Genomic DNA, 72089 nt, shown 5'->3' with positions numbered 1-72089 from the left:
CATGTTTTCAATCTCAACAATTTAATAATTATGACAACTGAAAGGGCAAGTTTGAGCAGAAAAACAAAAATAAGATCTACTTACCTGAGGCTTTCTCCAGTCCCTGGCAGCCTATGTGTCCCTCGCCACAGCTCCAGTGTCCCAGGATCCCCTCCATTGCAGATGCTGACCTCGCCAGGTCGGCATCTACTGCGCGTGTACGAGCGTGTGGCCGCTTGTGATCACGCTCACGTGGTCTGGAGCATTCTGTGCAGGCACAGTACTTCTGTGCAAAATGCTCCGCGGACGCAAGTGGCGGAGCTGCTAGCTCCCGCAGGCACAGAAGATGCCAACCTAGTGAAGTCGGCATCTGCAACAGAGGGGATCCCGGGACACCAGAGCTGCGGCGAGGGACACATAGGCTGCCAGTTACACATTTATCAGATTCAACAGTTACAAAAAGGGAGACAAAATTATCCTTTCCTGACTCCTTCCGTAGGAGCATTATGGACCTGCACCCCACCTCCTCAGTCCTTCCCCATTTTTGTACAGTACCTATGTATGTTCAGAGAGTCTGGTTTTCTTTTCCTGGGCATCATTGGCAAGTATTTACTATAATTGGACAATAAGGTGCCCTGATTGTACCCAGTAATGCCTCTTTTCTAGGGGGGGAATGAACTGCTCGTTTGTAGAGCAGTTCAGTTGCCCAGCTGCCAGACACAAGCACCGTTTGACTGCAATTACATGCAGCTGAGTGGAAGCTTTTAGTAACACTGCGCATGTCATGTTTGAATGGTGGCATTACCCAGCAGCAAAAATAGCCTCATGTTGTGGCTGAGCCTGGAAACTGCCGCGTTCAGATGTCCACCTCCTGTGCAGCCTTCAGCTGCTTGTGGAAAAGAGGCCTTATAGTGCCCATACATCAGGAAATTATGGGCAGATTCGACAAAGAGACAAATTTATCTGTAATCGAATCTGCAGGCCAATTCCTGTCTGATTACAGCATGAAATTTTCAGGGAATCGGCTGAGCCCACAGCGGTCGGCCCCGCCGCTGCTCCCCTAATGTATAGGTGTCCCCCCCCCCCCGTGTGTGCATTTATACATTACCAGTCTTGTGTCAGCCTCCACATGATGTCTGTAACCTCCGGGCGTCTCTTCGTACACGCCACTGGCATATAGCGACTGATGTCATACAGGGGGGGGGGGGGGCACATTTATACATTGGGGGGCAGTGGCAGGGGTTTAGTTTGCATCAGGCGCAATCGACTAATGTGACCAAATACGGCCCGAAATTGCTCGCATTGTCGGTCGGGCCTTTACTGATTTTCAATGAATTCGATAATAATAATAATCAAATTGGTTGGTCAATCGGCCGCCAAAGTTGTCTGATGTATAGGCATCTTTAGGCCTCTTGCATGCATTTGTGATTCCGATTTGCAATTTATTTTCCCTGGATGCTATTAACACAAGAAGAAAAACGCAGAAAAAACGCAGCATGCAAGACCGATTAAATATTGGAATCACATGCAAAATTGTGTCAAAAGCGCAAATCGGAATTTGAATTGTATGTAGCACAAGCACACTACATGCAATTCTGATTTTTATACGATCCGATTTTTGATACCTATTTAAAAAAAAGTACTGCATGCTGCTACGTTTTTTTAATTGGTATCAAAAGTTGGATCGTATAAAAAAATCAGAATCGCATGTAGTGTGCAAGAGGCCTTACCAGATTCAGTAATCTAACCAGAGACTCCACGCTCAGTAGGCGTGCTTTGAGCAGACCTGCAGAGAGTCTGCTGATTTTGCTTTTCGTTTAATATAGAAACTTTTATTTTTTATTTTTTTTATTTTTTAAGCTCATCCAAGAAATCAATTCTAATATTTACTTTTTTTTTTTTTTTTTTTACTAGTGAACAGGCTCCATGTCATGCAAGGCTGTGCTAACTAGTATGAAGGGTTACTTCTGTAAGAAACATAAAATCTATTGCAGGACTTAGGCCTGGAACCCACTAGGAGAGCTTTTCGCAGCGCTTTGGGCTTGTTCACACTGCAGGCGTTCGCGTTTATAAGAATAAATGCAGAATTGTATTTATTCTTTTCCGGATCAAAGAATTCACTTCCTGACTTGCGTCAGGGAGTGAATTACCAAACGCTCGGGAAAAATGCATTGGAAACCGCTAACCACAAAAAACAACCGCCCACCCAAGCGCCGGGAATTGGAAAGAAAAAATGCCTCAAAATAAGCCCACTGTGGATGGACACGCGAGCCGAACGCAATGTGAACAAGGCCTTTGTGATTTGTAAAGCTCTTGCTAATGTAATGCTATGCGTAGGTGTGATCCCACTTGAGCGATGTGATTTTATAAAAATCCCCCATAGCATTGCATTACCAAGAACTTTTTCAGATCACTAGCGCCTAGAAAAGGCTGCTAGTGGGTTTGAGCCCTAAAGGTACATACACAGGTACATACACACGACGGATTTTTCCAATCGACCGCCAAGTGAATCCGTCAAATCCAGTCTTATCAGCTGAATGACCGATCGTACACATGCCCGATTTGACGTCCAAACGCCCGGACGTTCAAACGTTCAAACGACCAGTCATTTGGAAACATCCGACGTGTGTACGAGCCTTTAAACTGAGCCTGCTCAGTCTGTGACTTTGTATGTAAGTGGCTCAAATGCATTGAGATAACGGTGTTGCACACAGGCAATGCATGTGTTCTTTGTATTATAAGGTAGCGCTGACTATGTCACTCATGTTACCCAATTTCAATAAAACACATTAACCTTTCTGTGTGCTATATCAGTGCACAGTACATGGTAATAAATACACTTCATTTTTATCAAATTGTCTCCAACTTTGAGAACACTTGGAGATTAGTGATCACAACATGACATGGTTTCTACTGGAGTTCTGAACAAAGGGAAAACTAAAACTTCATTTTAGAAAAGCCAACTTTAAATTGGACCAGAACTTCCTCTCTGCTTTTAAAGAAAAGCAACAGCATAATAACCTTTAAAGAAAAGCATTTCTTTGTTACAGCTAATATAAAACCTACAATAAATCTGCACTGTTTCTACTTCCTGCTTTCATGGAAGCAGACATATTGTTAGACCCAGATGAGAGGGAAATAGACATGCTAAACTCTCTAAACACATACAGGGTGCATATCTCTATGTTTTCCTTCTGTGCTGTGCAAGAGTTCAGGTACACTTTAAAGGTGAGAGGGATATGGAGGCTGCATGTTTGTTTCCTTTTAAATAATGGACATTATTCAGGTCCATTTTAAACAGCTCAGGGATACACTAAGGAAAGCTCAATGAAGCTGCCCCCTCCAATTAGCACATCTAGAAATTCTATCATGTTTGGTTGGTGCTACGGTTGTGCCCATTTTTGCTTAAAAAATAGATTTGTGGGGCGTGGCTTGCTGATGGAGTGCGACGGTCGCATCTGAACTGAGCTCCTGGCTGCTACTTGAAGGCTGCCTCCAGGCCCATAATTAGCCATCAGAAGTGCTCGGTTCAGATCCCACATATGTGTTAAGAAGAAGGGGAATACTCGGCAGACTGAAACCAGTGAGCCGACTGATTCCATTTAGTGTTTTCTGCACCCCATCACCAGAGCCTCCTGTGGTGCAGAGACTCCCAAGATGGAGCCGGAGAACGCAGTGGCGGAGAGGCCCGCTTCTCCCCAAGAGGTACCTGATGCTGCCGCTCTGCCTTTCCCTGATCCCCCTGTACATTCCTCTCCTGCTAGAGCCGAGAGTGCAGAATCATATGTGGAGATGGACCTACATGAATATATACGCTCGCTGCCTACGAAGGACAACCTTCAAAGGTACATCAGCCGCATTGAGGCCACTTATTGAAGGGAGCTGGAGGATGTTTAGTTGGAGATCAGACACGTGGGTTATAGAGTGGAGGAGATTGAAAAGAACCTAGAAAAAGTTGAAAGCTTCTAGACTGCCCAACAAAAGACTTTGGATCTCCATTCCTTCCAGATCAGGGACATCTTTATGAAAATCGATGACCAGGAGAACCGCCAGCGCCGCAATAATCTAAGGGTGCGCGGTATCCCTGAGTCCACCAAAATACCTGACCTTCTCCCCACTATCATCGGCATTTTTAATATGTTCCTCAACAACCCACGTGACTCTCCCATTGAAATTGATAGGGCTCATTGCACTCTAGGCCCGTTCAGTACCAACCCTGGCAGACCACGTGAAGTCGTCTGCAAGATTCACTAATTCCTGGTTAAAGACGCCATCATGATCGTGGCAAGAGAGAAAGGTCATGTGGATTTCGATGGTGCAAAGATCTCTATCCTGGTGGATGTCTCCAGGCTCACCCTGCAGCTGCATAAATGTAATGGTTAGTGACCTGACAGCTGCGGTGGATAGCAGTACCACCGCAGCTGCTTATGATTCTCTGCCTGCCAGTCTCCCCGGTCCTCGGGCGTCTAGCACGCTGAATGGTGTGGGCGTGGCCGAGGGGTCTCCTCCGCTTCTTAAAGGGATACTGTAGGGGGGTCGGGGGAAAATGAGTTGAACTTACCCGGTGCTTCTAATGATCCCCCGCAGACATACCGTGCCCGCGCAGCCACTCCCCAATGCTCCGGCCCCACCTCCAGTTCACTTCTGGAATTTCTGACTTTAAAGTCAGAAAACCACTGCGCCTGCGTTGCCATGTCCTCGATCCCGCTGATGTCATCAAGAGCGCACAGCGCAGGCCCAGTATGGTCTGTGTCTGCGCAGTACACTCCTGGTGACATCAGCGGGAGCGAGGACATGGCAACGCAGGCGCAGTGGTTTTCTGACTTTAAAGTCAGAAATTCCAGAAGTGAACTGGAGGCGGGGCCGGAGCATCGGTGGGTGGCTGCGCCAACACAGGATTTCTGCGGGCGACCATTAGAAGCCCCGGGTAAGTTCAGCTCATTTTTCCCCGACCCCCCTACAGTATCCCTTTAAGCCTCGGGGAATCATTTGCAAACTGTCTGCTGTTGCGAATACTTCGTGTGAGCACTCAGACCTAGAGAGGTTCCTGTGGATGATAGATGTATATGCAGTGTTTGCAATATACATCTATCTATAGTTAGCTATATTATTATTGTATTTTTTGTGTATGACTCCTGCTAGTTCTGACCTATCTAACTCTTAGTGATTCTGTACCTTTGCCTATCTGATCCTGTTGCCAACCCTGCCTGTTACCGTTCTGCCTCTGCCTTCCGATTTTGTGCCTCTGCCCATCTGATCCTGTTACCGACTCTGCCTGAAATACGTTCTGTCTCTGTCTTACGATTCGGTACCTGCTCTGTCTGTCTGTTGCTGAACCGATCTGTCTGACCTCTATACTCACCAGGGAGCCCTTGTCCCTGGTGAGGAGTGATGTACTGATTGTGCCCACCAGCTCCTCTGGTGAGGTTTAGTTAACTCTATCAGTAATTACTGTTGCACCAATCACTACACTCTGTGCATTAAAGAGAATCTGTATTGTTAAAATCGCACAAAAGTAAACATACCAGTGCGTTAGGGGACATCTCCTATTACCCTTTGTCACAATTTCGCCGCTCCCCGCCGCATTAAAAGTGGTTAAAAACAGTTTTAAAAAGTTTGTTTATAAACAAACAAAATGGCCACCAAAACAGGAAGTAGGTTGATGTACAGTATGTCCACACATAGAAAATACATCCATACACAAGCAGGCTGTATACAGCCTTCCTTTTGAATCTCAAGAGATCATTTGTGTGTTTCTTTCCCCCTGCATCTCTCATGCACTGAAGTTTCAGGCTGCTCTTTTCTTCCTGCAAACAGCTTTGCCCTTGTCTGAATTTCCTCAGTATGTGAAAGCCCAGCCAGCTCAGAGGACGATTTATCCAGCTTGTAAAAGATAAGAGAGAAGAGAGAAGATGCCCTAATCTAAATAATACACAGGCAGTGTGCATAGAGGGGCTTGGAAGGAAGGGGGAGTTCATAGCAGAACCACAACACTGAAGAACTTGGCAGCCTTCCAGACACAGGCTGACAAGTCTGACAGGGGAAAGATACATTGATTTATTACAGAGACTGTGATAGCAGAAAGTGCTGCAATAAGCCAGAACACATTAGAATAGCTTTTGGAACTTGTAGGATGATAAAAAACAGGATGCAATTTTTGTTACGGAGTCTCTTTAAAGTGGTTACTTACCTGTTACACATCAGTACATATATACCAGCATTATTGGTGATTCTGAAGATCACCATATAATCCGGTATATATCTGATTATAGGTGATACTGCAGATCACTTCATAATCAGAAATCTGTTCTTGCTGACACCAATCGTTACAGTAAAGCAGTGAAACCGATTATAGAGGTCATGAAGGCGAGGGACATCCCGTATCGGTGGGGCTACCCCTTCCAACTTATTGTGCAACACGAAGGAAAGTCTGCATTCCTCTCTTTACCCGCGGACCTGTCCAAGTTCTGTGACATCCTAAATCTGCCTTTAGTTCAACTACCCGACTGGCCCCTGGGATCCCCTTTTCCGCCTCACGGCCTACAGCAACGAGATGGCGCATGGGTGGGCAGAGGTGGAAGATGGAGAAACTGCTCACCGGATGACCTTGCATGCAATGAATGAGATTTCCTTTTGCTTTATTTCTCTACTCTTTTTGGGGTACTCACCATAGGTGCTTACCTGCTCTAGCCTGTTTAAACTTGACTGAACTTGTTCTTCCATATGCTCTCCACGGGCTGGCTTTATTCACATGCTATGGTTCTCCCTAAGTTTTTGCATCTGCAATCCCCTCGGGTCCCCTTCCTGTTATTAACTTTACGATTTTTCATTATATCAAGTTCCTGCATTTACAAAGTGAACTCTCTGTTATTACCCCTTTTCTACTTTTGAGCCTTAACTGTAATGATCGCTGCTGCAGCAGGTGTTGCTGGAAGTAGTAGTGCTGCAGCTCAGGCAGTTCTGATCTCTTTCCATGCAAGCTGCATAGCTTTGTCTGCCTTTCCCTGCTGTCAGCTTGTGACTGATTATCATTCACCTGTGTGGGAATCTGCATGTCTGCTCCCATTGGATGACCTCAGTATAAAGATCTGCTTCCTGCAGGACTCCTCGGGTTTTCATAGCTTCAGTTTAAGCCTGTCTTGCTGTCGCTTCAGCCCCCGATCGTGTTTCTTGTTCTAAAGATACTTTGCTGGTTTTGCATCATATATTGGTTCATTGCCCATATATATGCATACCAGCACGTTTATTATTTTCCTTGTATTCGTGTTACGTTGATACATCAGTGTCGCTGATGTATACGTACACGAACTGTTTATATCCTGTGTGCAGTTAGTCAGCTTTCCAGCACGTTTTGGTAGGTTGCGCGTACCGTGATCACCCGTGCTGAGGTAGTTACCCTGCTCCTGGTTCTGTTTGTGGATTGCGTTCATCTCTGCGAAGAGATAACGAATCCTTCTGAATCCTGTTCTGTTACCGTTTGTGGATTGCGTTCATCTCTGCAAAGAGATAACGAATCCTTCTGAATCCTGTTCTGTTACCATTTGTGGATTGCGTTCATCTCTGCGAAGAGATAGCGAATCCTTCTGAGTCCTGTTCCCTGTATTACTCCAGTCCTAGTCAGCGTTCCTGCTTATGTCATATATCGGTTCATTGCCGATATATACATATGTTAGTCAGACGTTACAAATAGTTTCATTGATAGCTGTAATTGTAATACGCTAGGAAAACATACTTATTGTATATTTGTCTGTGTTACGTTCATCTATCTTGATCCTGCTATTTCCTGACTATCCTGTCCTGTCTTTGTGAGGCACGCCATCGCTGCAATCGCATTGGCTGCCTCATTCCAGTCTGTCTTGTTTTGGACGCTTGCTGTCGCTAAGTAGCCGCTAGCTAGCAAGCGTTCATTCTGTCTACCTGTCCTGATCTCCTCAGTTCTGGTTTATGCGCTCAGCGCTACTTTGCGCTGAGACGTTATAACGAAAGCATTGTTTGTGGCTGTCAGATCTGCACCGGCTCTGTGCGCCACAATCTCCTATTGGAGTCAGTCCTCCCCTCCACTATACTAGGGATAGCCTGTTTCCTTGTGCTGGTGTGTGTACCTCCTCCACGCCAGCTCATGCGTTGCATGCTGACTGTGGAGAATACACCACCAAGCCTTACATTAACCCACCTGTTTGTGGCTCGGTACTCATGGATGACTTTGGCCTGGACTCGGGTGCAGGCTGGCCTCGTGTGTTCTCTGCCTCCTCGTTCCCACACATCCTTGCCTGTTTCAGTACAGGCTGCAATACCTACTGGTACAATTATTTTCTATAAATCCCCTTGTGTTCTATTTTGTTATTTTTAGTATCTGTTTTTTTATGTTTGTATTTTACCTTGCAATCTGTTTCCTCACATTGGAATCTATGTTTATATACGTTCTTTGGCCTACCTATTTGCAATGTATTTTGTCACGGTATCTCATAAGTATTATTTGTACAACTGTAAATTATGGTTTTTGGTTTGAGATCCAAGGTTGGAGAGGGGGACTGTACATGTGCCACGCTGAATGCCAAGGGGGTTAACAGTCCTAACAAACGCTCACAGATTTTATACAGTATGCAAGAAACACACTTCATGTCAGGTAACCACCCTGTGGTAAAAGCCCTCAATATTCTACATGGTTTCATAGTTCCTTTCCAAATTCAAAATCCAAGGGCGTGTCCATAGCTCTCCATAGATCACTCCCATGCTCTGACATGGAAACCCTTATTGACCCGCTGGGCACATTTTTTTTATTAAGCTTAAAATTAGTGGTAAACAATTCACCATTGCATCTACCTACTCTCCTAATCAGAATCAGGGCCAGTGGTTCCTCCGTATGTTGTCTAAACTGTAATCATTTGCCTTGGGTCAGATTATTATGGGGGCGGACCTCAATTTCTGCCTTGATGCCACTCTGGACTCCTCCGTGGGTCTCTCCAGCACTCCAACGAGTGAAAACTACACGACCTTAGACTAGTTGATTGCTGGAGGGTATTTCACCCCAAAGACAAAAAATATTCCTTTTTTTCGGCCCCTCACAAATCCTTCAGCAGGATTGATGTTATTTTACTTTCCCATAGCCTCGATTCAGTAATCCCCACACAGATCGTATCCAGATTATGGTCTGATCATGCCCCGGTTTATTGTTGGCTTTGCTGGGGGGATCTAGGGGGTCATTTAATTGGAAGTTAAACAATAATCTTCTAAAAGATCCTGAATGTGTAGACGATATTGGTCGCTCCATCTCTAACTTTGTCTCTGATCATGCTAATGACGACACCCTGGCCTCTTTTAAATGGGAGGCACTGAAATGCTCCATCCGGGGCACCTTAATCTCACATGGCTCTCGTCTTAAAAAGGAAAGAGGGGCCAGAGTCGCTCAATTATTACAGGAAATCTCTTCTCTAGAAGAAAAACATAAACCTGAAACTGATAAAACTACGGTTACTTTGACTAGACTCAATATCACAAGACAAAAATTACTCACTATCCTAGACAAGTGTTCCCTAGCTCAGAGGGAGAGATTTAGAGGAGTTCTATACGAGAGGGCAGATAAGTGCAGTACAACCTTGGCAAGATATCTACATTCCAGGAAAGCTGCCAGATTTGTTCCCTCTATTACTTCCCATATTTGTACCTTAGTTTACAATTTCAACAGGATCAACTGGGGTTTTCTTAAAGAGACCCTGCTCCACATTGAACTGGACCCTTCACTGGTGTATAAGATCCTAGGCCTCCTTAGCTCTTCTTCTGCAAAAGTTAGAGTTAACGGGATCCTGTTGGACGCCTTTCCTATTGGCAACGGGACTAGACAGGGGTGCCCTCTCTCCCCCCTTTTATACATACTGTGTATGGAGCACTTTGCAGTCACTCTTAGAGACAATCCGTCCATTCATGGGGTGCAATGTGGTGAGTCTACCTCTAAAATTTCTTTATATGCAGATGATCTGCTGCTTTATATTTCTGATCCCCTGATCTACATCCCAAATGTAGAGGCGGAGGAATTTGGAGGTCTCAGTAATTTTAAGATGAACCTTGCAAAAAACGAAATTTTAAATATTTCTCTTCTACCTCCCCTTGTACAGAAACTTCAAGGTTCCTTCCCTTTCAGATGGGTTAATGACTCCATCAAATATCTTTGAATCCTTATCCCAGCAGATCTTACTCAATTGTTCTCCCTTAACTTTCCCCCTTTGGTGGACAAAATTTATAAAGATCTCCTGGCCTGGGAAAACCTTCACTTATTCTGGTTGGGTAGGGTGAATGTAATAAAAATGGATATCTTGCCAAGGTTGTTATATGCATTTCAGGCTACTCCGATCACTATCCCGAAGTCCTTTTTATCCCACCTCACCGATCGGATTCGTAGGTTCATCTGGCAAAACAAAAGCGCTAGAATCAATATTAATTTGCTCTATAGACCAATGGAGGAGGGAGGATTAGGGTTTTCTAATATCTTAAAATTCCATGAAGCCTCTCTGCTGTTGCTTGTACTAGACTGGTTTCATGGGCATGACTCTAAGCAATGGGTCTCTTTGGACAGACGAACTGAATCCCTGGACCTGAGGGCGTTGTTGTGGACCCCTAGACAAAGTAGACCCCCTTTGGCCCCTCTGCAGTTCTGAAATACTAAAACGATGGGACCGCATTAGGCAGAAGTATAATCTTTCCTCTATCCCCGGTCCTCTCTCCCCCCTCCTTGACAACAATTTTGGTGCTGGTTTTAGATGAGACTCCTTGTTTGGATGGTCCAGAGGAGACTGGCCCCAGATGAGGAACTTCCTGCACGGCAGCTCCTTGGCCTCCCCTGACCAATGGGGATGTTCTGAGTCTACTCCTCACCCTAATTGGTTTGAGGTCTTTCAGCTCACAAACTTTAACAAATCTTTTCTTCCTCATAGCCAAATACACAGGAGGCTTTCCTCATTTGAAGAGCTCTGTTCTCTCGCCTCTCGTCCATCCCACCCCTTATCTCAAATGTATGCTATTCTCAATGGTGATTCTGGAGAACTCTCGCTTCAAAAGATCCAGATGGCCTGGGAATCAGACATAGGTGTTTCTATCACCCAGGAGGATTGGGATAAATCCTTTATTCTCTCCCATAAGATGTCACCCTCCATCCAGGCCCAAGAGCGTAATTATAACTGACTTTCTAGGTGGTACCGAGATCCGGTTAGACTGACCCCAACGCATCTACTCTATGCTGGAGGTGTCTCAGGGAGGCGGGTACTTATTTCCATATCTGGTGGACATGCCCACAAATTCGCCCATTTTGGGAAAAAATGTTTTAACTTCACAGAATATTGTACTGTAAATGTATGCTGTGCACACCAAAAATTGGGCTTCTGTCAATTATTCCGGGCTCCCGTGCGTCAGCCAAAAAAATCTATCTTCAGATATCTTCTCATAAGTGCCCGCCTCCTCATTGTTAAACATTGGAAAAAACAGTTTGGCCCCAGCGCTGTCTGATCTTATCTCCCAGGTTAATCATATTAAACGTATGCATGACCTCTTACTGTCCGCTCAGAACAAAGCAGATGTTTTTGTCGTGAGGTGGTCGGTCTGGGTGGAGTTTTGTGATTTAGATGCCCTTCAACAGTTCCTCACATAGTCCCATCCTTTATCCCCCCATGAAGTTAATATAAACCTCCTCCGGTGTCAATTGGTACTGATTTACACTGGTATAGCGCATTGGTCCTTTCTTTTATTCTCCTGCCTCCCTCACCTGCTATGCCCAGGACTGGTGGACTTATTGGCTTCCCCCTTAGTTCCATCCAACTGTTGCTTTTCCCTCTCTGCCTGATACGGGCTAACATGTAAGGTTATAATTCTTCCTTCAAGCTTCTTTCGTGACAAGAGTTTGGTTAACTGGCCACTACATTTATAGCGTATGTTTCTTGTTCGTAAGCTGTTGTTGGGCTGGGTGATGTCATCATCTTGACAAAAATAACTGCTATTAGCTTTGTTTATTGGTCACATATGGTTAAAAGCAGCAAACACAACGACAGACCGCTGTTTCGAGCGCCCTTCGCTCTTTTTCAAGTTGTCAAGACATGCAGTCTTGACAACTTGAAAAAGAGTGAAGGATGCTCGAAACAGCGGTCTGTCTTTGTGTTTGCTGCTTTTAACCATATGTGACCAAAAAAATACGTTATATTTACTACTGGTGATGACTGCCCCACTTTGGATTTCATATGTGACGGCTCCAGTGGTGTGGAACGCTGCTTGCTTGGGCACACCTTTCTCTTGTTCATGGGTGCTGTCCCACCCCTTTTCCTGGTTTGCTGCTGCTATTAGCTTCAAAAGTAAAGCAGCACAAATCTTCGTTTCTGCAGCACAAACATGAAACAAACCAAACTTTATGGACTTTTTATATGTGCTGATTGGAGGTGAACCAGCTTCACAGACTTACTAAGGGTCAGTGAAGCATAAGCAAGCCATAAAGCTCTGTAATGTATCAAACATTCTAGCTCTTGTAAAACAGAGCAGAACAGTAGCCTTTTCAGATGATCGCCACAGGTAGGTTAAAAATGCATAATCGTATCCATAATCCCTTAATACGCAGTTGGAGGAGGACACAGGAAACGCTGTACACTCCGGTCCTCCAAGGGCACCGTCCTCTACATATCAAGACCCTATAGCCACCTCTTCCTCTCAGGCTCTGTCTGCAGCCACCGCATCATCAATATGTACATGTGCCGTCCTTCCTAGTTGCTGTTGCCCTGTTACTGTGTGGTCTCACAGCGTACGTACGCCGCACGTCATGCATGACCCCAGCCTCAGAAGACCAGAGAATACAGCGCAAGATGACTGGAGATGGAGGAGGAGGGGTGCGGCAGCAGGATGGGTAAGTGGCTTCCCTGCGCACTTTGCACCATACCTTCTGAATATAAGGCAATTTTGGGGAAGAAAAACTGCAACTTATATTATGAAAAATACAGTGCATGACTTATTAGATGCCTTTTTTGCGTTTAAAAACATCCATGGCTGTAATTCCCAATGGTGTTGATCTAAGGATTTTATCTGATTGCCATCTGGAGTCGGGAAGGAATTTTTTCCCCTTTTGGGGCTAATTGGACTATGCCCCTCTGTATCGACAGTGATATGTGAGGGTGAAGGCTAGTCTTGTACCTTATTTCTGGTTAAACTCGATGGATGTACATCTTTTTTCAACCCAAATAACTATGTAACTATGTTTGGATGCACTTCTGGCCTAATCTGAATGTTTCAACATTACTATTACACCAATATAGCTATACGAACATTGGATGATATACTGTACTTTTTGACCCAATAATGAACTGAGTTTAAGCGGCATGCTATACTAACATAGCTTTACTAATATGTCATTTCTAAAGGATTAAGCTTTGCAATGTATTGGTTGGCCTCCTACTCAAATTTATTACTTTTCACACTGGTCCTTTCATATTGTATAACACTCTGAATAATGTTTGAGCTATGGTCCCAATGAGCACCTTAACACCTTTCAAAAGGAAAACAAATATATTTTTTTCTAGGAGTAGGATTTAATAATTCTAACAAGCACACACAAAAAAGACAACATCACCTTTCTGCAAAATGGCTTTATTTCAATAAATAACTTAGATTAATAAATAAATACGACTTGTTCCCCAGATAAAATTCAGGGAGTAAAGGGAGAAGTATAGGGATGAAGGACATTGTGTTGCTACCGCCTCCATCTCTGGAGGATGCCCAGTTTCACAGTGTGATTAGGGGATTTAACGCCCGAGGTAATTCAGTCTCCTGCACAGATTTTAAGACACACAGTACGAGGTTCTGGCAGAAGTTGGCATGAAAGTACCCCTGGTTTTGGAAGATATGGGCAAAGGTTGCTACATTTCTGGAAAATACCTCATAAGGTTATATAAAAAAGCACAAGTCTGTCACATGGTTATTGCACGCTTATTAGGTTGCAAAATATTTTTTTTTAGAAAAATATTTTCCAATGTCCATTTTTTCTTTGCAAGTTAAAAAACAAAATCTTCGTTGGTATACTTGGTGTTCCTCTTTTCACCTCTTAGCACTCATCACTTCCTGCAGCCTGGTTCTCCATTAAAAAAGGGATTACCTCTATCATCCAGCAGATTTAATGTGTAATCTCTTATTCCATGTAAGCCTCTGTTTCACTTGATTAATCATGTTTTGTGTGTTATAGTTCAATGTCTTTACATGCAGAACACTTATAAAAATTACAAATGTTAGTATTCTTCATAACAAACCTAAAATTATTAAGCAGTTAGCAAAATAATACATTTTGTAAACAGTTTTTATTATCCAATTTGTTTGACTGTCTTTGCAGGATGTTGCAATGAGGACATAAGCTTCTCACAACCCCATCTCCTGCTGCATGCTGTGTCCTTTAACACACATGTGCAGAGCACAAGGTCGGGGTACAACTCACCTGTTGGTGCCCCTGGGACCTTCAGCATGTATTCTCCACACGCACAGTTCAGCATCTCCTCTCTGACACCCTCTAGTGGCACCTCTCATTACTACACCGCTGGGAGAGTCAGAGAAGAGATGCTAAACTCTGTGACGTGGAGAAGATATGCTGACGTTCCAGATGGCACCGACTGGTGAGTTGTGCTCTAGCCTTCTGCTAAGCGCCTCTCTGCATATGAAGGGGGGGGGGGGGGGCTACCTAATCCTGGTGGGCACCTCTGGCTATCTATTTTGGGGGAAGCTACCTAATCTTGGGGCGCACATCTGGCTATCTATACTGGGCGAGAGGCTACCTAACACTGGGGGCACATCTGGCATTCTATACTGGAAGGGGGGTACCTAATACTGTGGGCACATCCAGCTATCTATTCTGGGGCTACCTAATTCTGGGGGGGGGGCGGCACCTCTAGCTATCTGTACTGGGAGGGAGGCTACCTAACACTAGGGGGGCACACCTGGCTATCTATACTGGGAGGGGGGCACCTAATACTGGGGGGCCCATCTGGCTATCTATTCTGGGGAAGCTACCTAATTCTGGGGGGGGGGGGGCAAATCTAGCTATCTATACTGGGTGGGAGGCTACCTACCACTGGGGGGGGGGGCACATATGGCTATCTATACTGGGAGGGAGGCTACCTAGCACTGGGGGACACATCTATCTTTCTGTACTGGGAGGGGGTACATAATACTAGGGGCACATCTGGCTATCTATTCTGGGGAAGCTACCCAATTCTGGGAGGGGGGGGGGGGTGGCACATCTAGCTAACTATACTGGGTGGGAGACTATGTAACACTGGGGGGCACATCTGGCTATCTATACTGGGTGGGAGACTACGTAACACTGGGGGGCAAATCTGGCTATCTTTACTGGGAGGAGGTTACCTAAAACTGGGGGCACATCTGGCTATCTATCTGACTGTAAAGCTTGATAGACTGCTGTTTGTATACAAAATAAGTGGTCCAGGACACAATCCCATACACACTGCATAGTTCAAATAACTTGTAAAAAAATAAACACTTAAGTACCAATGACAGAAAGACACAAAAAGGGGTCCTGCAGGCTGATTGATGCACCATGGAGAGCCGGACCCACTAACAGCTGTTTTGTGTCTTTCTGAAATCTGTTCACAGCATCTCCAGGAGTTTTAAAGTGTACCTTAAGTGACATGTGAAATTGGAGTTGATACACTAAAGAACATTAATCTTAACGTGCAGATAGCGCACGTTAAGATTACTGGTATAAATTATGTAACACTACATACATGCACCACTTAGGTTGCATTTTTAACGTGCGCTATCTGCACATGTTGAGATTAACATTTTTTAGTGCATCAACCACATGATGAGATAAATGTGTATGTACAGTGTCTGATAAAGAATTGCAGCCATAAAACTATTTCCTGCAGAGAACAGCTTCTAATTCAGAGAATAAATAAAAAGGGTCAAAATTGATGTACTTTAGCCCTGGGACACTTAACAGACTGCCATTGATCAGAGACAAAAAAAACATAAAATCTACTTTGTAAATGTTTAAACATGAAGTGGAACCATGAGATACCTAAAAAAAGTCATTATAGATACAATTGTTTATCTCATCCGTTTATTTTCACCTGGGGTTCACTTGCACTTCTATTCTATTATTTTATTCTAGTCAGCAGAACTCCAAACTGACATTAAACAGTTCATTCAGTGTTTTCAGTTAGCAGCATGGTTTTAAATGCTTCCTTTCTCACGTTTCAGTGTTCCAATGCTTAGCTGCACGCCACGCACTCTTCAGGACAGTGCACATGTCTGCCATTCATGACTGTGCATGACAACCCTGCTGCACCAGAAAGACTGTTGTGTTCAAAATTGAGACATCTGCAAGGTTTATTTTTTAAGTTTTAAAGGGAACTTAATCAGAGAAAGGTCGGAGACATGAATAGGATACTTGGGGAGATCTCAGGGTTCTTTTAAGTATTTTTAAATAGCATATATAGCCCTTTTCTTTTAATAAGTTTTTCAGTTAATTTTATTGATTTTTACGTCTTTATTAAGTCATGCACCTGTTGGTGGGAAGAAAGAGAATACTAAAGGCGCCCATGCATATAGCAATGTATGGACAAGTCAACTAAGAGACAGATCTCTCTCTGACCAAATCTGATCACAGAGAGATCTGTTGGGTGCCCATAAACTGTAGGTCCTGTTCGATTTCAGCATTCATTATGGTACACGTTCGGGTACGGCGGACACCTGCCAGCTTGCTAGTAGTTGGCAGTATCCAAAATTGTAGGTCATAAATAGTGCCAGAATGTTAAAGTAGAGTAGTGTGAGCACCTCTGTATTGTGTGTGCCCACTCAGGGTACAAATAAATATACAGATGTTTTCCATTACAAAACAAAGGCTGCTGAGTGCCTTCTCATTTAGGCTAGGCACTTTTTATAACCTGAGGAAGTAGGAATTGCCTAAGAAATGTGTTGTCTACAAAGTGCAATATTTATAAATATTTTGGCTCATTTGCAGGTATAAGGCCTTTTTGGGAAGTTGGCTAACAACTACACTCCCTTTTATCAGTTTAATTTAAATTGTGGCACTCCCGTACTTGTCTTAGGTTGTAGGTAATGGGATAGCTGTTTAGTTCTAATAGTCATTAACCAAATAAGCTACCATCAACACAATGCTGTTTTTTGTCTTGTTTGGCATTTTCTGAAAGCTAAATGTCTGCTGACAGTGAAAACAGATGTGTAGCACCATGCAGAGTGCCTGCCTTTTGCAATAGCTAACCTAATTACAATATATATATATATCTATATATATATATCTGTTATAATATGTGTTCATGTGTGAGGAAGGGTCTGGTAAATATGTAGATGTGCGCTCCTCTGTATAAGTGGTTAGGTTGAGGTAAGGGTGGGGGCTTGAACAGGGAGTACCTTTATCAGTCAGCCTGACTAAATAAGTGAGTAAGCAGCAAAAAGGGGCAGTGTTAAGGGGGATTGTTGGGCAGAAGGAGCTTGGAAGAAGTACATCTCAATATCAGCCTAATGGTACTCATACATGGTACAATTTTTTCTTTTTTTCGATTAGATAATTTCGTTCGATTATTCCATTTAATATAATGATCAGATTTTTATCAAAAAAGCTGAATATTTTTTTTTATTTTTCTTGATCGAAAAAAAGATTATTTTTGTCTTTCATTCGATTTGATCATTTTGGTCGAATACACAGGAACACTGGAGGTTTTTATTGTACTGTGTCTGGGCACCATAAGTTAGTGCAGGTAGGGTGCATTTTGGCATATTTGCCTTGGGTACCGCAGGGCTTTTTTATTACATTTTAATTCTTGAACCTGAAATGAGAAACTTGCTTCAGGTTAGATACTTACCTATGTAGCAAGCAGGCTCTGGATACCATAGAGCCTTCATGGTTAACTTTCTGTGCCATTGATTCAATAGCATTCCTCATTTAAATTAGTCGACCTGCTAGGTCACATAACTCTTTGGGACTCCTCATGCAGGCTTCGGACGTATTCACATCCACGAGAACTTCCAAAGACGAGCAGGTCCATACTACACATGCATGACTACAGTCTTGTGAAGTATGGATGCGCCTAACTTTGGAAGCTTTTGGGGAAGCAAGTACTTCCAAAGTTGGCCGAAGAGCACTGAAGACACAGCCGAGCATGTAAATTCAACATGGGACAGTGGTGGAATGACGGGAGGGAGAGAGGCCTGGAAGGTATCCAGAGCCTTCCCTCTACATATGTTAGTTTCTAACCTGAAGCGAGTTTAACTTTACAGTAGGTGGGAATAAAAAAAGTTTCCTTCTAGTGTAGTATATATAGAATGTCACTCCTATAGTACATGTGTAGTAACAAGATGTTCAGTTTTCACCAGAGAACTGACAACATTGCTCGGCTCCAATAACCAAATGGAGGGAAAAAGTAAAACTAACACATCAAATCACTGAATTGTAAAACTCTAAGAAATTTTTGCCTGACAATTATAAATGGTTGCAGTTAAATAAATGTGTATCTTTATGACTTCTCTGTGAGGAACGCATCAGCACACTTGTCCTTCAGAAACACTGAGGCTGCAGGAATTGAGATGTCAGAGACTGGGTCCTCTGGGATTGCAGACTGCGAAGAGAGATAGCTTATATACTGCAGAGCTACATTTTCTGCAGATGCAAAGGACGTGTGTCTGCTGAGGCCTGAATCTGCTATTTTAATGAGGCACCAGGCTGTCAACGATGTTGTTTATGTTTAGGTAACTGCTTCTTGATGCACAGATTGTTTCTGGTTTGTTGTCGTTTTTTTTTGTTTGTTTTTTTTTTGCTTTACTCACACACCAAAGTCTTTTTTTGTATACTCCACTGTCACACATCGCTCTCAACACCACGCAACCTGGGAACAAGAATCCGTGGAGTGATTCCAGCATTCAGATCAGATTCAAACTCCATGAGCTGTCCCATAAAATTCAGGTTGGGAGATATAATTGGACGCTTTCCCTTCACAAACTTGTAGGCATCCCCCACAGTCATCAGAGTGTGCTTCATCAAGTAGGCAATGACCACGGTGGCAGATCGAGAGACCCCAGCCTGGCAGTGGATCAACACTCCTTTGCCTTCCTGCTGAGCCTCTTCTGTAATAGAAAAGAAGCGATGATAATGGAACATCAGTTATCATATACATTTATCCAAGACAGTTTTTAGGCTCAGGCAAACTAGGCAGATGCCTAGTGTAATACCCGCAGGATGGAACACCATGGAGCTATTCCATAAAGCACAGGCACACTGTGCTTTACGGAATTCTTATACACAAATGCTAGTTCCATTGGAAAAGGAATAGATTCCCTGCAAGAACATAAACAACTCCCTCCAAAAGAAATATTCCATTACTTGCAGATATCCCACTTTGTCAAAGAACACATATCAAAAACAGATTCCCTGTGACAAGAACAGCTATTGAACATACATGTACAGTAGACCCACTCTCACATGGCATAATCTCACTAATATATATAGAAGTTACCCTTAACCTCAATAAACACAAACCAGACTATATCCAAAACTGGGACCCAGAAGACATATCTTTATTATGGAACAACATCCTTAAATCTTCAGTGAATGCGTACTTAGTTGAGATGAACTACAAATTACTATTCCGCAGGTACTTAGTATTAAGAAGATTAGGCAAATTCAATGCGAATGCCTCACCTAACTGTTTTAGAGGCTGCGATACCCCTGGTACACATAGCCATATTTGGTGGAATTGCAGACAAGTAAGAAGATTATGGATAACAGTATGCCTATGGGCAACCTCCCTACTAAATGCCTCTACTCCAAGAAACCCCACTTAAAGAGAAACTCCAACCTAGAATTGAACTTTATCCCAATCAGTAGCTGATACCCCCTTTTACATGAGAAATATAATGCTTTTCACAAACAGACCATCAGGGCGCGCTGTATGACTGATTTTGTGCTGAAACCCCTCCCACAAGAAGCTCTGCGGTACTTTTGGCAGTACTGCGGTACTTTTGGTAGTTTGTTACAATGTAACAATGTTCACAGACAGGAAATAACTGTTTACAGCTGTCTCTAACAGCCAAAACAGCTAGGAGCAGCTACATAACCTGCCCACAGTAAAAATGTCACCATGTAATAAATGTCAGAATGTAAATCGGGGAGAGGAAAGATTTTACAATGAGCAAACACTGACTAAATCATTTATACATAATTATGGTAAAAAATTAAGCACTTTTTTACTACATTATTTTCACTGGAGTTCCTCTTTAAGCACTACTACCAAGGACCACCACACCCAGACCTATCCAAAACACAAAATGCACTTCTTAATTATATACTTATAGCAATTAAGTTAACTATTGCAGCAGCTTGCAACTCTCGAACAGTATCATTTGATTTAATCAAAAATAGACTTGGCCGCATCCTCTTATTTGAAAAACTAAAAGAAAGATTAGAAGATGACATGCCAACATTTAACAAAATTTTGTCCCCACTGATTGACTACCTCTTAGGCCCGGAATGAGCCACTTGGGTCAGGGAACTTTTTTTCTTTCAAAGTTTATTATGATGTTGCTTATCTTTAAGAGCTGAGATAAAGTTCAGATTTCAGGTCCACGTAAATAATGAAGGTACAATCTCACTAAGTCTATTTGACTGTAATAAAGAAATCCGCCGAACTCCTATACTAAAGCCCAATCTACACAATACGATTCTATTTACGATTCGATTAAATCCGACATGTCCGATCCTGATTCGATTCGATTTGCCATTGTTTTTCAATGGCAAATTGAATTGAAACGAATCGAATCAGGATCGGACATGTCGGATTTAATCGAATCGTAAATAGAATCGTATCGTGTAGATTGGACTTTAGGTGAATAAGTTACCCCCAGCTTCAGTGGAAGCTAGGCCACACATGCTACCTATGTAAACAGCTCGATGAGTATATCTCCACACAACTGTATACAGTCCAGCTAATGGGTGGTAGACGTCCTCTCTAAATACTAACCTCAATAAGCTAATGTCCCTAATATCTCCAAACAATTTAAACTCCGTTAAGCTTCAAATGTGCCAGTCCCAACTGTCAGCCTATCAATGGATCATAACCCCCTTCCCTGTTAAAATGAGCGATAGGTATTGTCTATTCAGTGGTCTTGAGGAAATATTTTACTTTTGTGTTTACAAATGTATTATTTGCACTGTGTATACAAGTTTTGGCATATGTCAATGCATTGTTTACTGTTTCTCTCTTTTGAAGAATTCTATAAAAATTATTGAAAAAAAAAAATAAAGAAATGGGTTGTAATTTTAACATCTAAATGGCTAATGCAGATTATCATAAAAAAGGAGGCCTGATTAGCACAACAATCATCTGGAAGGTGCTATTAGTGTGCTAATCAAGCAGTAATTGTTTTAGATTTGGTTTGTATTTATTATTCCAACTCTTCTGCATTCCCAGGACAATATTCCAGCCTTTCAAAAAGGGCTGGGTATAAAGGGGCCCATACACTCAGCTGATTTTCTGGCCGATCGATTGCAAATCGGTTGGCCAATCGACCGATCGATGGCCGATTTCGATCGATTTCGATGGATTTCCATCGAACTGGCAGGGTGGAAAATTTAGGTTGATCTGATGAGATTGCTTATCAGTTTGCATTGGCCTTAAAGAGAGTCTGAAGCGAGAATAAATCTCGCTTCAGACCTCATAGTTAGCAGGGGCATGTGTGCCCCTGCTAAACCGCCGCTATCGCGCCGCTAAACGGGGGTCCCTTCACCCCCAAATCCCCTCGGTGCAGCGGGGAGCGCTTCCTGGTTGGGGCAGGGCTAACCACCGCAGCCCTGCCCCACGCGCGTCTGTCAGCGCGTATCTCCGCCTCTCCCCCGCCCCTCTCAGTCTTCCTTCACTGAGAGGGGCGGGGGAGAGGCAGCGATGCGCCGCTGATAAACGCGACTGGAGGCAGGGCTGCAGCCGTTAACCCTGCCTCCAGGAGCGACCAAGTCTACGACCAAGTGTTGCTTTGGGGGTGAAGGGACCCCCGTTTAGCGGCGCTGTAGCGGCGGTTTAGCAGGGGCACACATGCCCCTGCTAACTATGAGCTCTGAAGCGAGATTTAAGCAGCCCATACACTCAGCCGATTTTCTGGCCGACCGATCAATCCCGATCGATTGATCAATCGATTGCAAATCGGTTGGCCAATCGACCGATCGACGGCCGATTTTGATGGATTTCGATGGATTTCCATCGAACTTGCAGGGTGGAAAATTTAGGTCGATCTGATGAGATTGCTTATCAGTTTGCATTGGCCTTAATGGAAATCTGATGGCAAAAAAATGCCATCAGATCGAATTTCAATAGATTTCAAACTGAAATCTATTGGAATTCTATCCTGGTAAAAAATGTTCTAAAAACGCATCAGATAGATCATCAGATGCATTTCTTATCTATCTGCTGCCAATCTGACGAGTGTATGGGCACCTTTATTCTCGCTTCAGAGCCTCTTTAATGGAAATCTGATGGCAAAAAAATTCAATTTTTCAAACTGAAATCTATTGGAATTCTATCCTGGTAAAAAATGTTCTAAAAATGCATCAGATAGATCATCAGATGCATTTCTTATCTATCTGCTGCCAATCTGACGAGTGTATGGGCACCTTTAAGAGCTACAGCCCTTATAGCAATTATATGTAGGGTTTTTATGTGGGTTCTGTGAATTTGAGCCAGTGAAGTGTATGTAACCTTTATTAACTCTGTATTTTGAGCAACAGCATCCTTTCTGTACATAATCACATGAATTTATTGTCTGTGCCTGCAAAATGAATGTCACAATTTCACATCCTTCTCATTTCAGCAAATAGTCAGACATTTCCAGGAGCCAGTGCAAGTGGCCAGGCTCCTTGCAGAGCGGGTATGGCATCTCCGATGTTCCCTCAGGTGCATGTGCTTCATGCAATTTTGCTAGGTGATGGGGGCATTGCTGAAACCAGGAAGTAATTGGCTCTATTGCTGGAGCAAATCACTATAGGCGGAAGTAGTTTCCACTGGACAGCAGTGTAGCTGGCTTTTTCCTAGTTAGTTAGCATCAGTATATACAGTATTCATTGGTCTCAGGTTTGCTAGTTGCCCGTGATAGCATTAGTTGCTGGAGCTAGCTGCTGGGTGTGATACTTCCTTGCCTTCTGTTGTGACGTTTTGCCCGTGTACTGACTACTCTCTTAGATTGCTGCCTGGAACAACCTATTGTTAGTTGACTATTCTTCTATCTTATCCTTGTACTTGACGACTGAATCGATATGGTGTATGACCTTTGGCTAGTTTGACTATGTTGCTGGATTACCCTCTGATTATCAGTCATCTGATCCCTGACTACTCTGAAGTGCCTGAACCCATTGCCTAGTGAATGCTGGTGGTACCACTGTCTTTTCTATATCAGTTGTTATATCTTGTGCATTAAGGCCTGGGTGTAACCATGTGCTGGGTAAATGCATAGCATCTCCCAAGGCTGAGTAAGAGTACACCACATAGGGAGGATCCATTAGGCCTTACAACTAATAAGTGCAGGCTATTCAAAAGATTAAATTAGCAAAAGCTGCTTTGCCTGGAGTACCTATAAGGCTAGAAACAACCCTATATTTAACTCCGCATGCCTTACACGTGTCTTGCCACACGCACTTCACTTGTGACACAATAAACAATTAGGTATAGTTTTTTTTGCTGTTCAGTTATATAAAGTACTGTAGAATGTCAGATTCAGTTTCAAACTAACAAACTCTGCAGAAATATTAGGGTCACATCAGAACTAATCAGGCTTCTGATCTTATTAAAACATGTATGATAATCAGTTTACTGCGCCAACTTTCACTGTTCACTGATTATAGAACTTCAATTATCCATTGGGATCGCTGCAGAAGTTCCCAGAGTAGTCAGTCAAATAGTAAAAATATATAGTTCTGCTGTGCTCTCCTCTGTATCAAACAACCTGCAATGAATTTGAGCTCCATATAGTGTAAACCAGTTACGATAACTTCACTTCACACAAACAAATATTACTCCCGTGCGGAAACCTGTGCTCTTACTCTGTGGGCACAAAGCACACCTCTTTACATGAACTGCTCACCAGATGCAAGCCACCTCAATACTCAGGTGGGTAATTATTATTATTATTATAGATTTATAAAGTATTCTGTGGCGCTGTACAAAGTGAGAAACAAACATGGGGTACATAATAATACAGACAATGGTGTACACCAATATACAAAATACATAATTGGTGACAAAATACAAACTACGACGTACAGAATTGGTAATGACAGTGATAAAAGTAACATGATGAATAAAATATATGATTTCCAGGACACAAAAGGGGGAGAGAGCCCTGCCCTTGCCAGCTTACAATCTAAAGGAATGGTAATGTACTTTTTGTATAAATCAGATGTAATCGCGTCCACAAGGTAGCCTCCAAAAGATAAAAGCAAGGCTTGTAACAGGCACATTTCAGTCTGCAGAGCTATGGCCACTCGCTTGTCTGTGAGTTCTCCGGTGCCGTCCTGTTCGCTCACTCATACTTTGTGGTGAATAAGGCATCCCATATCTCTTAGCACAGTCCTAGCCGGTGCATGCTATGTGGTGATGTCAGATGTGCTGGCTCAACACTACGCGTTTCATCCTAGCCAATTTACCTATTGATCTGCTTCGCCGATTCGCCGCTATCCGCGCTGCCGCAGAGCCCCTGCCCCCCTAGACCCCTGCGCTGCCTGGCCTATCAGCACCAGGCAGCGCTAAGGGGTGGATCGGGTCTCCCTTAGACGCCACGACGTCCATGACATCGGTGACGTCATCCCGCCCCATTGCTATGGCGACGGGGAAAGCCCTTCAGGAAATTCCGTTCTTTGAACAGGATTTCCTGATTGCCTATCGCCGAAGGCGATCGGAGGGGCTGAGGGGATGCCGCTGAGCAGCGGCTATCATGTAGCGAGCCCTAGGCATGATTAAAAAAAACAAGAACGCAGCGCTGCCCCCTGGCGGTTTTTAATAGACCGCCAGGAGGGTTAAAGAAAACATTTCTTCCTTACAGCTGATACAAATCCTGGAATAAATCTGCAGTGTTTCTACTTCCTGCTTTCATAGAAGCAGACATATTGTTAAAGTCTTGTGTTTACCAATTATCTCTCTGCCATGGCAGGGAGATGACACAGTTGAGGGATCAAATTGCAACTTGTGTTTAGTCACAGATGATGATTAGACAGGCTAAACTCTCTAAATACGCACAATGCATTTCTCTATGTTTTCCTTCTGTTCTGTGCAATATTTCATGTCCACTTTAATGACAGTTTGAATCTCATAACTCATCCAACGTGCCCCTGCATATCTTTCATGGACTAACTACAGTCTTGACATCCATAAAAATTACAACTATCATACAGTACATAGCTTCTTTATCTATAAAATGTCTTTCATCATAAGTAACTGTTACATAAAACAGAGAGAGGCAGATTGATATGCAAATTGGCAAGCGTTAAGAACCAACCAGAAGGCTGGCTCAATAGCCACTGACCAGTCCAGAAGGTAGGATGAAACACATAGGTCGGAGCTGGCACGTCTGATGTCACTACGTAGCATGCACCAGCCGGGACAGTACTAGGAGATACGGGATTGCCTAAGGCCCCGTTCACACTTGCGGTTCTCTGCCAAATGGACCGGATGACCTGACCGGATCCGGACCGGAACCGTACGGTTCTGATCCGGATCCGATCCGGATCCGGTCAGTTTGCATCAGGTGTTTATCAGGATGCGATCCGGATCCGTTTGGCAAAAGATAGTAGAAATAGAATAAAAATGTTGGGGTCTGGGAGGTCAGCAGAAGGTGGACCTGTGGAATCAGGCCCTCCGCTGTTTAGCACTCACCTCCACCTCCGACATACTGCCAACATCTCCAGCACGTTTAAAGTCACTGCTGCTCCACTCCAAAATGCTTGCCCATGTGTCCCCATCCAAAATCGCCGCTACAATACGCATAGGAAGTGGGGTAGAACATCCGGATTTTATAGCCAGTGTGTTGTGCGCTCTCCGGTTCTCATTGGTTTGTATTGGCCGGATGGTGCAGTCCGGCTCCGCTCCGGATACGTCTGCCGGAGGAGCCGGACCAAAAAATAGCGCATGTTGGGTCTTATGCTGGAGTCCGGATCCGGTCCGGACGAAACGGACGCATAGACTTTCATTGCTATGCCGTGCGTCCGTTCCGCATGCGGTCCGGCTCCGGCACGGCGATTCCGGATGGCGACCGCTAATGTGAACCGGGCCTTGTGAGTGAGCAAACTATATATTTTTTTCTGATATTAAACTACAAATATATCCTTCCCTTCTCCATTAAAAACCCTTACACTATTCAGAATTTCTTCCTGATGCCTAACCCTAACCCTCCCTCCCAATGAATCCTCCTGCCTAAATGCCTAACCTCCTCTCTCTATTGACTCTATACTCCCCCTACCCTGTCCCATGCCCCATGTGGGGAGGTGTGTAGTCCAGAGGAGTGCCAAGACTTCCTACAGATACATGAAAAACACAGAGAGAGAACAAGAGCCCCTTATGGTGTAATAAATTAACGTCAGATTCTGGATAAATAAAGTGATGAGGTACTCACAAATGTACATTAACACTGCTCCTCTGAAAACTACTTCTAACCTTAAAGTGGTATGAAACCCAGCATTTCTTCTTTGTTCTAAAATATTATTTACAGCATATTATATACTACCACCATTTTTTTTTACTAGAACAGCATTCAACTAGTTAAACACAGGACTTACAAGTTCCCTGCAGGGAAAGCTGGACACGTCAGAACTGGAGATAACATTATCTTGTGTTTGTGTACATTCCTCACTTGATACAATTAAAGGTGTGTACACACGTCTGATTTTTCTAAAGGACCGGTCGTTTGGACGTCAAATCGGGCATGTGTACAAACGGTCGTTCAACTGATAACAAGAGTTTTATACCGCTTTAACCGCTAACCCTATCCCCCTGTAAAATCAATATGTCATGCTTTGCTATATAATAGCAAAGCCCTGGCAGCCCTGAAAAAACAATAGATTACTTTAACGGTTTGGGTGGGAATGGGTTTGGGGATGTTGGGAGAAAAATTCAAAAACTTGGGAAACTGTGGGAAAATATTTATCTGCTGGATGCTGATTCTAGACTCACTGTATGTATAAGAAAATGTGCATGTATTTGTATAGCTGTATTTTTCCCAATAAAAAGTTTGTTACAAAAACAATACATTATATAATAATAATTAATAATAATAGAAGGGGTTCAATTCACACACCATTAACAGGCATCCACATTAACTGTTTAATCTGGGAGGCAACTTGCTACTTAATTTTTGCATCAGGCTACTTATTTTTTCATATCACAGGGGCACGTGGCTACTTAATTCTGGTACCTGGGGAAACAGAACTTCTTAAAATGACTCAGAGCTGAAATAAATAAAAAGTTGTATACATACCGGGGGCTTCCTCCATCCCCATCCTCTCGGATCGCTCCCACACCGCCTTCCTCCGTTGCCCACAGCTTTGGTACCGGGTCCTGTCATTTCCGTCAGTCGGAGCCAGTCTGATGTAAGTGAAGAGATAGATACGTAGAGGGCGCACGTCTCCTGCGTAGACTGGCTCCGACTGACGTAAGTGACAGGACCCGGTTCCCGAAGCTGCAGACAACGGAGGACGGCGGTGTGGGAGTGATCTGAGCGGATGGGGCTGGAGGAAGCCCCAGGTATGTATAAAACTTTTTATTTATTTCAGCTCTGGTACCCTTTAATTCCTGTATCTGTGGGAGTTTTTTCTAGGAGATCATTTTTAATCTTTGATTTAACATAATTTTTTAGCACTTAGCAATGGGAAAAAAGTACTGTCAAAATAATTTAGAGCATATGTTTGCTCGATGGTAGTTTAAAAGGCAGTTTATTTACAAGATGTGAAAATATCACCTAGGAAAAACCTCCGGTGAAATAGTAAATTGCATATGGCCTCTGGCTACTTAACTTTTACATATGGTAGCACCTAACTGATTTTAATGACTGTTAGCATATTTCTTTGTTATACCTGAATAATATGCTGTTTATTTTGTGGGGTCTCTGTGCTGACAATTGTACATTTCTAATTTTACCATGCTATTCTGTTGACTAATGTGTTGCTAACTTGATACTTTTGCCAATAAAAGTGTTACAAATAATACAGTAGCACCTAACTATTTTCTTATCTGGGGGCAAAAGGCACTTAACTTTGGTATCTGGTGGCAGTTGACTGCTTAAAGAGAACTTGTACTGAGTAAAAATATGTAAAATAAACACATGAGGTAACTTCAAATGAACATTACATAGTTACCTTGCCATCAGTTCCTCTCAGAAGCTCACCATTTTCTTCTGACAATAATCCCTTCCAGTTCTGACAACATTTTGTCAGATCTGAAATATATCAGTTGCTGTCAGTTACAGCTGAGAGGAGAACTGATGTGTCCATGTTTCCCTATGGCACAAGTGGGCGATGTTACAGTTTAACTGTGTGCTGACCAGAAAGCTGTTAGGGGTAATGGCCATTTTCAAAATGGAGGACGGAAAATTCCCTTGATCACAGTGAACAAACAGGACGCAGGACAGGAGAAAGACACTGAGGAGTAGACTACATGGAAGGTAAGTATGACTTGTGTATGCTTATTTTGACTTTTAATTTTCAGTTCAGGTTTTCTTTAAGTCTAGTGCGTGGAGTGCACTTGGCTGGGAAGGGCTTCTTGGATCAGGGAGGCATATGACTAATTATGATACCTGGGGATGTGTAGCTACTTAAAGGAACACTATCGATTAACATGTTTTTGTAACCTGTGATTCAGAGAGTTCCGGAAGTGCTGGTAAATAATGATGTATACTGGAAGGCCAATAGACTACCCTAGACCTCTCCTTGTGTATGCCTCACAGTGTACTGTTGTACCATGTAGTGAACTTTCCTGACAATTGTGAAGCAGTGCCGTACCTAGGGAATTTGACACCCGGTGCTTATTATTTACAGATACAACAAATATCTTTGATGGGAGCGTTGGTGGGTTGGGGCGCAGAGCAGGTCTCTGCAAATTTTGGGGATTTTTTTGGGGAAAAGGAGTCATCAGGATGCGGACGGAGCTAACTGTTATGAAACGCTGTACTCTATACAGTGCTGCAGAAGATGTCAGTGCCACTAGCTTCTGCGACAGCAGACTGCCCTGCATTATTGATTACTCTGATCAGGATAAATAATAGTCTAGTGCACATGGCTACTAATGACAGGCAACTTCTGAAGCACTAAACACATCCTGACACCTCCCCTTGCTAATGTCCCAGCTGCAGCACAGCAATCATTCTCTCCACTCACCCTGCTGCTCTGCACTTTCACTCACTGCAGGCAGCTGTGTGTAGAGAGCGAGGAGACACATTGCCCACAGGAATGGAAGGGGGAGGGATGCTACATCTAGTACAGGAAGTAGTACAGTCCCCTGCACTGCCTGCTATTTTCTCGAATGTTGCCCAAACTATGAAAAAAGGTCCCAGATGGAAGAACACAGCGACTGAGCACCACAGCGGCATCCCTAGCCATGGCTACAGCCGGTGCTGTGAGAACCTGCAGCCTTATGGTAGGTATGCCACTGTTGTGGAGGTATATTGAGTATATATACTGTATAATAAGATGGCAAAGTTTAGTTGCTATTATGTAGTTTATGTAACTGCGCATATACAATTAGCCATGTTTTCGTGCATAGACCCCATTTTGTGCTGCAAAGCAATAAAGGAAAATATGTTTTTTTTAAATGTTAAATTTCAAAGTAGGAATTTTGAAATTTAACAAATTTATAGTATTTTTGTTTACAAGGGAAAGTAAATTTAAATAATATTTGGATCCATAAAAAACACAGAAGAGCAGCTTACACTAAGATTTTGAAAGGGACTTACCAATAAATTCAAATGCTTCCTCAAAATATTGTCGAAGATCCTGCTTGCTGTTATCTGTGGCTGGTAATCTCTTGTACCTCAAGAGAGTAGAGTCGGCATGGTACAAAGGCAGATGAGTTGTGACGTTTAGGACATGCCCTATGTTTAGTGTGATCATACAAGCTAAGTCTTGGGCATCTTTCTCATTCCCCAGGAAGAGGAAAGGCAAGATGGCACTCAGTTCCGCTTTCTCAAGATCAGGAGATAAGGGCACTGGAGGAGACACTTCCGTTGGTAGAACGCAATCATCAGTAGTACCATCATTCAAAGCTACAAAAAATAAAATAAAAAGTAAATAATTAAAATAAAGGGAAATAATGTCAAGTTTCACAGATGCCCAAGATAATGGAATAATTTAACTATTCTTTTGATCTATTAAAGCCCATCTAATCCATACATTATTATTATGTAGTATTTATATAGCGCCGACATGTTCCGCATCGCTGTACAGTATATATTATCTTGTCAATTAATACAATACAATACAATAACATTTCTAAAGCGCTTTTCTCCCATAGGACTCAAAGCGCTTAGGCTCTCTTAGATTCAGTAGTTAGTAGGATGAAGTATTCACACAACAAAAGTTATATTTCTGCAAATGCCAGACTGAACAGGTGGGTTTTCAGTCTGGATTTAAACACATCCAGGGATGGGGCTGTCCTGATCTGTTGAGGTAAGGAGTTCCAAAACATAGGGGCAGCATGACAGAAGGCTCTGGGACCAAAAGTTTCCAAGTGGACTCTGGGTATGACTAGATTATTAGAACCTGTGGATCTGAGAATGCGGGGATTGCTACGCAGCTGTAACATATCTTTCAAGTGTCCAGGGCCTAGATTATTCAGGGATTTAAATGTCAGTAGGCCGATCTTGAATAGGACCCTCCATTCTATAGGTAGCCAGTGAAGGGAATGCAGGACTGGCATTATGTGGCAGTGACGGGGTTGGTTAGCAGTCTGGCAGCAGTATTCTGTATCAGCTGTAGGCGGTACAAGACCTTTTTTGGAAGGCCAGTGTAGAGAGCATTGCAGTAGTCCAGTCGGGATGTGATGAAGGCGTGGACTAAGGTTGGCAGATCTTCTGGGGGTATGAGGTGCTTGATTTTTGCAATGTTCTTCAGGTGAATTAACTGTCCCTCAGAGGGGCTTACAATCTAATTCCTACTATAGACATATTTCCATGCATGTATCATGTAGTGTATGGATCACAGTCTAGGGCCGATTGAGGGGGAAGCCAATTTATCTGTATGTTTTTGGGGTGTGGGAGGAAAGCAGAGTGCCCGCAGGAAACCCACACAGACACGGGAGAACATACAAACTCTGTGCAGGTAGTGCCCTGGCTGAGATTCAAACCAGCAAGGCAAAAGCGCTAACCACTATGCCACCGTGTGTCCCACTTTTCACTCCTATATGAAGCCTCCTTATTGGTTCCTCATCTGAAGGAACTCTGGTCAGGAGTGAAGCAAACTGCATGCTAGGATTTCTGTACATGCCTTACTGTGTAGATCTGGATAGACACAGGCATGGAGCTTGGATGCATGAAGAAAAGCTAGTGAGTCTGGTATCCCATGGGTATGTTATAGTGCATGGTTAATACAGGGCCTCAGCTGTGAGATTGTACAACAGAAGACTGCACATAATTAGGTTAACAAACGTTACAGTGTAAAAGTAAATACTCCATATACAGTAACTATGTATGGTACTTAAGTCATTCTTAAAGTATATGCTGCTGGAGGCTTTTCATCTTTAAAGGGCTTGACTGCAGCCATATATACGGTAGTTACCATCCGAATATTGTGGCTGTATTTAAAAGAGACTAACTACTGGTATGAGACACCAGAATCTTTAATTACTTGGCCTTCATGTATGCTGCTTTTATTAATAGGAAGCATGATGTATGCGGCTGTAGTCAAAAATTCTGAAGGGCCAGATGTCTGTTTGATGTTTATAATTCTTGTTTAGAGGCGCCTGTAGTCAGGGTAACATATGATTATAAAGTAGAGCGAGTAGATCACTTACCCCCTTTTCATATAAGGACACAATATGATAATTCAGGCCTTCACTGGCACAAACAATGCATCTCATGGACCTAATGTCCTCTTCCTTGGTTATTGTGTCAAGTGGAGAATTAGCACCGCTGTGTTAATTACCGTTTGTAAATGTTGTATGTATTTTTCACTTTTTGAAGGTATGGTGGGGATACTGTTTAACTGTCATGCCATGCTACTATGTTGATGGAGACCTTTATATTTCCTACACATGTAATCTAAATAGAGGGTAGGGTGGTTGGCACTGCAGCTCTTTGATTAGGGCGTGAAGGACAACTCCAGAAACGCTCTGTGTCTGTCACCCACACTATGTCAGCATGGCATTCTCTGACCCAGAAGTAAAGGAATTACTTAGGTGTGCACTATAGAGAATGGCTAGCACTGTCAATAGTGTCGTTAATGGTAACTCTTGTTAGTGAAATACATGAAATTGAAGTGAGCCTATTGGTTGTGAGTTCACAGCAGTGTGGGTGCTGCAGTGGTGGGTGCTGATGAGCCTAACGGCCCTTTTGCACATTGTATGGCTAATCCCAGCACCCACCTCTGCAGCACCCACACCGGAATGAACTCACAGCCAATAGGCTCATTTCAATTTCATGTATGTCACTAATGCTGGGAATACATGGTGCGTTTGTGCGCCGGAATCGAGCCGCTGGCTCGATACCGGCGCGTTCCTGCTCATTCGCGCACGCATCGATTCCCGCTCGTCCCCGTGGGCATTTCCTAATCTTCCGTGTGTTTCTTCTATTGTTCTCCCCGCCGGTATCGAGCGCAGAATCGATTTGGCGGGGTATCGGACAGGTCGGAAATTATCAATTGAGCCATCAGCGGCTCGATTGATAATTTCAAACGCACCGTCTATTCCCAGCATTAGATGAGTTACCATTACATGCACTAAAGGCGCTGCCAGCCATTCTGTACAGTGTACGCCTAAGTAATACCTTTACTTCTGGGTCAGATGCACGCCATACATTCTCCTAGCATTTTGTGTTAGCTATTTGGATCTTGGCGTATAGGCTCGTTGAGACTTGAAGAATTTTTAATAAACCCTCTGGAACTTCCTGTGCTAGTTGTATTTAGCACATAATATTCCTTCACCTGTGTCATTGTAAAGATGAATCAGAAACAGCTGAATATTTTATTTCATGTGTCACAATAGAGATGACTTCCTATGATAAGCTACATTATCACGTACATGTCTGATGCTTTCCTGTTTACATGTTTGCTTTTGATGACTTCATCACAGTAATTAAAGTACAGCTCTGTGTCATCTTAAACTAACTATGCATTAGTTGCTGCCTCGATTATTCAGGATCCTTTCACGTGTTGAAGTTTTCCACTGTGTCTGACCATTAATACGTTTCTGCTGGTTAACCTCTAATATTGTGGTCATGTTTTAGAAGTCTGGTTAGAGTGCAGAAGGCTGCTGCAGGAATTTAGGAGAATAATTATTTTGGAGGAATGTAGATACAATTGGTTATCACATCTGTTTAATTTCACTTCAGGCTTGCTTTAGAATTGTTTTATTTGGCATCAGGCAATTAAGGGAGCTACACAGAATTAAAAGGTGTTGTGAGTGCCTACATAGGATTAGGAAAACATTTGGACCTACACAAAGATGGATTAAGGTGAAATGGGGCCCTAAGCAAGATAGTAACTTTTGCCCACCACTGATGACTATCTGGCTTTTTTTGTGAGTGAGATTTAGTGGGGGCTCGAGCGCTGTAATAACAGTGCAGGAGATTTGGGAGCAGCTGCCACCACCATAGACCATAATATGAATTTACGGCTGTAGCAGCGTTGAGTGAGTAACTTCGGCGCCATCAGAAGACGGAGCTGAAGTTACTTTTAAAACACTGTAATTTGGCCTCCAGCAATAGCTGGAAGTCGAATTACATAACTTCCCACTTTCCATGTGGACCTAGAGGGAGAATAGAAATTAACGTCGCCGGGACTTGATCAGCAGCAGGATAAGCCATATACCGGCTGTATCCTGCGCCCAAGTCTCCCGGCGGCGATTCCATCTATATGCGGGGGGGGGCTAGCGACAACCAGGCCCCTGGCCTCCCTTCGTGCCCTAGGACTCTGCCTAGGTTTGTAGCAAGGTTAGAACAGAGGCACCAAAAACAGGGTAAAATTGTTAAAATCCATTTAAAAAAGGAGGTAGAGGTGGACTTACCTCCCCAGTAAGTGGACACCGAATCTGTTGTTTTAATAGTGAAGAAAGAAATGTATAGTTTCTAGGAAGTGTCTGCAACACCTCAACCAAATAACTGTGTGTGCTAGGGCTCAAAACAAGAGCAATTATATGGTAGAGGAAGAAAGCCCTTAAAAAATAGCACCTCCCACAGCAAAATTTGAAAAAGTATAACAAAAATCTTTATTCAACATTGGGTATAATAATAATCACAGTACTGATGATTCAATAAAGAATAAAACCATTTAAAAAAACAAGCAAATATTCCAACATGATCCCTGCTGCATATGAAACAATCACTCTAAATGCAATATATTGTATAATGACACAATGCTGCTGTCAGATATAAAACCCCACAGTAGGCTCAATATTGAGCCCAACAGGGGGAGAACCCGGGCCCAGTACACAACCCAGTGTGATGTAAGACCAATAAACAACACCTGTGCAATGGGAAAAAAAACCCACAAATAAATATCGCATATAAAAATTATGAAATAAAGTACACAATTGGTATCCAGATATACAGTATTACTAGTGATAAGATGCATAATAAAAAATTAAGGCAAAGGAGCAGCCCATAGGAAAAAGAGCATAAAGTGGAGTAGTGCAAAAAATAGGAGATACTTAGCCCAGAAATGGTGAAGTCAATCTCAGCAGCACAGCAGAGAACAAGGAATTTCCTCAGAGGACAAGATCCCACTAGTTCCGCGAGCGTCACCTCAGCACAGCAGGGAACAAGGAATCCCCTCAGAGGACAAGATCCCACTAGTTCCGCGAGCGTCACCCCGCTTTATCAAGGAGAGAGGATGCAAAAAATAGGATATACTTAGACCATTTCTGGGCTAAGTATCTCCTATTTTTTTGCATTACTCCACTTTATGCTCTTTTTCCTATGAGCTGCTTCTTTGCCTTAATTTTTTACTAGGCATCTTATCACTAGTAATACTGTATATCTGGATAGCAATTGTGCACTTTATTTCATAATCTTATATATGCGATATTTATTCGTGGTTTTTTTTTTTTCCATTGCACAGGTGTTGTTTGTTGGTCTTGCATCACACTGGGTTGTGTACTGGCCCCGGGTTCTCCCCCTGTTGGGCTCAATATTGAGCCTACTGTGGGGTTTTATATCTGACAGCAGCATTGTGTCATTATACAATATATTGCATTTAGGCCTAGTGTACACCAGAGCGGTTCGGCAGCGTTTTTCGATCCGCTTGCAGATGTGGAAACGCTAGGGTAATGTATTTCAATGGGCTGGTGCACACCAGAGCAGGAGGCGTTTTGCAGAAACGCATATTCCCGGGCTGCCTCCAATGTAAAGTATAGGAAAACCGCAAACCGCTCTGAAAAACGGCAGTTCAGAGCGGTTTTGCAGGCGTTTTTGTTACAGAAGCTGTTCAGTAACAGCTTTACTGTAACAATATATGAAATCTACTACACCAAAAACGCTTCACAAAACCGCAAAATGCTAGGTGAAACGCTACAATAAATAAGAAAAAGCGTTTCAAAATCTGCTAGCATTTTGCGGATCTGCTAGCGGTTTTTAGTGTGCACCAGCCCTTAGAGTGATTGTTTCATATGCAGCAGGGATCATGTTGGAATATTTGCTTGTTTTTTAAATGGTTTTATTCTTTATTGAATCATCAGTACTGTGATTATTATTATACCCAATGTTGAATAAAGATTTTTGTTATACTTTTTCAAATTTTGCTGTGGGAGGTGCTATTTTTTAAGGGCTTTCTTCCTCTACCATATAAGAAAGAAATTTATAAGAACACTCCACAATGCAATGAGTTTCGCAAGATCAAACCCGCTTCATCAGGCAATAACAGGAGCAATAACTAGTACTGGTCAGTGTAGCAGCCAGAGGGTTTGAACCTATATTAGTGAGGATAACATCATATGCTATTGTTTCTCCAAAAACCCAGTTTACTATATACTGCACTATATTGGGCTCGCTGTGTCTTCTTACAAACTGCCTAGGGTTGCCTTGTGGATGATCTGGCTCTGGGCCTACGATTTCAAAGCAATCCTAAAGCTTAAATAATAAAAAAAAAGATAGCTCACCTTATTGGAGGGAAGCCTCTAGATCAGGGGTGTCGAACTCAATACAAAGTGGGCCAAAATTGTACACTGAGACCTAGTCGCAGGACAACCTCATTATCTACAAGCCACCTTCCTCCCTTATACAGTTCCCTGGTGTCTAGTGGTCCTCCCTCGCCTACACAGTTCCCTGGTGTCTAGTGCCCCCCACAGTTCCCTACTAGTGTTTAATGCTTTCCCTCTATCTCCCCATATGGCCTCCCTGGTGTTCTCGGGCTTCAACTCCAATATAGCTTCCTTGGTGGTCTAGAGTGAGCATACATAATGCACACCGGGGAAACCACTTGAGGGCCAAATTTATTGGCTGTGAGGGCTAAATTTGGCCCGCGGGACGGAATTTGACATGTATGCTCTAGATCAGGGGTAGGTAACCGTGGCTCTCCAGCTGTGATAAAACTAAAAATCCCAGCATGCATTTGCCTTTATTAATCATGACTACCTAAATTAATGTCCAGCGCTGCGTAATATGTTGGCGCTTTATTAATACAATAAATAATAATAATAATGACTGTAGCTGTCAGAATCCTGCAATGCATTGTGGGACTTGTAGTTCCTTAACAGCTGGAGAGCCAAGGTTCCCTACCCCTGCTCTAGATAGTCCAGAGTGCAAGCATGGCCATAGAACAAAGATGCTCATGCAGGTAGTAAAAAAGCAGATGGCGCCTTCATTCTACAGGGACTGTGCAGTACGGACACACTTATTCATGGCCGAGCTCTATCCAGAGGCTTCCCCCTAACAACGCATTTTTAAGTATTAATTTACACATCAGCATAAAGTTATCATTCATTGATGTCAGTTTAGCGTTTCATTATTGTTCGGGCATGCTCTTAGTGGCACCAATTTTCATCTGATTCGATTATAATAATCGAATCGGATGGTCAATCCGCCACCAACTCGGCTTATGTATGGCCACTTTTAGGGCTGGTTCACAAGGTCAGCTGGCAATGGTGCAATCATTACTTGCCAGCTGCTCTGCAGAGCCATAGGACATTTGTCCATGACTGTGGCCTTCCAGATTGTCAGATGGATGCATGCATATACATCTCTCCTCCTTTCAAAGGTTACATGTAACGTCCATCAGTCACTGACTAACTGCACCACATATCAAATGTTGACAGACTGGGCAATTAGCATTTAACACCACTGAGTTTCATTATACAGTAAATCAGAGGAGACTGGTGGTTGTACAAGCAATTACCGCTCATGAACTGCACTGTTTAGCAATCTGTGTGAACTGTCCTTTACTGAAGGACCAGTGAACTGTTGTATGATAGCCATCATGTGCTCACTTTCACAAGGAACATTTTTCTTTGATAAATGAAGACTGGCTTGGGCTTACTAAACAGAATTCTTGCTCTAAGTGTGTGCACAGGACTACCAAAAGTACACCGCAGCTTGCTTGCCAACTTTTCAACAATCCTCACTATAAAACAGTTTGACTCAAAGTGCTGCAAAGACTTTTTTTTCCTAAAGACCTTGTTCGTTTTTGACTTTTTACAGTTCATATAATTGTAATTTTGCAGTAATTGGCAAGCTGCAAAGCTTTGTGTATTGCCTGTTTGTACTTGTGTGCACTAAATATATTGAACGGAGCAGTGCTTTTCAGCGCTGCTAGATTTGGGCGCAGCCGGCGCCTCCATAGACTTTAATAGGAATCATTCCTATTGAAGTGCTCTGTGAGTAACATCGGCTCCGTCAGAAGACAGAGCCGAAGTTGCTTAAAAACATAATAATTCGGCCTCCAGCAATCGCGGGAAGCCGAATTATTTCATTCACCTACTATCCATGTCGGCCTGGAGGGGGAATAGTAATTAAATCGGCCCGGACTTGTGCAGAAGCAGGATCAGCTATATAACGCTGTATCCTGCGCCCAAGTCTACCGGCGCCGATTTCAAATGTACGCATATTGAAAGTACCTGGTTAGCTGCATCCAGTATCTCGCACCAGTTAGGCTGCCGCACGTGTGCGCCCATTGCATTCCCGTTGCTGGGAGCGTTCTGCACCTGCGCAGCTAGTACTGCACTGGCACAGAGCGCTCCCACCGATGGTTACACACCACCAGACTGCACATGCGCAGTACTGCCCAACTTGCACAACTGAAGTCTTTGTACCAGAAAGATTTAAGTTACAAAAGAGCTGCCCGGAAAGCAGTAATGCCTGACTCGTGCAGCTGAAGTCTTTGTATCGGGGAAGATTTAAGACAGAAAAGGGAGCCTACAGAGTACATGGGGTTGGAGGAAGCCCCAAGTAAGTATAAATTCTTCTATTTAAATCTAAATCCTTTAAATTGTGAGTTCGCAAGGGCAGAGCTCTCCCACTCTTTTGGGTCTTTGTTACACATTTAATTAAAGTTACTTTTGTCACTGTAATTACCAATTCTGTATTTTGTACCAATTCTGTATTTTGGATATTGGTATATACCATTGTCTGTATTATTATGTGCCCCATGTTTGTTTCTTACTTTATACAGCGCCACGGAATAAGATGGCATTTTATAAATCACTAATAAAAATGTAAATCATCTCATGTTTCCTTTAATGCCAGCAGAGTGGGAGATGCTGCCCCAACACAGAGCTGATCACCTGACCCAGTCCACTTCCTTCTACTCTTGTGGCCATCACATCATGTATGGTTTATTTATTTATTTATTATGGTTCAGCAGTTTCTCCCTGTTCAATGTGTGAACAGGTATTTAACCCTATTCACACCACACCAACTGAGTTTTTAAAAGTCATATGTACCTATCATCATCCTCCCCAGCCTGGAATAAGTAGACATTTTTCACTGCTCAATTATTAGTCTTTATAAACATACTGGGGAAGGTGTGGGAAGGGTTAATGCTTTATTATGTACACACTGAGTAGGGAGGAACTAAACATGAATTCATGACTTTTCAGAGCTATGGTGCCTCAGTGCTTGACACAAACGAAGCAGCACAGGAAGGAGGTGTGGAAGGTCAGTTGGTATGTTTACCATGAGAGATTAGCTAATGCCTCCTCCCGGCTCCTGTCTGACTACCTTATGTGGGTTAAGCTGTTGTTCAGTCTAATCATCTGACTTTGGCGCAGGTAGACAGTTCTGCACATTTAGAAAGTCAGGTAATAAAATATTAATGTAAACATTGTTGATATATAACATACACAACTTGGGCTACTTGCATCATTTGTAGACTGATCAGGGAGAAAATGTCACCCAAAGCACTCAGAAAAGATTAGTCTGGGCAATGTTTATCCTATGTGTGTATACGACTTAAATACAAGCCAGGTTTTCATTAACATTTATGTTCTCCCACTTTAAAGGAATCTTGGCCAAATTATCCACAGACACTGGGTGGTCAAATGTGTAGGTACAAACAGCTATTGCTAAAACTATTTCAGGCAGTTTAAAAACAGAGATTGAGTATCATATGTAATACTCTTTTAATTTGCACTTACATCGTTTATTGAACTATTGTATTAAGGGTGAATACACACATGCAATTTTGACTGACTACTCACTGTTTGACCAACTCCATGTAGTTTGAGAGCAAACAGACAATCAAAATTGGATGTGTGTATGCACCCTTAAGGTTCCCATACATCAGGCGACTTGGCGGCTGATCGACCATCTAATTTGATTATTATAATCGAATTGGATAAAAATCGTTGCCGCCAAGTGCATGCCCGACCGACAAAGTGACCAATGTCGGGACAGAAATTTGTCGCTTTGTGTATCACGCATGCTGCAAGATGTCGGGCTGAAGTTGGTTGGTCGGGTGTGTGGCGGTACGCTGGCGATTTCCGAGCGAGTGACGAGACGACAAAACCCCCGCCGCAATGTATAAATGTGCCCCCAACGTGCATTTATATGTTACCTTTCCTGTTGCAGCCTCTGCGTCTCCCAACCTCCGGGCGGTATTCCGTATGCGCTACTGGCGCATAGCGTCTGACATCAGACGCTATGCGCCAGTAGCGCATACGGAATACCGTCCGGAGGTTGCGAGACGCGGAGGCTGCAACAGGACAGGTAACATATAAATGCACACGGTGGGCACGTTTATACATTGGTGGAGGCAGCGGCGGTGCGGGGGCAGCGGGCTCAGGCGATTTCCTGATGATTTCATCCTGAAATCAGACGGCAATCTTCCTGTAGTGTATGGGCAGAATTGACAAGAGACAAATGTATCTCTAATTAGATTCGATTAAGAGATAAATTTGTCTCTTTGTCGAATCTGCCCATAATGTTTAGGTCTATGGGCACCTTTAGTTTCTGAGAAATTTCCTTCATGAGATCATGAGCATACAAACTTTCAAAGAAAAATGTAAAATACATGTAAACTTATTTAACTAGGAAGGACATTTCTCCCAGAGTAAAATGAGGCATAAATTACTTGTATCCTACTGTATGTTTGGAAGTTACAGCCCATCACCTCATGAAGGACTCTCAAGGGTTTTTTTCTATTTCAAAAGCACTTAGGGCTTGTTCACACTAAGGACGTTTTCTGCTTTTTTTAAGCGCCATCGATTTTCAAAATTGGCCTAAAAGCGCTTGTGTAATTATTCCCTATGAGAGTGTTCACATATGAGCGGTTCGATTCCGATCCGCTTACCAAAGCGCAGCCTGTACCATTTTGGGGGCGATTTGCCTCAATGGAAGGTATAGGGAAATCGCAAAACGCTTGAAAAAGCGCTTTCCCCAGCGCTTTTAGGAATAAATACATTGTATTTATTCTTTTCCGGGTCAAAGAGTTCCTTTCCTGACTTGAGTCAGGAAGTGAAAAAAACAAGTCGCTCTGCAAAAGCGCCTAGAAAAGCGCTTTACAAAAATATCACAACACGCAGGTAAGCGCTAAAAATAATCGCACACAAAATCGCAAAACACTGGCACCAGCAATTGCGATTTTAGATGTGAGCAAGGCCTCAGTGAATGGCAGTTGCTCAGTCCAACTGCCAAAAAAGTGTACAAACAGGTGTGTGTGTGTTTAGGGATTGCCTTTGTAAGAAATAAAGAAAATACTGTACCGTACTTAAAATCCCCCATGAGGAGATGGACTAGTGCAAAACCTGTCAGTTCTGTCAGATTTCTACATCACTCTGATCGAATCTGCTGGAAATAGATTCTGCGAACGGCCCGATCAATCGCCTGATAGATTTGTGGCCACAATCCACCGAATTAGTTTGAAGGGCAGATCATTGCATTGCACTGTATTGAACGGAAATAGTAAAAAGGGCGCGTATGGCTAATGGACAAAAAGGGCGCCGCCATAGACTGCAATGCAAAACATCGGCTATTGGGCGCCCAACAGGAAATTTGGGTGCCCGAGAAATAGCGGTTGCAGGGATCGTGTTCACAAAGTTTTCGTTTACAGAATAAGGTTTATTACAAATATCGTTTACAAGTTCGTTTTGACTTTGTGGTTTACTTATTTTTTTGTTTTTAAATTTCGCTTATAGGAGCTTTTACTTATTTTTCCGTTTTTAAATTTCGCTTTCAGGACTGTAACAAGTACATTTTCGTTTACACTTATTTTATCATTTAAAATTCATTTTCATACATATAATGCTTAAATATTGTTTTAAACCTTATTCTATTAGAAATACATAGCTTTTGGTATTAACTCTGTTTTTTACACTTATAATGCATTGATTATAGTTTTCAGATTTATTAACTTACTAATATATCGATTTTAATATTACCGTTATTTGAATGTGTACGTATTATTGTTTATATGTGTGTAAGGGTTTTTGTGCAGTGGGGATGGTTAGGGTTAGGCACCGCCAGGGGGATGGTTAGGGTTAGGCACCGCCAGGGGGGTGGTTAGGGTTAGGCACCACCAGGGGGGTTTTAGGATTAGGCACCACCAGAGGGTCTAGGTGTTAGGGATAGGTACAGGGAGGGTTCTGTGTGAGAGTAGGGTTAGGTATAGTTACAGTACAATATACATCTCCAGGGGGGTGGTTAGGGTTAGGCACCACCAGGGGGGTCAAGGGGTTAGGGATAGGTACAGGGAGGGTTCTGTGTGAGAGTAGGGTTAGGTATAGTTACAGTATAATATATGTAATATATACAATTTATTAAATTATGTATATTTAAATAAAGGGGGGGGGGCTAGGGGTTAGGGATAGGGAGAGATCTCTGTGAGCCTACAGTTAGATATAATTGCAGTAAAATACCTGTAAAATCTACCATTGTATTACTATGCTTAACCTGTTTCCGACCGCGTCACGCCGATGGGCGTGGCCACCGCGGCAGCCCCAGGACCGCCTAACGCCAATTGGCGTAAAGTCCTGGGGCTGTAATTTGCATGAGCGCATCTCATGCTCGGAGGGTGGAGCTCCGCCCCCTTTTCAGTCTCCGAGCGGCAATGTTAGACGGCGTGATCGCCGTCTATTTACACTGTACAGCGCTGCGATCAGCAGCAGCGCTGCACTGGGGACAGCCGTGTGACACGGCTGTCCCCCTGGGGGACAAGAGAGCGATCGGCTCTCATAGGCAGAAGCCTATGACAGCCGATCGCCGTAATTAAAAAAAATTTACGCCGGGTTTTAAGGACAGAGTTTTTTTTTTTTTAGAAAGCAGGAACAATAATATTTATTATTAAAAAAATAAACATGGGGGGAGCGATCAGAGCTCTGTTGGTGGGGAGAAAAGGGGGGGGGGGGGGAATCACTTCTGTGCTGTGTTGTGCGGCCCTGCAGCTTGACCTTAAAGCTGCAGTGGCCAATTTTACCAAAAATGGCCTGGTCACTAGGGGGGTTTAGCCCTGCAGTCCTCAAAAGGTTAATACAAGTGTAAATATCGTTTTTGTTATAGACGTTATTTGAAGTTTCACTTTCGATATCGTTTGTTGTTATAGACGGTATTTTGCCGTTTCATTTCCGTTTATTCAACCTATTTAGCAATACATTTTCGTTTACAAGCTATAAACGAAAAATATTGTTTTACATTACAACTTATAATTTCGGCTATATCCTGCACCCTTTTTTCCAGGCGCCCTTTTTTGATGCACGCGTATTGAACAGTGCAAGGCTATGGTTTTTTAATAGTTCATGCAGAAATCTATTAAATAATCTATGCCTAGTGACTGAGTAGCAGTAATATATCCCTCTCAGATCAGCTTTAATCTAGCATGGATCTATATAATGGTCAAATCTGGTGCCATCTATACCTGTCCTCCTTTAGGCAGTTTTAAAAATTTGTGAACCAAGTATACAAACTTCTCTGTGACAACAGGAGGTGGTAGGTATCAGCAGACATCATGGGTGTCATTGCCAGCTTATATGCACTGGACTATTAGCAATGGGACAGAAATGCTCATCTGAGGCTATCTGCAGGCACCATACACATGACAAAATACAGTATCTGGCTGAAAATGACTACATCAGGAAACACTCATCAGATTCTGGCTCAAATTAGCTGGATCTGTAAATGCTTATGTCATGTCCATGGCCAGGTCTCAGTGATACATTTTATTATGCAAGTGGGTACATTAAATCTAGGTTTATACCAAATGTGCAGTGTCAGCATATCTATTGCAGCCCAGATATTGTGCAATTCAATGTAACTTCTGTGTGCATTTTTAGTGTACAGCGGATGCATTACCATTCTGTTGACAAAGGCACGAATTCTGCATGGCAATGGATATGCTGATGCAGCACATTCAAAAGCCAGCCCTAAAGGTGCAAGCTTCAAGATCAGGTCAAGCATGGTACACTCTATGCCAGGCTGTCATAATAGCCGGCGCATTTACCATAGAAGGCGTAACCTAAAGCAGGACTACCGTATTTCGTCTTTTCAATGTTTATACATATAAAATGAAAAGATCTGCTTAAATAAATAATTGTATCACTGCATATTTATGCTTTGAAAACCTTACTCCCTTGTACAGTTTGTGATGATCCATGTACAATGGATAGTCATATTGCTATATTCTCTGATTATATAACCTACTTCAAGCTATGTACACACTGTCAGTAACTGTTTCCAGTAGGGATTGGGACCAGATCCACTTAGTGCCAGTTCCATGTGTAAGCTAATACACACACATCCCTCTACGACATCCTACTGTTGCTATGGGGTGAGGAGGAGGAGGGACAACAGCCTGGTGCATGACGAAGTGGCTTAAGGTGGGTGTGGTAAGGAGGGGAACAATGTGCTCAGCCGTTGCTGTTGTTTAAAGATTTAAGGGCCCATACACACAGCCGATTTTCTGGCCAATCGATCGATTGATCGATTGCAAATCGGTTGACCGATTGGCGGCCGATTTTGATAGATTTCGATTGATTTCAATCGATCTGGCAGGGTGCAAAATCCAGGTCATTCTGTTGAGATTGCTTATCATTTTGCATGGTCCCTAATGGACATCTGATGGCAAAAAAAATGCCATCAGATCGATTTTCAATAGATTTCAAACTGAAATCTATTGGAATTCTATTCCTAGTAAAAAACTTTCCTAAACACATCAGATAGATAAGAAATCTATCTGATGATCTATCTGCTGCTAATCTGAAGAGTGTATGGCCAACTTTAGAGTGCTAGATCTTTAAACAAGGCTGCGGGGCATCTGTACACATGTTGGATTCTTAGCTGACACAGCCCTAAAAAGCCCCTTTAGCCGAATCCTGTCTCGCGTGTGTCCAAGAGGTGTGTTAATATAATTATTAAAATCATAATTTACCCTGGTAAAGTAGGAACAGAAATTGTTTCCAGTGATGAGTGAATTCAGCAATAAGCTATCTTCTACATTTTCCTTTTTGACTTGGGGCTTATAAAGTACATCTCTGTCCTATAGTATATTTTTATCATTTATTAAACATCTGAGGTTAAAGAGAAATTCTGGCAAGAAGAAAATGCAAAAAAAACAACAACCCACCAATAGAAAGTAAAAGACCCATAAAGGGAACCTGAGATGGGGGATTATAAAGAAAACATGCATACCTGGGGCTTCCTCCAGCCTGATTACTCCCACACCATCTTCTTCTGCCTCTCCGTTTGCCCGCAATTGGGCCGTTCATGTCTCCCAGCGGCAGAAGTGAGACGGGGAGAAAATGTAGACAGCTGTCTTTCAGGAGAGCTTTTATAGTTATCTACTTTATCTGCTACACCTGGTTGGAAGAGCATTGCATATTTTCAGTCCCCACAGTAAAGAATCCATTCTGCAATTTCACGGGGTGTCCTTTAGGTTTTTAGGGTGACCTTTAAGCAAACAACATTTCACCTAATTTGTACACAAGTCAAATATATGTTTAAGAATTGTGATTGTATCTTTTGTTAATCTCCTTTTATCAAGTGTGGTTCAGCTAGCCTTCCTCGTAAGTGACGTCCTCCATGTCCTTTTTGTAACTTAGTGGCCTTTTTCTGCATCTTTGTCAATTACAGAATATCCTTTTTTTGTGTCTAGGTACCTAAAGCTGAACTACGTTTTTAAAGGGAACCTAAACTGAGAGGGATATGGATGTTTCCTGTTAAACAACACCAGTTGCCTGGCAGTCCTGCTGATCTCTTTGTCTGCAGTAGTGACTGAATCACACACCTGAAACAAGCATGCAGCTAATCCAGTCTGACTTCAGTCAGAGCACCTGATCTGCATGCTTATTGAGGGGCAGTGGCTAAACGTATTAGAAACTCATGATTAGCAGGAGAATCAGGCAACTGGCATTATTTTAAAAGGAAAAATCCATATGTTTCTCAGTTTAGGTTCCCTTTAAGGTATGGTCTACTAATGCTTTGTATGGGGCAAAATGATATGTTTTTTTATTTGCATCTATGCCTCTTTTAGTACCTGCACACCCACATGGAACCTATATGTTCTTTCTTACAGTAGCCAATAGAATTTGTCCACATGATCTTTCTTTAATTTTCACAATAACTGAATTCTGTCTTACTGTTTTGCATAACTTACGTTTGCCTGTTCCTCCAGTACTATCTTTGTCAGTTAATGGCTCCAGTAGAAGGTAAAGACTTTGAACCCTCCTGTTTGTTCCCCCAATTGGAGACAAAGGTGGTGGTGTTGAAGGGGGTGGAGGAGAATGGGGACGCACTGGCTCATCTACCTCCAATCCTTCTAAACCTCTTGGGTCTAGAAGCAATGGGGAACCCCCAAGCATTCCTCCTCTTGTCCGTGACATAATTTTCCGCGCCAGCTCATCAGGCCAAATGGCACGGACACTGTAATCATCATCCTCATCATAGCTCACCCTTGAACTGCCCAAAAACTGAGGATCAAAAGTTACAATAGGATCGCAGCTACAGGATGAACCCACAGATTTCCTTGGAGGACGAAGTAAACGCCAACAGCCCTTACAGCCGCATTTTAAAGGATGAAGCGCCCAACGGAAGCATGAAGGAGACCGTGTAGCTGGTGATGGAGGAGAACCCCTCCGACGAGAACAAGGTTCCCGTGGCCAGCGGGGGGGTTGCAGCTGTGGTATCTGTCCAGGCAAAGTGAGGTCAGCATGGGATGGTGCGCGATGTCCAGGCTGCAAACCTCTCACTTCAGGAGCCATTCGTGAATGAGGAGCAGACTGGAGAGGAAGGGAACGTGGACGAGGCAAGGGAGCTGAGCGATCTTCTAGAGGAACAGGTGGCATAATGCTACAAAGGAAAAAAACAGACAATATAAGAGATTAAAATTCATGTAACAAGATTACTTCCTGTTCAGCTTTAGCTACACACATTTCAGACTACAAATAAACATGCACAACACAATCCAACTAAAGTGGTTTATCTCAAAGACCTTTATACAAACATGATTGTTTGGCTAGGTTGAGGCTGTTCTTTCCTTGGAGAAAAGGAGTACAAAGTGTGGAAAGAGATATCCCACAGTAGCTCATGTTTTGGAATATAACAGCACTCAGTTTAGAAAACTCTACATCACTGTTTTTTCTGATCAGGGATGGTTATAGCATGTCAGTTATGCTCTACAGACATCCAGACACTGTCCAATACAATCATAAATGGTGCATAAACCGCTTAATGGTGCTCATACATTCATCAATTTTCTTGTGCAGATTTAACCACTGTGATTGAATCTGCCGGAGATCAATGCCCTCAAAATGGCCATCCAATCCTAATTTCTATCAATTTCCATCCATTTATCAATCGCTCCAGATGGAAAAATCTTGCTCAAGAGGGGGCGAGTCAGGTGCGAGTAGGTAGATTAATTGCTGGTCGATGGACACCCCCTGCAGTCCCCCCGCCCCTTAAATAGTGCTCTTCTGGAACAATGCAAGTTGTTGGCAATGAAGGGCACTCACCTTTCTACCAGTACGCTCTCTCCTGTGTCCGTCTCCATCCCTGCCGCACCGCCTGTTACCTGTGAGTGACCCAGCGGCAGATACGTCAGTGTGGATGGAGACAGGACACAGTACAATTTATCCCACCGTCGGTGAGTTGGGCGCAGGGTGAGCAGAATGACGGCTCACCCTGCTGCTGCTCAAATACCCGGTGGTGTTACATATTATTCCCCTTCTGAGCCATAGCAACTTGAGGGAAAAGTAATTTGTGGTCTGGCGTGCCTGTACAGGTGAGTGCCTTTTGCTGCAAACACTCTGCAGGGGCCCCAGAAGGCAAACTATATGAGGGGGGTGGGGGGAGACTGGGGGTCCTGCCAGTGTACTGTAGTGGTTCCTTAGATTTGTAATTTATGAAATTTATTAGAAATGTATTTGCAGCTTGTGTGGCAGCAAAATATCCCTCTCTGATCAGATTTTGATCAGAGAGGAATGTATCTGTTGGTGGAATTTGGTGGCCATCTGCCAATGTGTGGCCACTTTAAGAGGATTCAGGTACATTTCTGATTATATGTAACCTGTAATATGCCTACAAGACTATCTGATAGAGATTGCCAAAAGGTAGCAAAACTTGCAAAACAATGTTAATTATTTGTGCTGCACACAAGCAACCATACTTGCCAACAAATATATAAAATAAAATGGTGGGTTTTGCTTTCTTTAGTCTAGACTAGAGCATGAAGTAATTATGTACAGGTCTATTTTCTGCTTGTGTTGATTTTTTTATTGTATCCTTTATTGTAGTTTTTCCTATGCTATTTGAGCTTCTGTCCTTCCTGTTCACAGTTCTGCAGTGGCTGCCCATACAAACGTGAGCTCTATCTAATACGCAGAGATCACCTTCACATACTGCAGGCATTCTACGACATTGCAGGATCAAACACAGAACCGAGGCCAAAATCATGCAAAACACAAACATAAAGCAAAAATATATATATTTCAAAGTAATAACACAGAAAGAGAATGCTGTTATTTTTTTTGCCATTATTTTTGTAGCAATTATTGCCATCCAAATTACCTTTGCAAATTAAACAGCCTTCATAGTTTTATAATAGCAATTCTATTAAGATGCAAAAGTATTAGTCTATATAAATACACATTCTAACATTCTAAATAGTCACATATATAAAAATATAAACTATAAACATATTTATAGTATGTAAATGCACACACACCAGTTTACCTTTGTCAGCTGTTCCCCTCCTCGGCAGACGAGGTTTCCTTAATACTTGGCCTCATTTGTGCATGGCTGATTCCCCAGTGTCAGTGCTTGTGCATGTCCTTTGTGTGTAAGCCTGTCGGCGTGCGTGTGTGTGTGTGTGTGTAGGGTGACACTGAATGACGAATAATGAGCTCCCTCCTCTCCTCACAGGATGACATCACCACCAGCCAATCAAAAATCGCTCACATTATCCAAACAGACAAACCAGTCCAAGCTAATTACTACCTTACACATTGTGCTGATTACAATGCTATGTCTGACAAAAAGGAGATGAATATTGTGGTGAGGCAAATATGACTACAAAAGAATTACAATAGTTTCACTGCATGTACAGTTATTTTAATACATTCTTGAATAGTTTATACCATTTTTTTTATTTATTTGTATTTTTATTTTAAGCAGAACTTAGAAAGATGAAGATCCCCTCCTAAACATACATTTATAGTGAGAAAAAAAGATCATATCAATCACAAATAACAGCAATAAATGTGCTGATTTCAGCAGAATTTTTCTTCTCAAGGGTGAAGCCCTCATCTACTTGTCAATGAATACATGCAGCATTGACAAAATATGTTTTCAGTTTGGATGCGGAGGGATTGCATCTCCTGCTCTCAGCTCTGATCCTCTCCAGCTGCATTTCTTATGATTGGTCAGTCTATTATAGGATTATCATTTGATTAGTTTGTGGTTTACTGGTACACTAAAACCTTTGTTTATATGTTGTGTGTATGTGCGTATATATATATATATATATATATATATATATATATATATATATATATATATATATATATATATATATATATATATATATATATATATATATATATATACACAGGATCTTCTCAAAAAATTAGCATATTGAGATAAAGATAATTATTTTCTGTAATGTACTGATAAACATTAGACTTTCATATATTTTAGATTCATATACACACAACTGAAGTAGTTCAAGCCTTTTATTGTTTTAATATTGATGATTTTGGCATACAGCTCATGAAAACCCAAATTTCCTATCTCAAAAAATTAGCATATTTTATCCGACCAATAAAAAAAAAGTGTTTTTAAAATAAAAAAAAGTCAACCTTCAAATAATTATGTTCAGTTATGCACTCAATACTTGGTCGGGAATCCTTTTGCAGAAATGACTGCTTCAATGCGACGTGGCATGGAGGCAATCAGCCTGTGGCACTGCTAAGGTGTTATGGAGGCTCAGGATGCTTCGATAGCGGCCTTAAGCTCATCCAGAGTGTTGGGTCTTGCGTCTCTCAACTGTCTCTCCACAGTATCCCACAGATTCTTTATGGGGTTCAGGTCAGGAGAGTTGGCAGGCCAATTGAGCACAGTAATACCATGGTCAGTAAACCATTTACCAGCGGTTTTGGCACTGTGAGCAGGTGCCAGGTCGTGCTGAAAAAGGAAATCTTCATCTCCATAAAGCTTTTCAGCAGATGGAAGCATGAACCCACTTTTGAACCAGAAACAGCGGCAGAAGCGCCTGACCTGGGCTACAGAGAAGCAGCACTAGACTGTTGCTCAGTGGTCCAAAGTACTTTTTTCGGATGAAAGCAACTTTTACATTTCATTCGGAAATCAAGGTGCCAGAGTCTGGAGGAAGACTGGGGAGAGGGAAATGCCAAAATGCCTGAAGTCCAGTGTCAAGTACCCACAGTCAGTGATGGTCTGGGGTGCCATGTCAGCTGCTGGTGTTGGTCCACTGTGTTTTATCAAGGGCATGGTCAATGCAGCTAGCTGTAAGGAGATTTTGGAGCACTTCATGCTTCCATCTGCTAAAAAGCTTTATGGAGATGAAGATTTCATTTTTCAGCACAACTTGACACCTGCTCACAGTGACAAAACCACTGGTAAATGGTTTACTGACCATGGTATTACTGTGCTCAATTGGCCTGCCAACTCTCCTGACCTAAACCCCATAGAGAATCTGTGGGATATTGTGAAGAGAAAGTTGACAGACGCAAGACCCAACACTCTGGATGAGCTTAAGGCCACTATCAAAGCATCCTGGGCCTCCATAACATGTGAGCAGTGCCACGGGCTGATTGCCTCCATGCCACGCCGCATTGAAGCAGTCATTTATGCAAAAGGATTCCCGACCAAGTATTGAGTGCATAATTGAACATAATTATTTGAAGGTTGACTTTTTTTGTTTTAAAAACACTTTTCTTTTATTGGTCGGATGAAATATGCTAATTTTTTGAGATAGGAAATTTGGGTTTTCATGAGCCGTATGCCAACATCATCAATATTAAAACAATAAAAGGCTTGAACTACTTCAGTTGTGTGTATTTGAATCTAAAATATGTGAAAGTCTAATGTTTATCAGTACATTACAGAAAATAATGAACTTTATCACAATATGCTAATTTTTTGAGAAGATCCTGTATATATATATATATCATGCCACATAAGGAATATTGCTTTACCCACGTGACCACTAAAAATGCAGTAGAATTGCTACAGTTGCTTAGTGCAAGCAGACAGGTTTTAGATGGTAAATGAAACAAGTGCGGTATTGTAATTGGATGCTCATTTTAATTGTTCCAGTTTTCTTTGCTCCTGGCTTAAAAGATAAATGTAAAAAGATAAATCTTCCACACTGTAAAGAGGAGAATTCCTTCCTTTCTATCCTCTACACAGACATACTTCTTGTTTCCTTTCCCTGGTATGGAATAAGCAAACGGTTGTCGTTTTAGGACCACTATCGCGAAAAAAAGGTAGGCATTTAAAATCTGACAGAACCGACAATATAAACGATTTATAGACACCACTATCTTTCAACACTGTAAAGAGGAGAATTCCTTCCTTTCTATCCTCTACACAGACATACTTCTTGTTTCCTTTCCCTGGTATGGAATAAGCAAACGGTTGTCGTTTTAGGACCACTATCGCGAAAAAAAGGTAGGCATTTAAAATCTGACAGAACCGACAATATAATCGATTTATAGACACCACTATCTTTCAAAGCAAACCACAGTGCCCACATGTATCCATTTTATCTTTCTTCAAAAAGATAAGTTCACAGGGCCAGATTTACAGCTCAGGAGCCTATAAGCATATACTGTAAGCTCTGGTGCCCTAAACTCCGCCCCTTAACACAGGCCACATCTCTCACATTACCCCCCTTTTTCTTATTACATAAAACCACGCAAGGTAATTCAGATATTACCATTGACAAGTATGCATTCCGCCGCTGCTGCATTGGCATGGAAGTCACACGGTAACGCACTGTTGACTTTGCGGCGGGTCGGTGACGAAGTGTACTGGATCTCATACACTTTCATTGCTATTGCGTTACCCTGCATGCAGAAAGGGTAACACAACACAAAAAAAGTGTATAAGTGTAAAAGGGGCCTCAGGGTTTAAAGGAAACCTGAGACGAGAAGCGTCTCAGGTTCCATACTTACCTAGGGCTTCCTTATCCCCGTTAGGGCTGCTCGTCCCTCGCCATCTCACCGGGTGGCTCCGGTCCCCAGCAATTCAGCCCAAAAGCCTGGTTGAGTCGCACTTCATCTCGACTGTGCGGCCCGGCCAGGCATGCTCCCACGTCGCACTCCCGTCCCTGGGAGCGTTCTGCACCTGTGGAAGCCCCAGGTAAGTATGGTATCTGCGATGCTTCTCATCTCAGGTACACCTTAAGCATATATACATCAATAGCTGGGAAAATTACCTGTATGGCACTAAGAACCCAAAAGAGTGAAATGAGGTTTGGATGACCCCTCCTATTAATGTTACAACAGTACAATCTGCTTATAAAACACTGCTCAGGTAATACTGAATTAATATCTCTGGCTCCACATGGGCCACATGTTTCGGGGCTGAGGACTGAGGAGAGGCATGATCCATATGTTTTGGTCATGTCCAAAACTCTTGTGGTTTTGGTTTCACATATTTGTTCTCATACATTCTGATATTGGTGAAATCATCACTAGAGGCCCTTGGGCAGCATTGCTGCACCATTATTCACTGCTCATTACTAGGCACCAAAGTTGTTGATTCATTAAGCTGCAGTGCTAAAGCAGAGCAGCTTAATGTGAGGAGAGCGAGCTGTGCGCGGCCTACGTGCAGTAGTGTAACATAGCGTGCACTAGTAACTTACGCTTGACAGGAAACCTATTGGGCCAATCAAAGTGCAGGGATCATGTCCTATAAAGCCATTGGACCCGACGGGGCTCAGGGCAGGATGAGTGGAGCAGCCATTATGTAAATGAAGCCTGCATAAGCTACCAGCGCATGCTACGGTGCACTACCATGCGTAGCGAGCGCACAACTCACGCTCCTCACATAAAGCTGTGCTGCTTTAGCAGCGCAGCTCAATCCCAAAGTCTAGTAGTGAACTACCTCAAGGTGACCATGGCCAAAGAATCCGAAGACAGAACAACAAAAGTTGTTAAGGTGATACTTTTAATGACTAACTGCACGAGATTTCTTTGCAAGCTTTTAAAACTAAATTTCTTCTTCAGGCATGTTTCAGAAATGGATCAGAACCATGCCTGAAGAAGAAACTTAGTTTTGAAAGCTTGCAAAGAAATCTTGTGCAGTTAGTCATTAAAAGTATCACCTAAACAACTTTTGTTGTTATGTCTTCGGATTCTCTCCATGACTAATACCGAACCACACGCAACTGGCCATAGCTAGAGCTCCGAGGAAATCCCAGATGTGCCCTCATACTGCAGCCCCCACTGTCATTCAGTTCACTCCCTCCCTTTGCAGAGCAGCACATATGAGAGGAGGAGACTCACCTGGCTCCCAACATCCATCGCTGAAGTCCTTCTTCTGGACAAGGCAGTGTCCAGACAAGTAAGGGGTAATACACAGGGGTACATTTGCAATTCACTTTTTCTCCTGAGTTTGCTCCAAGGTGATATTTTTACACTTTGTCATAAAATGCATTTTAAACCACCAGCAAGCAAGAAAATACTAAAAATAACTTTGATACTACTTTTTCAACAACTTTTAAGTATTTATTCAATTTTAAACTGCTTTAAAATTTATTTTAAAGAGAACATGGAAATGATCTCCTAGGAGATAAAGTTGGAGAAACATTTAATTGCATAAGGGCCAGGGAATCCAAACCAACGTCAATACCAAGGAATAATTCAAAGATTAGTCAAGTACAAGCAGCAGGACAGTCCAGGCAGCAAGCAAAGGGTAAACCAGGTTCAGGCAACAGGTGAGTCCAGGTAGCAATCAAAGGGTAAATCAGGTTTAGGCAATAGGTCTCAACAATAATCAAGTAGAGACAGCCAATCAGAAGTAGCCACACAACTCGACCACCAATGACAGATGTTCCAGTAACTAGTGATTGTCTCTGCTGCAGAGTGCAATCACTTTCTGAATGTGGCCGGATGCAGAAGAGAGTACACGAAGTATGTGGCCACACGCCATCAATGCCTAGCAACAGCAGAAGACGCATGTGAGCATGCACACGAAGGGACATCGGGGATGCCGTCCTCGATCAGTGCAACTCGCGGCTGCCACCTGGAAGTGACAGCTCCTTCGCTGGAACTCAAGAAAGGTGAGATTGCGATACTGCAGATTTCCTTTTGTTTCTGGCATGCCTTCAATCATATTGCTGTAATGTCCATCAGGGGGTATGGTTGTCCCCACCCCTGTGGAAGAAACCTCAACGTCTCTCCCCCCCCCCCCCCTATTTTATTATCACTTACAGGCCAGCACAAGTCCACTGGCATCTTCCAGTCTTGTCATCTCTCATTGGCATGATTGGATTTGACCCTTTTTTAAGCACTGCTTTTGATTATTTGTATTCACGCAGGCATTCTCTATACTTACTGAACTTTACTACAGTAAAGCATCTTAATACCCTGCTTTGAGGCAGCAGAGTGGTGCAGCAGGAGTGTGCTGGGCCCATAACCCAGAGGTTGATGGATCTAAACCATCCTCTGCTAGGCATGATTTCATTTTTGCACCTCGCTTTATCACATGGGCAAAACAGTTTCCATAGCCCTGTAAGAGAAAGTGTTAAAAGGGCCCTGCCGTAGCATAGATATTACGGTAGCTAAGACTACTCCTGGGCTTTTCTTGTGGTTGAAGAGATGAGTGAACTGTGACACCACACTTAAAAAAAACACACACACACACAAAAAAAAGCAAACAGAGAAGCTTCCCCTGATTGGAGCATTGGATTTAGTCTTAAAGAGAATCTGTATTGTTAAAATCGCACAAAAGTAAACATACCAGTGCGTTAGGGGACATCTCCTATTACCCTCTGTCACAATTTTGCCGCTACTCGCCGCATTAAAAGTGGTTAAAAACAGTTTTAAAAAGTTTGTTTATAAACAAACAAAATGGCCACCAAAACAGGAAGTAGGTTGATGTACAGTATGTCCACACATAGAAAATACAACAAGCAGGCTGTATACAGCCTTCCTTTTGAATCTCAAGAGATCATTTGTGTGTTTCTTTCTCCCTGCAGTTCTCATGCGCTGAAGTTTCAGGCTGCTCTTTTTTCTCCTGCAAACAGCTTTGCCCTTGTCTGTAATTCTTCAGTATGTGAAAGCCCAGCCAGCTCAGAGGACGATTTATCCAGCTTGTAAAAGATAAGAGAGAAAAGAGAAGCTGCTCTAATCTAAATAATACACAGGCAGTGTGCATAGAGGGGCCTGGAAGGGGGAATTCATAGCAGAACCACAACACTGAAGAACTTGGCAGCCTTCCAGACACAGGCTGACAAGTCTGACAAGGGAAAGATACATTGATTTATTACAGAGACTGTGATAGCAGAAAGTGCTGCAGTAAGCCAGAACACATTAGAATAGCTTTTGGAACTTGTAGGATGATAAAAAACAGGATGCAATTTTTGTTACGGAGTCTCTTTAAGCCAATGTGTTGTAATTCACAAGTAAGCTTTAGGTTAGCAGGAAGGGTTGCATGGTCACCTAGCTTTTCATCCTTCCCACCCTTGCCCTGGAATCTTCCAGACTTCAAATTGCTGTCCTTTGCTGTGTGTGTTACACCAGCATCATCCATGGGGGCACATGATCTTTCTGATTCTGAAGTCTTGAATTGAAGTCTGTAAGCAGTGAAGCCTGTAAGCAATTTCACCATGTGCCCCACTGCTTTCATCTGTTGGTAGTATAGTGGTGAGCATAGCTGCCTTCCAAGCAGTTGACCTGGGTTCGATCCCTGGCCAATGTATGTGAGCTTCCTTTTGACAGCCTACAAATCCCTTTAAGACAAAATGAGAGAGAGAGAGGTTACCTGGATATCCGAAATCCGGATGAGCATCCCTAGGCTGAACAGCTCTCTTCCTATGATTCCAGCCCAAGACATTACTCCGCCACCTCCTTGCTGACATTGCAGCCTTGTTGGGAGGTGGTGGTTGTTAACCAACCATCCACCCCTCCATCCATCTGGACCATAAAGAGTTGCACGACACTTATCAGTAAACAAGAAATTGTAGTCCTGGGACCACTGCAGCTGTTCCTGCTTGTGAGCTAAGGTTAGGGTGGTTGAATAGAGGATTTATGCACTGAAATCCTGGAATCCTGCACTTGGACGTTTGCGGGACTCCGGAGGCACCAGCAGCTTCAAATATGTGTTTGCTGCTTTGTAATGGCATTTTAGCAGCTGTTCTCTTAATCTGATGCATTTGTTTGGCAGAACCCTTCTTCTCTTTGCTTTTATCTGCACAAACCATTGTGTAATATTGTAAAAGAGAAAACAGTACCTGGCACCAAATGCAGCAGGGTGGAACAACCGGAGCTGGGACACAAAGCGTGCACATCCAATGTCCTTGTAATATCCAATGGGAAAGAGAAAGAAAGCGGGGCACCACTTCTTTAAAATCCCTTTATTCCAGTTGGGAGACAACAGGTACAGAGCAGTGGGGGTCTCAAGTGCCTGACAGCTGTTTTGCTGGTTAACCAGCTTCTTCAGGGGCTAGACACCAGTAAAAATACTTCTCATATACTGTGGTTAACACCGTTTGCTGCTCCTCCCTCTATAGGGCGTGTAAACCGCTGTATTGGGAACTTAGATAACAAGGACTGCCTCTTTTCAGGTCACATGGGTAGCCTTTAGCATTCAGCCAAAAGCTGACTATTGCTGTGACTTTCCCAATCACCTTAGCGTCATTGGTGGTCCAGTTCCAGCTTGTGAGAGGGGTAAGGGCGACAGCACATGTAACGCACAGTATTGGGCAGTTACTTGGAGACCAGCGTGATATGCATATGACACGGACATACTTCCTCCTCGGGTCCCCCTTTCTGTCGCTATAACTCCTGGTAAGCCAGGCAGTCGCGGCCTTCTGCACATGCGCGGCTTGGCCGCGCTTGCACCCCTCGTCGCGCTACCGTCCCCTTGAGCATTCTGCACCTGCACAGAAGGCAGCAACTGGCGGCGACTGACCGGATTACCGGGAGTTGTACCGACAGAACGGGAGGTGATGGAAACTGTGGTACTCATGGAGCTGGAGGAAGCCCCAGGTAAGTATAAATAAGTGCCAGTGTACAATCTCTGGTACACTTTAAAACTTGATGCTGCATTATTCCTGTGCTTGGGCTAAAGTCAATGGGAAAATTGCACAGAAAATGTGGTGCTATACAATGTTTTTGCAATTTCCCTGTTTCATTTATTTTTCTCATTGGAAAAGTGCAATCACAGCGAGAAAATCAAATGATCACATGAAAATCACACTGAAACACACATAAAACCCTCTAGTATAAAATAGAAAAATTGCAATCAAATTGCAGTGCGATTGCGATCACTATTGTCAGTGGGAAAAGCCCTTAAGTCCCACTCATATTTTATACTAAAATATTAGTGTTCAAAACCAAGTGTATAACAAGGTGCGCTTCCACCCACCAAACAATCAAAAACAATTTATTTAGGAGTAGTTTTGCAGCTTCAAGGATTGAACTTAATTCCATTCAGTAGCTGATACCCCCTTTCCCATGAGAAATCTTTACATTTTCTCTGATAAATCATCAGGGTGGTCTGCATGGCTGATATTGTGGTAAAACCCCTCCCACAGTGTGATGTCATGACCCTGGTCCTGACAGTCTACTGTCTGAGAACCTTGTTGCATTGTGGGAAATAATGGCTTTTTCCGTCTGCCAAGCAAGCAATATCTCCCTCTGTGCACAGAACTCTCAGAAATGAACATTCCATGTAGATCACCTGGCAGAACTAAAGCTGTCACCACCAGTGATAAATTACAGAATTTAAATCAGGGAGTGGAAAGATTTTACAATGGGCAAACACTGACTAAATAATCTATAAATGAATATTGCAAACAATAATCAATTTTATTAATTATGTTATTTTCACTACAGTTCCTCTTTAAGAATAGTTGTGAAGCAATAGATCACATGAATTAACCACTTCAGTCTACAGTGTTGTTCACCTTATGCATCTGAGATAACTTTATCTAGAATAACTTTATCACTACTTATCACACTGAAATTATCTATATCTTGTTTTTTCCACCACCATTTAGGCTTTCTTTGGGTGGTACAATTTGCTAAGAATTATTTTATCCTAAATCCATTTTAACAGGAAGATTAAGAAACAAAATGGAAAAAATCATTATTTCTCATTTTTTGGCCCTTATAGTTTGAAATTAATACATGCTACCGTAATTAAAACCCATGTATTTTATTTGCCCATTTGTCCCGGTTATTACACCATTTAAATTATGTCCCTATCACAATTTATGGCACCGATATTTTATTTGGAAATAAAGGTGCATTTTTTCAATTTGCGTCCATCACTATTTACAAGCTTATAATTTAAAACATTATAGTAGTATACTCTCTTGACATGCAAATTCAAAAAGTTCAGACCCTTAGGTAACTATTTATGTTTTTTTTTTTTTTATTGTAGTTGTTTTTTTTTTATTGATTAAAAATTTTATTTGGGTAATTTTTGGTGTGGGAGGTATACAGTTAATTTTAAATGTAATATAATGTATATATTTAATTAAAAAAAAGTATGTGTGTGTGTAGTTTTACTATTTGGCCACAGGATGGCCACAGTCAAAAAGTCCTGAAAGCGAACGCTCTCACTTCCAGGAAGCATTAGGAGGACGGGAAACTTTTTTTTTTTTACAGAAAGACCGCAGCCTCTTATAAGAGGCCGTCCGTTTTTCTGCCGGGGACAAAGATCAATGAATGGGAACTATATTCCCATTCACTGATCTCAGGGCTAACGGCAGGCGGCGGGAGCACGATCGTGCGCATCGCGCCGCTGCAGCAGTACAGTCTATCTGGACGGATATATCCGTCCAGATAGACTTAAGGTGTTAATAATAACTTAAAGAGAATCTGTATTGTTAAAATCGCACAAAAGTACCGTATATACTCGCATATAAGCCGACCCGCATATAAGCCGACCCCCCAACTTTTACCTCAGAAATCAGGAAAAAGTAATTGACTCGCATATAACCCCCCTCCCCCCCCCCGTATAAATATCATCATGTGCTCCCAGCATGAGGTGTCCCCCTCTCCATAACCAAATGTGCACCCACATGTTAGGCAGCCCCCCTCCCCATAGCCAAATGTGCACCCTGGTGTTAGTCAGCCCCCTCCCCACAGCCAAGTTTGCACCCAGGTGTTAGGCAGCCCCCCACGCCACAGCCAAAAGTGCACCCAGGTGTTAGGCAGCCCCCTTCCCACAACCAAATGTGCACCCAGGTGTTACTCAGCCCCCCTCACCACAGCCAAAAGTGCACACAGGTGTTAGGCAGCCCCCCTTTCCACAACCAAATGTGCACCCAGTAGGCAACCTCCTGCTCCCCCCATGTCACATATATCTACAATAAGATTTTAGTACCTGTGCTGCGGGGGAGTCTGGATTAATCGAAGAAACCTGCCGTCCTGGATGGCAGGAGAGTGCCTACAGCAGAATGTGCGGCAGAGCGGGGTCTCCGGTATTATTGGAGGGCAGGATCGGATACCAGCAAAGCGTGACAGGTGCTCCTCCACTATCAGCCACTCGCGGGTCCTGCTTTTCCTGCACGGCGGTAGGCAGAATGTGATATGGATCCGGGCATCCGGTGCAGGCAGTGACTTGACTGGAGTGACAGAACCCGCTTTGAAACACCAGCGCAACGATCGGGGATTCCCTCTTCCGTCCTGCACTTGCTGTCTAAAGACGCCACTAGATGGCGTCATCTATATGAGACACAGCAAGTGCAGGACGGAAGAGGGAATCCCCGATCATTGCGCTGGTGTTTCAGAGCGGGTTCTGTCACTCCAGTCACGTCACTGCCTGCACCGGATGCCCGGATCCATATCCCATTCTGTCTACCGCCGTGCAGGAAAAGAAGGCCCCGCGAGTGGCTGATAGTGGAGGAGCACCTGTCATGCTTTGCTGGTATCCGATCCTGCCCTCCAATAATACCGGAGACCCCGCTCTGCCCCAGGCACTCTCCTGCCATCTAGGACTTCAGGACCGCAGCTTCTGTCCCACACAAAAATGGCCAGGTAAAGTAGGTGACTCGCATACAAGCCGAGACCCCCACTTTTGGGGCACATTTTTGGGGTCAAAAATTCGGCTTGTATGCGAGTATATACGGTAAACATACCAGTGCGTTAGGGGACATCTCCTATTCTCCTCTGTCACAATTTCGCCGCTCCCTGCCGCATTAAAAGTAGTCAAAAAAAGTTTGAAAAAGTTTGCTTATAAACAAAAAAAATGGCCACCGAAACAGAAAGTAGGTTGATATACAGTATGTCCACACATAGTGAATACATCCATACTCAAGCAGGCTGTATACAGCTTTCCTTTTGAATCTCAAGAGATCATTTGTGTGTTTCTTTCCCCCTGCAGCTCTCACCCACTGAAGAGTTACAGGCTAATTGTTTCTTCCTGCAGACAGCTCTGCCCGTGTCTGTAATTCCTCAGCATGTGACTCCTTTCACAACAGAGGATTTCTCCAGGTTGTAAAAGATAAGAGAGCAGAGAAAAGCTGGCTAATGTAAATAACACACACACACACACACGGGAGTGAGCATAGAGGGGCCTGGAGGGGGCGTGCATAGCAGATCAACACTGAAGAGTTGGCAGTCTTCCAGACAAAGGGCGACAAGTCCGACAGGGGAAAGATACATTACAGAGACGGTGATAGTAGAAAGTGCTGCAGTAAGCCAGAGCACATTAGAATAGGTTTAGGAACTTGTAGGATGGTAGAAAACAGGATGAAATTTTTGTTACAGAGTCTCTTTAAATTGTTAGAATAAAAGCAAAGTAGTTATTGCTATATGTCAGGCAAGTAAGTAAAATTACAATTTCATTACAAAAACACGTCATAAAAATCCATACTTAAGGTGCCCATTAATTATTAAATTTCCCTGAATGTTTTGATGAATCGAAAACGATCGTTTTGAGCCTACCAATAGAGTGGAATGACATAAGCAATCTGATCAGATTAATAGAATTAATTTGAAATTGGGATTGTATGTAGTCAATTGGCTACATTAATAGTACCCTGTTCGATCGATCATACAGTCAATTGTTGTTATGATCATGTCTGCAGCATGTACTGCTGGCTGCAGTTTTACTGAAGACAAGCAGTTTTTGATGTCATTACATGCATTTGCTTGCATAGTTTGGGTTGCACTCAAACTAGTTGCTGATTCCATCTGTAGGGGCTCTGCAGTTCTGGCCAGCTCAGGATTGAATAATTAGCATTCACCTGTGTGGGAATCTGCATGCCTGCTTCCATTGGATGACCTCAGTATAAAGATCTGCTTCCTGCAGGGCTCCTCGGGCTATCATAGTTTCAGATCAGTCTGTTACTCTGTTGTGGCCCCCCTCACTCCTAGATCTTGTGTGGACTGCACTGACTCCTGCAAAGGGTCAGTGAGTCCTTCTAAGTCCTGTTCTGTTTATTAAGTATTTGTTACTTGCTAGTCTTGCATCATATATCGGTTCATCGCCAATATATACGCATGTGTCAGAAAGCGTGGAAGCGCAGCCGCTCGCTCTCAGAGCGGGGCGGCTGCTTCCACATCCAGCGTGGCAGAGCACGGGGAGTCAGCCGCCTCCACTCAGTCTGAGGCGGCTGTCCCCGTGCAGGGCTTGGCGGAGCGCGGGATAACCGCTGCGCTGGACGCGGCGGTTAGCGCGCATGGCCCTCTGGCTGCTACACCGCAGAGCGGTGTTGGGGTGGCTGGGACACGTAGTCCCTCTAGGTTGAGAATGACGCGCGCGCACTGAGGCAGAGCATATATGCCAGCCAGAAATGAGTCAGCTGACCAGGTTGGTCAGCTGACCCTGGCTCCCCTCCTGATTGGTCCAGCACTTAGGGAGGTGCTGGAGAGGCCTCCGTGTATATATACTGCCAGCTGTTCAGTTGTTGGGTGTCTGGCGTTGGGATCACATACGTGGGAGATCCCAGATCCGTAGTCAGATCCGCAAGTGTGCCGGGACCAGCTGGAGCTGTAATCCTACACTTAGCTAGATTTTGTTGATAGCTTAAAGTACTAGTTTGATTGTGATTATCTGTTATGACTGCCTGCTTGCCTGACTATCCTCCTGAACTCTGATCTTGCACCTCGATATTTCTGATACTCTGTTGCCGTACCCCGGCTCGTCCCTAGACTCTGTTTCTGCCTCCTGATTTTGTACCTCGATATATCTGATACCCCGTTGCTGAACCCTGCCTGCACTTAGACTCCGCCTTTGTCTCCTGATCTTGTACTGTATCTGTCCGTGTGTGTACGACCTGGCTTGTCCGACCTCGAGAACCGAACTTACCGTTAGAGGCGGTTCCTCACTCTGTTAGCGACCCTTCCTCCTGAGGGTTACTTTCAGACTATCCTTCCTGCTGTCAGCCCGACTCCTCCCGTCTTGGAGAGTCCGGGTCTGCGGAAGGAATCTGTGCAGTACTCCTGACTGCGCTGAGGCTTGTCCTCAAAGTGTTACTGTTACACCAAAACACTACACTCTACTCAGGTGAACAGAGGTTAGCTGGTATATCGGATTATCTGTGATACTGCAGATCACTTATAATCAGGTATACATCTGTATTTCCGGTGATACTGCAGATCACCGGCAATCAGATCCTCTCTGTGCTTCACCAATCATTACAGCATACTAGCGTGTTTGTTATTTTACTTGTATTCGTGTTACGTTAATACATTAGTGTTGCTGATATATACGTACACTAACTGTTTATATTCTGTGTTCAGTCAGTCAGCTTTCAGCACGTTTTGGTAGGTTGCGCGTATCGTGATTACCCGTGCTTAGCTAGTCAGTCCTGTTCCCGTTGCCTTGCGTGGATTGCGCTCGCTTCTGCGTAGAAGTAGCGAATCCTTCCTAGTCCTGCTCCAGTTCTTAGTTAGTGTTACTTGCTTATGTCATATATCGGTTTATCGCCGATATATACATATTTCAGTTAGTCGTTTGTAGTTCATTGATAGCTGTAATCGTAATACGCTAGGAAATCTTACCTATTGTATATTTGTATGTACTACGTCTGCCTTCTTTGACTCTATTTCTCGACTATTCTGTCCTGTCCTTGTGAGGCACGCAACCGCTGCAACCGCATTGGCTGCCTCATTCCAGTCTATCTTGTTATGGACGCTTGCTGTCACTTAAGCAGTGACTAGTTAAGCAAGCGTTCATTCTGTTACCTGTCCTGATCTTCTGAGGTCTGGTTTATGCACTCAGCGCTACCTTGCGCTGAGCCACTATAGTGGAAGGATTGTTTGTGGCTGTTCGGATCTATACGCCTGCTCTGTGTTCCTGTTGGAGTCAGTCCTCTCCTCCACTAAACTGGGGATATCCTGGTTCCTTGTGCTAGCGTGTGTACCTCCTTCACGTCAGGATATACACCACGTGCTGACTGTGGAGAATATACCACCAAGCGTAACATTATGATAGCGCAATTACAAATCCCCATTGTGGAGGAGACTTCCAGAAAATATGACACTGTTTATTATGGTTCCTGTTCCTTTAAGAAATTTGAGAAACTTAACTCTGAAACAGAAAATTGAGGTTTTTTTTGAATGTACCAGGTTTCTGGCCAATCCCGAGCTCCAAGCTACTCCTGTTTCAACGTGGGCATCCCAGCTAGTTTATATCTTGTTTAAGGGGAAATTGTTTCAGTGGGCTTATGATGTCCTGGATCATACCAATTTGAAAGAGAGGCCGCTGGAATTTTTAGCGTTTGTGATCCATAACTGGCTGCGCAAAACTAATTTGCCTTACCCTTTTAATGAGCTCCTGGCAGCTTATCAATCAGCAGTTCCTTTAACTACTTGCAAAAATGTTCAGCAAGCAGATAGTTGTACTGATAACTTTCCTTCATCTGTGAATAAATCGCCTAAGGCAGCAAAGTCTAAAGTCTCACATATAAATAAGCGTAAACGTTTCAGGAAACGTTCACAACCAGCAGAGTCGTTGCCTTTAGCGACTGCGCATCAGATCTGTAATGAGACTCCGCCAGTAGCAGATGATGAAATTCAGTTACCATTCAGGGGAGTCAAATGGACCTATGAAACTACTAATGAACTTTCGTTGTTAGCCAGGGAGAATAAAAATTCTTGTTTAAATGAATTGTCTGAATATGATTATGAAGACATATTATTATTATTTTTTTTATTTATATAGCGCCAACATATTCATTTTACAAAGCACAATAAGACGACAAGAGGAACAGGGGAACAAGGGGAACATAGATACAACTAACAAATGTACAGCAGAGTTCCAAGCAGCACAAATATTGTTACAAGAACAGTAAACATTAGGAGGATGACCCTGCCCTTGCGAGCTTACAATCTAATGGGTTGTGGGGGACACACTAGGTAAGGGGGTGGAGGATGGATGAGGCAGTGATTCTTTGCCTCTGATTACATTGTGACAGAGAAGTAAATAAGGGCTATAGAATGTTATAAGCTTGTCTGAAAAGGTGTGTTTTAAGAGTGCGTTTGAAGATGTCCAGGTTTGGAGCATGACGTACAGGCTGTGGAAGAGAGTTCCAGATAAGGGGTGATGCTCGTGTAAAGTCCTGGATGCGAGCATGAGAGGAGGTGATCAGCTTAGAGGCCAGGAGGATTTCTTGGGAGGAGCGAAGGTTGCGGAAGGGACAATATCTTGAGATTAATGAGGAGATGTATGGAGGAGACAACTCGTGGAGGGCTTTGTATGTTAGAGTCAGGAGTTTGAACTGGATCCTCTGGGTAATGGGTAACCAGTGGAGAGAATGGCACAGTGGGGCTGCATCGGAAGAGCGTGTGGAAAGGTGAATGAGGCGGGCCGCTGAATTTAGAAGGGATTGGAGAGGTGCTAGCCTGTTTTTTGGTAGGCCACAGAGCAGGGTGTTGCAGTAGTCTAGGCGGGAGATGATTAAGGCATGAACAAGCATTTTGGTGGCTTCTTGTGTGAGGAAGGGACGGATACGGAATATATTTTTGAGCTGGAAATAGCAGGTGGTGTTTAATGAGGCAATGTGAGGTTTAAAGGAGAGCTCTGAGTCAAGTATAACCCCCAAGCAGCGGGCCTTAGTGGTTGAGGTTATTGGGGTGTTGTCTACCGTTATGGTTGCAATTGGTGGGGGTGAAGATAGCGATGGTGGAAAAATCACAATTTCCGTTTTAGTCATGTTGAGTTTGGGGAAGCGGGAGGACATGAATGCAGAAACGGCACGTAGACAGTCGGGGACTCTGGATAGTAGTGAGGACAGGTCAGGAGCTGAGAGATAGATTTGGGTGTCATCCGCATAGAGGTGATACTGGAAGCTAAAAGAGTTAATTAGTTGTCCCAGGCCACGGGTGTAGATTGAGAAAAGAAGTGGCCCAAGAACAGAGCCTTGAGGTACACCAACAGACAGTGGGTGTGGAGAGGAATTGGTGTTAGAGAAGAAGACAGTGTAAAGCTAAGTACTCACGGGGGGACAATTGTAGCTGTCGCTGCACACGGGAGCGTGTGCGCGACAGTTCGGAGACAGTTCGGCGACAGCTCGTCGCCAAGTCCCTCTGCATACACACGGCAGCAGAGGGATTAGCGATGCGGCGGAAGCTGTCGCCGAGGTTCCTCCCCCCCGCCGGATGCTCCGTGTACTGTGTGTGGGTAGCTGTCGCTAGCCCGCATACACATGCGGGGCTAGCGACAGTTCCGGCGAGGTTGCGGCGACGGCTGTAGCCGGCGATTGAACATGTCAATCGCCTGGCGACAGCTCCGACGGGCGACGGTCCGGGGCGCGCGCGTCATACACACGGGCGAACCGTCGCCGCAACACGCGCGTGCCACGTGGTTGCGGCGACGGCCGTACCCCGTGTGTATGAGCCTTTAGAGCGTCCAGAGAGATAAGAGGAGATCCAGGAATGTGCTTGTCCCTTCATTCCTAAAGATGTCAGTTTCTGCAGAAGCAGAGCATGATCAACCGTGTCAAAGGCAGAGGAAAGGTCAAGGAGTATTAGAATGGAGAAAATCACAGAGTATTGAGCAAATCAACTTATTTGTGCAGCAAGGGAAATTTGCATATACTACAGTTCAACACTTGTTACAGGTTTTGGAGATTCTTAGGAATAAGAAATCTGCCAATCGCCTGCTAAATAACCCTATACATGTTTTTGCCACAACCACACCTGTGAACTGTGTTCAGCCTGAATGTTCAGCTGTCGTTAAGTGTGCATGGGATCCTCCATTTGAGAAATGGGAAGTTGAAGCTCTGGTCTGTGAATTGAACAGTGATTCAAGTTCATTCTGTCATTTCTTCAGTGCTAAAAGTGAATCAGTATTGAATGCATGCATTAAGTCTGCCTATAATCTAATAAAAACTGGTGTGTGTGGGTATGACTTTGTGGCTCCATTGATCGATGTGTGGGAAATGATTTTGGATGATTTTTATGCGATTCAATCAGTTGATTCCAGGGAAAGCACACTGTCAGTTGGAGATTGTTCCACTTCCTCAGTTCCTGAGGCTCCGCAATCCAGTCAGGTAACCTCAGAACCTCTGTCTCTGAGTTTTCCAGTTTCACAATTGAACTTGACTCCAGATTCGCAAATTTGGCGTTCTGACCTGCCTGCTTCAGCACCTTTCAGAGCTCCTTTTGTGTGAAATTGAAGTTCCCGAATCCCTGCTTTGTCCAGTAAATGTTCCTGTAATTCCACCCTGTACCATGGATAACTCAGTGTTACTTCCCAGTAAGACAGAAATTACTAATACTTCCTTAATCTTGCCCTGCACAAATTTCTCAGCAGAGGATCCAGAGGTCCTGCTGACTTCTGAGTCCAGTCTAGCCAGTACTCATGAGTCTTTGTTCAGTGAAACAGAAATCAAAGAATTATTGCCTGCTTCAGCAAACACTTCTGTAGATTTTACCTGTTGATAAAGAGCAATTCCTGTCTGATCCAGCAGACACCAATAGATGCACTACATCAGTTTTTGAGTCTCAGCAATCATGTTTGTTAGTCTTGGAACCCCAGCATCTAAATTTTCCAATCTCACAGTTGAAAAGCTATGGTTCAGATTCACAAGCCCTGTGTCCTGATCCTCCTGTTTCTGTACCTTGCTCTAGTTCCACGAATGGTTCTGAGCATCTATCATGTAAACCTAAAATCACAGAATCATTGCCTTGTTCAGAAAATATTCCTGTGAATTCACCCTGTACCATGAATTGTTCAATTATTTCCAATGAACCTCAGCTCACAGAATCATTATGCTGTCCAGCAGGTGCTTCCATAGTTCTGCCCTGCAATATGGACTGTTCAGTGATTCTGTCCAGTGAAGCTGAAATTACAGAGTATTATGCTTCACTCAGTATTGTAGATGCTTCAAGATCTCGAGCAGAAGACTCAGAGGCTCTGCTTACTTCAGTGGGGGTTACAGTAATATTCACTTGTTTAGCAGCTGTTTTGGAATTACAGTCTGCTCTAGTAAAACTTGATGAATCCCTGCTTAGTGAAGCAGAAGCCATTGAAGCATTTTCCTTGTCAGCAAGCGTTTTAGATACCTTGCCCTGTACACAGTCTGATTTTGCTAATGATGTTGAGTCCCTCTCTGATATCACAGTAGCCAGGAAACTTCAGCCCTGTCCTCTGAATGTTTTAGAAGTATTGCCCTGTAACATGGATAATTCTGACTCTCTGGAAAAATTAATAGAAATCTCAGAATTTCAGTCCCGGTTAATGAGTGTTCCTGAAACCCAGCTCTGTATCCTGGAAAATTCTGGTTCTCTGGCCGGTGTGGCAGAAGTTCTAGAGTCCCCTTCCTGTCCAGTGAGTTCCTCAGTTTTGCCTAGTTCAGTTGGGGTTGCTGCAGGGGCGTAGCTAGAAATGACTGGGCCCCATAGCAAATTTTTTGTATGGGCTCCCCCCCCCCCCGCACACACACACACACGACCTTCCAACCCAACGCGCCTCTCGGACCTCCCACCCAAACATTCCTCCACCCAAACATTCCCACACCCCTCTAGGTCACCAGAAAATAATTGCTATGTGCGCAGCATTCACCAGAAAAGAATCGCTATGTGCGCAGCATTCACCAGAAAAAATCGTTATGTGCGCAGCATTCACCAGAAAATAATCACTATGTGGGGAGCATTCACCAGAAAATAATCGCTATGTGGGGAGCAGTCACCAGAAAATAATTGCTATGTGGGGAGCAGTCACCAGAAAATAATCGCTATGTGGGGAGCAGTCACCAGAAAATAATCGCTATGTGGGGAGCATTCACCAGAAAATAATCGCTATGTGGGGAGCAGTCACCAGAAAATAATTGCTATGTGGGGAGCAGTCACCAGAAAATAATCGCTATGTGGGAGCAGTCACCAGAAAATTATCGCTATGTGGGGAGCATTCACCCGATAATAATCGCTATGTGGGTAGCAGTCACCAGAAAATAATCGCTATGTGGGGAGCAGTCACCAGAAAATAATCGCTATGGTGGGGAGCAGTCACCAGATAATCGTTATGTGGGGAGAAGTCACCAGATAATCGTTATGTGGGAAGCAGTCACCAGACAATATTCGCTAGGTTTTCTGCATGGTGTAATTACCATGCAGCCCAAAAACATGGTATACCGCGGCAACCCTAGGTGTGAGCTTACCTGTGGTCTGGCTGGCAGTGGGTGGGATGGATGATGACGCTGTCGTCTCTTCTGGCTCACAGGCAACTGGTGAGGCTGGCAGCGACACTGGGTTGGGTGGGTGATGGCACAGTGTTGCTGTCCCCTCTGGATGTCTCTCTCCACCACAGTCCTCCTGATGACAGAAAATAATTTTTATGTGGGGAGCAGTCACCAGACAATAACCGCTATGTGGGGAGCAGTCACCAGACAATAATTGCTATGTGGGGAGCATTCACCAGACAATAGTCGCTATGTGGGGAGCAGTCACCAGACAATAATCGCTATGCGGGGAGCAGTCACCAGACAATAATCTCTATGTGGGGAGCAGTCACCAGATAATAGTTATGTGGGGAGCAGTCACCAGACAATAATCGCTATGTGGGGAGCAGTCACCAGACAATAATTGCTATGTGGGGAGCATTCACCAGATAATAGTCACTATGTGGGGAGCAGTCACCAGATAATAGTCGCTATGTGGGGAGCAGTCACCAGACAATAGTCGCTATGTGGGGAGCAGTCACCAGACAATAATCGCTATGCGGGGAGCAGTCACCAGACAATAATCTCTATGTGGGGAGCAGTCACCAGATAATAGTTATGTGGGGAGCAGTCACCAGACAATAATCGCTATGTGGGGAGCAGTCACCAGACAATAATTGCTATGTGGGGAGCAGTCACCAGACAATAATTGCTATGTGGGGAGCAGTCACCAGATAATAGTCACTATGTGGGGAGCAGTCACCAGATAATAGTCGCTATGTGGGGAGCAGTCGACAATAATCGCTATGTGGGGAGCAGTCACCAGACAATAATCGCTATGTGGGGAGCAGTCACCAGACAATAATCGCTATGTGGGGAGCAGTCACCAGACAATAATCGCTATGTGGGGAGCAGTCACCAGACAATAATCGCTATGTGGGGAGCAATCACCAGACAATAATCGCTATGTGGGGAGCAGTCATCAGACAATAATCGCTATGTGGGGAGCAGTCACCAGACAATAATCGCTATGTGGGGAGCAGTCACCAGATAATAGTCACTATGTGGGGAGCAGTCACCAGATAATAGTCGCTATGTGGGGAGCAGTCGACAATAATCGCTATGTGGGGAGCAGTCACCAGACAATAATCGCTATGTGGGGAGCAGTCACCAGACAATAATCGCTATGTGGGGAGCAGTCACCAGACAATAATCGCTATGTGGGGAGCAGTCACCAGACAATAATCGCTATGTGGGGAGCAATCACCAGACAATAATCGCTATGTGGGGAGCAGTCATCAGACAATAATCGCTATGTGGGGAGCAGTCACCAGACAATAATCTCTATGTGGGGAGCAGTCACCAGATAATAGTTATGTGGGGAGCAGTCACCAGACAATAATCGCTATGTGGGGAGCAGTCACCAGACAATAATTGCTATGTGGGGAGCAGTCACCAGACAAAAATTGCTATGTGGGGACTAGTCACCGGATAATAGTCACTATGTGGGGAGCAGTCACCAGATAATAGTCGCTATGTGGGGAGCAGTCGACAATAATCGCTATGTGGGGAGCAGTCACCAGACAATAATCGCTATGTGGGGAGCAGTCACCAGACAATAATCGCTATGTGGGGAGCAGTCACCAGACAATAATCGCTATGTGGGGAGCAGTCACCAGACAATAATCGCTATGTGGGGAGCAATCACCAGACAATAATCGCTATGTGGGGAGCAGTCATCAGACAATAATCGCTATGTGGGGAGCAGTCACCAGACAATAATCGCTATGTGGGGAGCAGTCACCAGACAATAATCGCTATGTGGGGAGCAGTCACCAGACAATAATCGCTATGTGGGGAGCAGTCACCAGACAATAATCGCTATGTGGGGAGCAGTCACCAGACAATAATCGCTATGTGGGGAGCATTCACCAGATAATAATCGTTATGTGGGGAGCAGTCACCAGATAATAATCGTTATGTAGGGAGCAGTCACCAGATAATAATCGTTATGTGGGGAGAAGTCACCAGATAATAATTGTTATGTGGGGAGCAGTCACCAGATAACAATCGCTATGTGGGGAGCAGTCACCAGATAATAATCGCTATGTGGGGAGTGTCACGATTCCGCGAACGCCATTGCGGCAAGCGCATGTAAAGGTGCTCAAACTATGAGCTGGAGATCCCCTTTAAATGCATTAGCCTGCTTTTAGAAAATGACTGTTCTTCCAGCTCACCAGCCCTGCAATGGGGGATATGAGTGCTTATTTACACTTCCTGAAGATCCCCAATAAAACCCAAAAAACCAGAGCATTCACATAGCTCACAGATCTACTACAAGGAATTGCTGATAAGAAGCAGGATACAGGAACGCGTCGTAAAATCATTAGGTGACATTCCTGCCTGTCCTGAGAACACCCAGAGACATGTCCCTGGCTTAATGAGCTTTTGATATCTCATTTCATAGTAGTCCATAATTCGATGGATATTGCGGAACCGTTAGGGCCCAGCGGTCCACAACTCACAGTACGCCATGCGACTAGCGCAGCACACCTTCTGAGACGTTAACCGACCACCTAGTCATCTCACAGCCGGAGGTATTGATTACATAGGCAAGGAAGGTGGCACTTCAAGCGAGTTTGATATCGATTGGTTCAGCGCATGCTGACGGAATGTAAAATGTTGGGTTTTATATGATATGTCAGATATCCGCTGAGTTATGGCATACTTGGAGAAACTGCCAATTCTGTCCCTCAGACAATAGGGGCGGACTTCAGCAGCCTGAGGTCAGATTGTTAAGGGTGGAAACATCTCCTTTTACAACTCCGCCCTCTGGCAGAGGAAGAGTTAAAACCAACAATGCTGGGGAGAGAAGAGAGTCTTTAGCCCAGCCATCCTGTACCATCACGGATTTGGGCTGGATGACCTACCGCAAAGGACACGGTAACTTGACAAACTGCTCAGACTGTAATCAGCTATTATTTTCATATTGAACTCTTATTATTTCTGTATCAAATTGTTTCTATTGCTATATTTTGTTCTGCATTATTTCTTTAAATAAACGATTTAAAAATCGTTCGTTTAAGTGCTGTTCTGAAACAAATCTCCGCCAAAAGAATTCACATCTTCAGAGAGACATGTTACCATAACTGTTTTGATATTAAATATTGTTAGTTTTGCTATCTCTAGAAAGGTTGTCTAATTAACCCCTTTTCCTACAGGATTTAGCTAG

At 43.4% G+C, this 72089-nt stretch overlaps 1 protein-coding gene across 2 annotated transcripts; it reads right to left on the bottom strand.

Annotated features, from left to right (window-relative positions):
- Window positions 1-13589: 13589 nt before the first annotated feature.
- Window positions 13590-68913, bottom strand: LOC137538184 (uncharacterized). Of its 2 annotated transcripts, none has more exons than XM_068260205.1 (4): window positions 68858-68913; window positions 46211-46902; window positions 29944-30252; window positions 13590-19092 (listed from the first exon to the last, which is right to left on the bottom strand). In XM_068260205.1, the coding sequence occupies exons 2-4, from the start codon at window positions 46896-46898 to the stop codon at window positions 18827-18829; spliced, it is 1263 nt and encodes a 420-aa protein (XP_068116306.1). In that variant the 5' UTR covers window positions 46899-46902; window positions 68858-68913; the 3' UTR covers window positions 13590-18826. The 2 variants fall into 2 exon arrangements, with proteins under 2 accessions (XP_068116306.1, XP_068116305.1); XM_068260204.1 differs by lacking the exon at window positions 68858-68913 and adding an exon at window positions 48784-48914.
- Window positions 68914-72089: the final 3176 nt, after the last annotated feature.

The sequence above is a fragment of the Hyperolius riggenbachi genome, chromosome 11, assembly GCF_040937935.1.
Source record: "Hyperolius riggenbachi isolate aHypRig1 chromosome 11, aHypRig1.pri, whole genome shotgun sequence".
In the NCBI taxonomy this organism is placed as follows: Eukaryota; Metazoa; Chordata; class Amphibia; order Anura; family Hyperoliidae; genus Hyperolius; species Hyperolius riggenbachi.
The sequence above is the reverse complement of the archived record's forward strand: the minus strand, read 5'-3'. Positions and strand labels throughout refer to the sequence as shown.

Coding starts and splice junctions, on each gene's coding strand:
- LOC137538184 (XM_068260205.1), bottom strand. CDS start 46,898: ATGCCACCTGTTCCTCTAGAAGATCGCTCAGCTCCCTTGCCTCGTCCA. Junction 30,253..46,210: donor TACTGGAGGAACAGGCAAAC/GTAAGTTATGCA, acceptor TATTTTTTGTAG/CTTTGAATGATGGTACTACT. Junction 19,093..29,943: donor GGAAGCATTTGAATTTATTG/GTAAGTCCCTTT, acceptor TTTCTATTACAG/AAGAGGCTCAGCAGGAAGGC.